A 72,089-nucleotide genomic window follows, 5' to 3' on the forward strand; every position below is an offset into this window, starting at 1 on the left:
TCCAGTGACCAATGAACTGGAACAAGCATTCATCTCATTAACTCTTATAATCGGCCAGTGTAAATAATCCTCAATTCAAAAGTCAAGTCTCTACTTAAAGCATTCAAGCATCTTTGCAGATCATCCACCATCCTATAAAGTAGATAACTGAGCCACAAAGTAAGAAGATGATGGCCATCTCCTAGGATCAAGCTGTGGATTTAGATCTTAAAGGAATGCAAAATTAAGAAAATCGCTGGCACCATGGTAGCATTCCTTTGCAGCCTCACTGGATTTTATTGCAGCCAATCAGCTTCATGATGACAGATGCTTTACCCAACACAAACAACGTCTCATGGAATTCATCGTCCCAGGACCTGTTGAAGCGTTGGCTGTACGCGAAACGGCCATCGTTCCAGAGGTGACCAGCTCCCCTGCATCCATGTTTTAAGTTTATCTAACAGGAAACAGTTTTTTACTGGACACTGACTGCCAACCATTCATCTACTTACCTGGATTCCATGAAACATTACAGGAATATCATGACTAATCAATTTTTATGGGAAACAAAATGTAATTTACGATGGTCTACAGGAGCTTGGAGTTGGAGTTTTTCGCATCTTAAGTTACCTTAATAAGTTGTATGCAGCTTAAATAATTCAGAAAGACCCTTGACCACAATTTTGAGGGCTCAAATATCTTACACCTATCTGTCTTCTGCCCTCCTGATAAGTGTTGCACCACTACTTGTCTTTCATTCATTCTCACCTGTCTTCTACATTATCCTGTTTTCGAGCCTCTGGTGCTGCTGGTCTTCATGATCTCCCACACGGACATGTTGATTGGAATTCAGGTCATTGATTTTAATCATGTGCACTGAGTTTCATTCAGTCACGTGGTGCTGAAGATTATTGATATCTATGAATTTGCCTATGTGATGGCATGGAACCCAGTGAAGAACAGCAATATTGAAGGCCCGGTAGTAGAAGATCAAATACAAAATTACTGGCAGCAGTGAGAAACATATGGGTAAGTCTGAGGAGAGGTGAGTATAAAAGTTTTCAATTTAAAGGGTCATTTTCAAGTCCGAAAGTTATCTCCTATCCACGTGAAAGTGAATCAATTTCTGATTGCTCATAGGTCCTGAGAACCTGGGCTCTTATGGAATGGAGGGGTGGTTGATCATGCGCACATGCACTACATTAACTCTTAATAGGAGTGCTGGAGATTGCGAAGGGCTGTGCTCGGCTGGTCTTCAGCACTTGGGGGTTCACTGCAGTCTCCCAACACTAGGAAAGAAAGTTTCTCCAATATTGTAGCTAGGGATAACATTCAAACATGAGATTACCCCTTTGAAAACTTTAGGTTCATTAGATGTGAAGCTTTCCAAATTAAGTGTTTCTGCCCGAATCTAATCTACCCGAGAATCATTCAACTCTAAGCAATGAAAATTGAGAAAAAAGTTACTTAATCTTTCAGGGCGATACTCTGCAACATTTCCAGAATTACCATGTCCACCATCACTACTGCTGGTTTTTAACTACTGGACTACTCGCCTAACTTTCCAGATCTTGCCCCAAGTGATTTTCATTTATTCCTGAATTTAATTTCACAGATTATCATCTGAATTTGGCTTTTGATGAAAGGTTGAAGGGCCTGGAAACAAATTTTTTTCACAGTCGATAATGGCACCGAAGCAGCTCTGGAAAAATTATTGGAAGGGCTGTTGTTGAAAAAAAAAGTAGGACCTACGCCTGTATAAGAAAACTTTTTGTTTAGTTCTCATAGAATTGTAAGGCTATGTGAACACGTTTAGGATTTTTAGCATTTTTTAGCGTTTTTTAGCCATTTTCCACCAAAAAAAGGTTACATAAGCACCTCATCATTTTTAATGCATTACGCATTTTTTGTGCACATGCTGCATTTTTTCACGCTGCAGAATCACATTCCGAAAAGAAACGCAGCATGTTCATTCTTTGTGTGGAATCGCTGGGATTACAAACACATAGTAATGCATTGATCCGCTTATATCCCGCATGGGGCTATGCCCACCATGCGGGAAGTAAGCGGATCATGTGTGGTTGGTACCCAGGGTGGAGAAGAGGAGACTCTCCTCTAGGCCCTGGGAACCATATACCTGTTAAAAAAAAGATTAAAAATAAAAAATCGTGATATTCTCACCTTCCGGCGGCCCCCGGAGTCCTCCTGCCTCTCAGCGGTGCTTCCGTTCCCAGGGATGGTTTGCGGCAATGACCTATGATAACGTAGCAGTCTCGCGAGATGCTACGTCATCTGGGGTCATTGCCGCGAGGCATTAATGGGAACGGGAGCTGCCAGGAGCATCGTGAGAAACTGTGGCTGCGGGGGACGCCAGAAGGTGAGAGTATCACGATTTTTTATTTTTTTAAATTATTTTTAACATTCTATCTTTTGACTATTGAAGCTGCATAGGCAGCATCAATAGAAAAAGTTGGTCACACTTGTCAAACACTATGTTTGACAAGTGTGACCAACCTGTCAATCAGTTTTCCAAGTCATGCTACAATTCTGCATGCGTATTTGCCATGGCAGGGAGTTGCAGAATTGCCACGGAAATTTCCACGGAAATTCTGCAACGTGTGCACATAGCCTAAAAGTTTTTCAATGTACATTTTGTAAATTGTTTTTTTAAGTTTGTTTTTTACTGTCGTAGTCAAAAAAAATATTGTTTTGGATCTGGGCCTTGTACATAAGTTTCTTTCTTTGCTCATTCGGTTTCACGGTGCTTTGAATTAACACTTTTAAAGATCATCATTATCCTGAGATGTCCATAGAGAACACAAAGGTCTCAATAAAGCTTTAATGAGGTCATTTGGCGATAAAGACATTGGTCAGCGCATTAATTATTCAACATTCTTCAAAGTTATTTACTGAAAACTCCTCAAGTTTTGGCGACTGGACAACATTATAGGAAATCGTATTATGAATTCATAGTTATAGGAGAAATGTATATACAATTACAAACTTAAATTTTACGTTTCATTTTTTTTTTAGTTAAATATTAATTAGATGAAGTGGAAGAAGTAAATTTCTATAGTTTCTAATTTTGACATGATAAACAAATTAAAAAAAAGGAATTGTGAATATATTGCAGGAATGTGTGTTTTGTTCAAATATTAAAGTAAAAAGCTACTACAAAAAGATATAAAGAAAAAAAATACAATGACGTAAAAATATGTGATATGGAATTACGATATGTAATATAAGTGCAGGTAGAGAACAGTATGGGGGAAGGGCATTACACTATATGGAGTACTGGTGAAGATCAGTATAGTCATGTAGTACATAAAGTATGTAGTACATAAGTAACGGTGGAGACCGGTATAGTAGTTTAGTGCTGGTAGAGTAGAATAGAATCTGTCGTAGAACTAAAAAGTAATATATCCAAACAATACAAAATAAATGCATTAAGTAATAATTACTATAAGTACCCTGAGCTTTTTGTTAACATTATGATTAAAATGTATAAGCTGACATCTATGTGACAGTGACCTCTATAAATGAGTTGATACTCAAGCACCCAAAGGGGAACGTCCCAGTTGCACAACAACAACCCTGCTACCAGGCACATTCCCCTTGGCTCTTGGCCATACTATAGGTCGTAAGTCTCACCTTCTTAAGAAGACCCGCTAAGCTCCAGGTCTTGGTGGGTACATGAAAATCGAGGATCGGTGCAGCTGGCAGGATGGCACATAAGGAACAAGGACATAGCACACACTGGATGAGGTGAAGTATGCAGGAATGTAAGCAGGTAAAGCACAATGTGCACAGGAGGAGGAGCAGTACACAAAAATGGAGTCTTCAATCTGAAGACAAAGGTAATGGTCCTTAAAAGGCCTGAGGATTAGTGTTGAGCATTCCGATACTGCAAGTATCGGGTATCGGCCGATACTTGCTGTATCGGAATTCTGATACCGAGTTCTGATATTTTTGTGATATCGGAAATCGGTATCAGAGTGTGCGGTGCGTATGGTTCCAAGGTTCTGGAGGAGAGGAGACTCTCCTTGAGGCCCTGGGATCCATATTAATGTAAAAAATAAAGAATGAAAATAAAAAATATGGCTATACTCACCCCTCCGAAGAACCCTGGCTGTCACCGCTGCAAGCGTCTGCCTCCGTTCCTGAGACTGTAGTGAGTGAAGGACCTTCGATGACGTCGCGATCAGGTAAGCGGTCACGTGAGCGGTCAGGTGACCGCGACGTCATCGAAGGTCCTTCACTCTCTGCAATTCTCAGGAACGGAGGCAGACGCTCGCAGCGGTGACAGCCAGGGTCCTTCGGAGGGGTGAGTATAGCCATATTTTTTATTTTTATTCTTTATTTTTTACATTAATATGGATCCCAGGGCCTGAGGAGAGTTTCCTCTCCTTCAGACCCTGGGAACCATCGAGGATACCTTCCGATATTTGTGTCCCATTGACTTGTATTGGTATCGGGTATCGGTATCGGCAAGATCCGATATTTTGCCGGTATCGGCCGATACCATTCGATAACGATGCTTTCAAATATCGGAAGGTATCGCTTAACACTACTGAGGATATGATGTCACACCTCCGACCTGCAGAGGGCAGCGGGCCAAGGTGAATCGAACATGCCCAGACCTGGGACGGTGGGTAATATAGACAAGGCACTACAGCAACAATGGCCAACAGACAGCGCTAACGCAACACAAAGTGAACTCATTTATAGAGACCACTATTAGAGGACAGTGAGCGTATTCACTTTGATCACCTATAGACATCATGCAGTGTTGCATTAATAGGTGCTTTCCCAAAATCAAAAGACATCCCCTATCCTTGAGCTTGGGGATGACCCGAAGATTGATGGGGAACTGATCTCTGGGAATCCCTCTGATCCTGATAATGGCGATGTAAGTGCGCATACTTGACCTTTACTCTATTCATTGTCTACTCGACTGTCGGAGAACACCAAACCCGGCGCACTCCGAAAGGAAATTTAACGTTTTTGTGTAACAAAACTAATATTAATTTTCAACGTGAATTTCATGTGTGTAAAGTGATACTGATACCCAGCATCTACTGTATCAATTATTTTGCTTCAATTGACAGAAAAAAAGGCCCTTGACATATTTCTTAAATCAATTATTTATTGTGTTGGGGTCTCTAAGGAATTGAGATCTCAGCCGGTGTTGGGAAAACTCGAGGACAGATGGCGCTTACGTTTCAATATAGAAATCTTTATCCAAATGGCTTTAAGCAAAGTTCTACTATGTATCTAAATTTTACAAGTGACTTTTGCAGATTTTATTTTAATTCTAAACGGAATTACAGGCTTAGTTATTCCGCCTAAAAGAAACGGCTCCAGGGAGAGGATAATTCTTGCCTAACTTCAGCCACTTGTTTAGATTTTGTTGCAATAAATGCTTTAAATATCTCCCTAAAGACCAAAAAAAAGAAAATGTTATGTTTAGCCGTGCCTTATGCATCATACAGAATCGGAAAAGCAACTTTAGTTTATAACAAAATGCCTTAGTAATTTGCCAGCACAATGTAAATTTTTTGTTGGTTCTTTCGTAGTTGGATGCTTTCCCATTCAAATCGTTTTAGAAAAATTATTAATGGTGTTTTACCATACGCAAACTTATCTTTCAATGTGCCATACATGTAAAATAAATATTAAGCCAAATTGCATTTATCCTCTACAGTACCACGTGTGTGCAGAAGTTTTTGCACTATTGTTACTGGTTACATACGCAATGCCCATGCTCACTGAGTTCTCTCTCTGTGTGCGCAGTTACGTTGTGTTTCCTGTGCATGAGCAGTTTCAACCATATCAATCGGTAAAAAACACATTTTTTTCTAATCATTTGGTTCTGGTATACCACCTTTAAGGAGTTTTAAGGAAGGAAGCGTCCGAGGGCGCGTCCGAGGGTGAGTATATTCCTAAGATGTATATACTCACCCTCGGACGCGCCCTGGTTCTAAACCGCAGCCTTCCTTCCTAAGAATCAGCGCCTGAAGGACCTTAGATGACGTCGCGGCTTGTGATTGGTCGCGTGACGCCCATGTGACCGCTCACGCGACCAATCACAAGCCGCGACGTCATCGAAGGTCCTTCAGGCGCTCATTCTTAGGAAGGAAGGCTGCCGGTGAGAACCAGGGCGCGTCCGAGGGTAAGTATATCAATATTTTTTATTTTGATTCTTTATTTTACACTTAAATATGGATCCCAGGGCCTGAAGGAGAGTTTCCTCTCCTTCAGACCCTGGGAACCATTAGAAACCCAATGCACTGCATTGGGTTTCGTGTTTCGGCCGACCCCGACCCCGACTTTTCTATAGGATCGGCCGATTTTGATTTCGTGAAACCCGACCCGATCCTATAAAAAGAAAAGTCGCTCAACCCTAGTGGTAAGGTAGTCGAGTAAAAACCAAGAGAACAAGAAAAGAACAAAGTCAGAATATGCAAGAATAGTCGGTAAAAAAAAGTCGAAGTCAAAACAGGAAACAATAATACTGAATTCAGAGAACTAAACCAGAGGAGCACAAAGCTATATCTGGCAGTAAGATGGAGGCTTAAATAGAGTGTGGTGATTTCCAACAAGCTGGAGCAGAGAGCTGATAACTCAATCAGGACAGCTCACACACCAATACTGTCAGCCTGGACGGGATTCCAGGTCAGAATATGCCAGAATAGTCAGTAAAAAAAAAGGCGAGGTCAAAACAGGAAACCATAATAATACACGGGAGCTGAAGTCAGAGAACTAAAGCAGAATAAGCTGCTGCTTGGTGTTGCAGGCTGGCAGGAGTGGTAAGGTAGTCAAGTGAAAACCAAGAGGACAGGAAAAGTGCAAAGTCAGAATATGCCAGAATAGTCAGTAAAAAAAGGTCGAGGTCAAAACAGGAAACATTAACAATACTGAATTCAGAGAACGAAAGCAGAGGAGCACAAAGCTATATCTGGCAGTAATATGGAAGCTTAAATAGGGTGTGGTGCGCTCCAACTAACTCAAGCAGGACAGCACACACCAATACTGTCAGCCGGGACAGGATTCCAGGTCACAGCCACAATAAATTTAGTGGCTAGGCAGATGCTGTGTCGTCCAGAGATTCTGGTGTCAACATCTCTTCTATCACCAGCATTGCCCGCAGAATAAATACGGTGGTGCCTTCTGACATAAGCAAAAATCAAAGGAGCAGTTCTTGGGTGGAGATGTGGCACTACCGTAATCAGTGGTTGTTACAGGTAAACTCGAGACAGATTTTGCAGGGGAGACTTCTATTCACAGCACATAGAAAGGTTTTGACTCAATCATCACCAAGCAATTTTTACAGCTTTTTCCTCTTTCATTATTTTCCTGTTTTTCTTCTTCATCAACTTTTGCCCTTTAAAGTGTTATCCTACACTACATCCAAGAGACAAAGTGCAGTGGAAAAACAGAGATGTGTGAACGACACTGCTGCCATGAAAATCCACCTTAGCTGCTGCAGAACCTCATAATACACACCAAAGCTGCTGCAGAACTTCATAATACACATCTCAGCAGCTGCAGAACCTAATAATACAGCTTAGCTTCTGCAGAACATCAAAGTACACACCTCATCTGCTGTAAAACCTCATAATACACGCGTCATCTGCTGCAGAACCTCATAATACACACCTCAGCTGCTGCAGAACCTAATAATACACCTCAGCTTCTGCAGAACATCATAATACGCTGCTCAGCCGCTGCAGAACATCATAATACACACTTTGGCTGCTGCAGAGCCTCATAGTACACCTCAGCTGCTATAGAGATTCATACTGCACAGCTCAGCTACTGCAGAACCTCATTATAAGCACTTCAGTTTTCTGCCCGGCTGTGCATAATACATGTTTATTGGAATACTGCTGCACAGCAGAAACATGTGACAATGTAGCAGAGAGGAGAATCGGATGACAGACAGATGTGATCTATTGTGTTACAGATGAAAGCGGATCTGTCAGTGCCAGTATAGAAGGCAGCGCCGGCACCGCTGCTCCGCGCCCTCGCGGAGGTGACACTGAGGATACTGGCGCTGCTTGCCGGCTCTGCCTCTGCTTTCACGACTCATCAATGAGATGAAGCCGCAGCTGCTCCATGCTCTCTCCCCTGCTCCCAGCGCACGCAGCGCCACGGCTCACGGCGGATCTGAAGCTGTCATTGATGTAAGACCAGTGCGAGCAGGAATGCAAACATAACAACGAACGACATCGCTCACTGTTGTTTAATGGTAGCCGTCGTCTTTGTCACGTGTCAAGGCTCATTAATTGGAAAATGTCTAGACGAGCGAAAATTCAAAATGAAATGTATATCTGACAGGTTCCATTTTATCCAATCAGCAGCGGTCATGGAACCTTTTTATTTTATCTACAAATATAGTAGAAAAAAACGGAGAGACAAGAACGAAATAAGATGATGGTTTCCAAACTAGTACTGCAGAGCTTTATGAAAGTCCCAGGTTTCCCAGGACAGTCACTTGAGTGGAGCTGCAAAAGGTGCGGGGTTTTTATATAAATGGAAAGAATTCTGTTCCTCATGGGCGGCACCGAAAAGTTAATCCTTCCCACTCACCCAATTCATTATAAGTCCCTGTATACTATCATCTCCCGCCTATCAATTCATTATAAGTATCTGTCCTGTGTCCTCTCTTCCCTCTTCATTATAAGTCCCTGTATAGCATTTTCTCTCACCCCAAATCCATTATGAATTTTTGCATAGTGTTAGCGCCTATCCTCAATTTGTTATAAGTTCCTGAATAGTGTTTTCTCCCATCCCAAATCATTCAAAATCCCCCTATAGTGTTCTCTCCCACCACCATTCATTATAATAGCCTATATGGTATCCTGCCTTCATTCAGCCCTAATCCGTACCTCCCACTCCCGACTCCAAGACTTCTCCCATGCTACGCCAATCCTCTGGAATGCTCTACCCCAAGATATTAGGACCATCCACAATTTGCATAGTTTTAGGCGCTCGCTAAAAACACATTTGTTCAGAGCGGCCTATCACATTCACTAATTAAAGTCATTTTATGTTTGTGTGTGTGTAGCCCATTCACCATCTCCATCTATCCCCCACCCCATGAAGATGGCTGGACCATCATTGTAAATACATCATTGTAAATACACACCTGTGCCTTGTATCTCCCCCACCTCATTGTAGAGCAGGGGCATCTTATTTTGCTTTAATTATTGTATTGTTAACGTTGTTACTTATGACTTTTGTGTTTGAAACTGTTAAACTGTAAAGCGCTGCGGAATATGTTGGCGCTATATAAATAAAGATTATTATTATTATTCATCACATGTCCATATATAGTGTCCTCCCATTTATTATACAGTAAGTACATCGCATATCATCCTCTCCTTTTCCCCAAATCATTATAAGTCCCTGTATAGCATCCTCTCCCAGCCCCGATTGATTCTAAGACCCTATATAATGTCTTCTCTCCCACCCCCATTTCATTATAAGTCCCTGTATAGCGTCTTCTCTTAACCTAAAGTCACTATAATTCCCTACATAATTATCCCAGTATAGTGTCCTCAACCCCACTTTATAAGCCCCTGTATAACATTCACTTCCACCCCCAATTCATTATAAGTCCATGCATATTGTCTTTTCTCCACCAACCCCCAATTCATTATAAGTCCCGGTATAGCATCTTTATCCACCCCCAATTCATTAGTCCCCTGAATATCATCGACCACATCTCCCCGATTCATTATAAGACACGCTAGAGCATTATCTCCCGCCATCCTATCTCCCTACCCTTTATCATGCTCTTCCCCAGTTTAGTTTTAAGAAATCACTCACCTCTCCAGATGATCCTCCACCATTTCTTTCCACTACTAGACAGGCACTTTCTTTATGATGCAGACATGATGCTGAAAATGGCTTTTTACAACTGCCGTTATCTGCTGTAAGCAGCGGGGTTGCAAGATGGTCCTTGTCTAACGCACCACCGATGATGAGGGCAATCTGGCCATGGATGCCCCCAAAGCCCCAAATATCCTTATCGCAAGCCACTCCTAATCAGCTGACATGGGTCGTCTTCACCTTTTGGCCCTTGTCAAGCTTCATCGGCTGCAGCGGTGTTATGTCCGCCTTTGGGCAAACCCATAAAATAAATATGGCGCAACTAAGAGGAAGGCTAAATCCACCAAAAACTAGAAAAAAAATGAATCTGGACCAATACTTACAATTTCAAGAAACTGAGCAAAAGTCAAGGACCGACCTCAATCATTGTATCCCGATTTTGTTGATGTCGTTATTATATGCTGATACTTTAGTGCGTGCATTATTCCACTCTCTCCCGATAACATTAGGCCAGAAATGTACCAGATTGACATGTGGTCATAGAGAACTTTGGAACTTCTCCGTCACTCATTTGTCCCAACCGGTCACTTGCAAACATCTGTCCTTCCGATTTCCAACTATTTCAGAACAAAAGCTTAAAAAAAAAAAATTAACTTTTTGACTCCTCGAAACCAAAGAGCATTTGTGACTTTGCCGTATAATTTGTACATTTTTCTATTTTTTTGTTTACTCAGTGTATTGGTCCCTGAACGCTGCTAAAGAAAAGTTCTCACGTCGTCCGTAATAGAATAAATAATTTACATGCACGGAATTTTTTTTCTTCTTTCTACTAATAACGGAAAGTCTACCTGGGGAAAGGCTCGGACCATCTGTGCAACTGTGCTATGAAATCATGCATATTGAACGCTCGACAATGGAGCTTTATGTTGTAAATTAATAATACAATAAAAGACTAAAGGGATTTATAAAAGAAACTAAAAATAAAAAGTAAAAAAAAAATATATATTGTGGCGTAAAAAGCTATTTAAATTATATTAAATTCCCTATCCGGTCATTTATGTATTATTAATAATGTTTATTCATTTTTTTTTTTAAATATGCAAAATCGAGTGGCGCAAGTAGATCTGTCGGCGGACAGTAGAAAACAACGCTAGTTAGTAACGCACGCCTAAACTGTAATGTACATTCCATCACCGGGTGCCATTAAAAAAATTAAAATAAATAAAAATAAATGATACATATTTGGCAAAGCGAACGGATTTCATCGTAAATCCTTCCACAATAATTGCGTGCACAGAAGCATTGAGATGCAAATACGGTGAAAACGAATTTGCAGCTTTTTTTTTCTCGCGGCATTCTTCAGTCTATTCAAGCAGGTTTTTGTACATCTGTAAATGCAGGAAACTATGTTGTCTTCTTTTGTGTTAAAAAAAAACCTTATTTTTTTTTTGTACATCTTAGAAAATGCTTCTGCTGTGAAAGCAGGCGGCGGCGTATCCGCGGCAAAGATTTGCATAGGATACGTAAAGATACAATGATAGAATATCATGACCTATTTTACAGAAATGATCAGGGCTGTGAGAATTCACTTTCGAAAAGATAATTACCCTTCCTGGCATTGACACGTTCTACAGAGCCTTTAAGAGATTGTATTCATTTAAATAGGTGACAGACCCAGTGACGCTCGTCATACAATTTCACTAAGCTAATTAACCTTAAGAATTTTTTTTTTCCACTGGAGGTGATTTATACAAATACAGAATGAAATAACATGCCTATATACAATGTAACGCTTCATGGAAACTAATCTCTTTTCTCACTTGCAATGCTAAACTTGACCATCGGGTGTGCTGTTGGGGTTAAGCATACTTTATTTTTTCTTACTTCCATTATAATATTTTTTTTTTACTTATTTTTAATCAATAATATATTTAAATATATCGTACCGTATATGTACTTTCTCTTTTCCAGCCTGGTTAGTGAATGGAAGACGGATGATAGAAAACCTGATGAGAGGACAGACAGCACTGAAAGAGGTAGAAGGAGGGTAAAATAGGACTGACAGCAGTGCAACAGATGAAATGAAGGTAAAGGAGGACTGACAGCAGTGCAACAGATGAAATGAAGGTAAAGGAGGACTGACAGCAGCGCAACAGATAAAAGGAAGGGTAAAGGAGGACTGACAGCAGTGCAACAGATAAAAGGAAGGGTAAAGGAGGACTGACAGCAGTGCAACAGATAAAAGGAAGTGTAAAGGAGGACTGACAGCAGTGGAACAGGTAAAAGGAGGGTAAAGGAGGACTGACAGCAGTGCAACAGGTAAAAGGAGGGTAAAGGAGGACTGACAGCAGTGCAACAGATGAAGGGAAGGGTAAAGGAGGACTGACAGCAGTGGAACAGGTAAAAGGAGGGTAAAGGAGGACTGACAGCAGTGCAACAGGTAAAGGGAGGGTAAAGGAGGACTGACAGCAGTGCAACAGATGAAAGGAAGGTAAAGGAGGACTGACAGCAGTGCAACAGATGAAAGGAAGGGTAAAGGAGGACTGACAGCAGTGGAACAGGTAAAAGGAGGGTAAAGGAGGACTGACAGCAGTGCAACAGATGAATGGAAGGTAAAGGAGGACTGACAGCAGTGGAACAGGTAAAAGGAGGGTAAAGGAGGACTGACAGCAGTGCAACAGATGAAAGGAAGGGTAAAGGAGGACTGACAGCAGTGGAACAGATGAAAGGAAGGGTAAAGGAGGACTGACAGCAGTGCAACAGATAAAAGGAAGGGTAAAGGAGGACTGACAGCAGTGCAACAGATGAAAGGAAGGGTAAAGGAGGACTGACAGCAGTGGAACAGGTAAAAGGAGGATAAAGGAGGACTGACAGCAGTGCAACAGGTAAATGGAGGGTAAAGGAGGACTGACAGCAGTGCAACAGATGAATGGAAGGTAAAGGAGGACTGACAGCAGTGCAACAGGTAAAAGGAGGGTAAAGGAGGACTGACAGCAGTGCAACAGATGAAAGGAAGGGTAAAGGAGGACTGACAGCAGTGGAACAGGTAAAAGGAGGGTAAAGGAGGACTGACAGCAGTGCAACAAATGAATGGAAGGTAATGGAGGACTGACAGCAGTGCAACAGGTAAAAGGAGGGTAAAGGAGGACTGACAGCAGTGGAACAGGTAAAAGGAGGGTAAAGGAGGACTGACAGCAGTGCAACAGATAAAAGGAAGGTAAAGAAGGACTGACAGCAGTGCAACAGGTAAAAGGAGGGTAAAGGAGGACTGACAGCACTGTAACAGGTAATAGGAGGGTAAAGGAGGACTGACAGCAGTGCAACAGATAAAAGGAAGGTAAAGAAGGACTGACAGCAGTGCAACAGGTAAAAGGAGGGTAAAAGAGGACTGACAGCAGTGGAACAGGTAAAAGGAGGGTAAAGGAGGACTGACAGCAGAGCAACAAGTAAAAGGAGGGTAAAGGAGGACTGACAGCAGTGGAACAGGTAAAAGGAGGGTAAAGGAGGACTGACAGCAGTGCAGCAGGTAAAAGGAGGGTAAAGGAGGGCTGACAGCAGTGGAACAGGTAAAAGGAGGGTAAAGGAGGACTGAGAGCAGTGCAACAGACAAAAGGAGGGCAAAAGAGGACTGACAGCGGTGGAACAGGTAAAAGGAGGGTAAAGGAGGACTGACAGCAGTGCAACAGGTAAAACGAGGATATAGGAGGACTGACAGCAGTGCAACAGGTAAAGGGAGGCTAAAGGAGGACTGACAGCAGTGGAAGAGTTAAAAGAGGACTGACAGCAATGGAACAGGTAAAAGGAGGGTAAAGGAGGACTGACAGCAGTGGAAGAGTTAAAAGGAGGGTAAAGGAGGACTGGCAGCAGTGAAACAGGTAAAACGAAGGTATAGGAGGACTGAGAGCAGTGCAACAGGTGAAAGGAGGCTAAAGGAGAACTGACAGCAGTGGAAGAGTTAAAGGAGCACTGACAGCAATGGAACAGGTAAAAGGAGGGTAAAGGAGGACTGGCAGAAGTGGGACAGGTAAAAGGAGGGCAAAAGAGGACTGACAGCGGTGGAACAGGTAAAAGGAGGGTAAATGATTACTGACAGCAGTGGAGCAGGACAAAGGAGGGTCAATGATTACTGACAGCAGTGAAACAGGTAAAAGGAGAGCAAAAGAGGATGACAACAGTGGAACAAGTAAGAAGAGGGCAAAAGAAGACTGACAGCAGTTCAACAGGTAAAAAATGATAACAGAGGGCTGGCAGGATTGGAATAGGTAAAAGGAGGGTAAAAAAGAAATGACAGCAGTGAAACAAGTAAAAGGAGGGTAAAGAAGGACTGACAGCAGTGGAACCGGTTAAAGGAGGGAAAGGAAAGGTGAATGTAAGATTTATTTGGTAGATTTGCTCAACTGTAGTGTTTTTTTAAGGTGATTGGTAGTTTGAGGGTCCATGGTCTCCAGGGAGCATTTAGCTTCAGGAGGATGCCAAAATAGACAATAATATAATTTAATACTACTCAGAAGGTTTCAGAACGTTTTATATATACATTAGATCTTGTAGGTTGGGAGAGGGGAAATACATAAAGCTGAAAAATGAAGAAGATGTCACTTTTCACCAATAAGAAATATGACAGGGTTTAATTTATACAAATGTACAAAGCAAATTCGGAAAGCAGAATAAAAAGAAGGAAGGAAAGAAAGATGGATGGGATGGATGGGATATTCACAAATACATAGATGTGAGAAACAAAGCTTAGATAGATAGACAGATAGATAGATAGATAGATAGATAGATAGATAGATAGATAATAGATAATAGATAGATAGATAGAATATAAAGGAATTCTTGACCAGCGCCTCCTTAGTGTGAATAGGTGCAAGCTGCAATGACTACATTATATATAAAAAGAAAGCACAGCAGCATCTATAGGAGCCAAGATATATGTAAACACTGAAAACATTAGATCTAAACTGTGTTATTACTCAGTAAGATGTACTTACAAAAATGAAGGTTCTTAGCGCATAAATTGGCCAATTCATGTATACCCATCAATCAGGGCAAGGTGACATCCCTCTGATGGGTCCTATCTAGTGATGAGCCAGTGTACTCGTTGTTCAAGTTTTCCCGAGCACGCTCGGGTGATCTCCGAGTATTTGTTAGTGTTTGGAGATTAAGTTTTCATCGACGCAGTTGAATGATTTACATCTATTTGCCAGGCTGAGTACATGTGGGGGTTGCCTGGTTGCTAAGGAATCCCCACATGCAATCAAGCTGGCTAGTAGCTGTAAATCATTCAGCTGCAGCGATGAAAACTTAATTTCCAAACACTAACAAATACTCGGAGACCACCCGAGCGTGCCTGGGAAAACCCGAACAACGAGTACACTCGCTCATGACTAGTCCTATCCAACTGTACATGCCACTCTTGGACTATGAGCCTACAATTTAAATGGACAAGTAGAACTGATTGAAATTAGCCAGATGGAGACATGTTTGTCCATTTAACTGTAAGCTCATAGCCCTAGAGTGGCATGTACAGTAGGATAGGACCTATCAGAGAGAAGTCACCTTGCCGTGGTTGACGGGTATGCATGAATTGGCCAATTTATGAGCCAAGAACCTTCATTTTATGTCAGTACATCTTATTGTGTAGTAACTTATTTTACTTGTAATATTTTCAGTGTTTACATGTATCTTAGCTCATACAGAGTGCTGCTGTGTTTCCCTTTTATAGATATATACTGTAGATAGATCATATACATACAAGATACATTTTGAAGTTTTATTTCTGATAAAATGAACACTCAATAGCCCCCGTCCCTTCTCCTATAGAAATATTTATGCCCCCCTCACATTTTTTTTCCATCAGTGATTCTCCGCATGGCGAATGAGGTCAATGGTTTGGCGTTGTGCAACATCTTGATTCAATACCGCTTGCCTGCAGCAATATGGCATAGAAGTAAATGGAATGCATCTGTTTGCAAGCAAAAGCAATATTTACAGTGACAGCAATTTATCCAACTCGGTGAAAAACAAACAATCTGACGAGAAATTTACTAAAACGTTTCCTTAAAAGCAAATAAAATTATTGGAAGATTCAACAGATTCCCCTGAAAATGGATGCGTTACCAATATCCATTAACCTTGCTTTCTGCAAATACAGAATCAAATATGAGAGAAGTAAGAATGATTTAGTCTTTTTTTCTTTCTCGTCATCAGATCACATTTCAATCACCGGAATAGTGGAGCATGATCATTCCTCCTAAGGCAGAAATTAATGCTCACAAGGTGCACCAGTTAGTTCTTGCGGATGACTGGATTTATTACATAATAGTCATATAATATTACAGCCTCTTTATTAACTCTTCTCCGGATTGAGGGGCTCTATGCAGTGCAGCTAAAACCCACTTCTTGCAGACAGTTTGGTCGATAATTATTGCATTTTTACCTTTTAATAACCAAAGATGGTTCATAGTGTCTGTAATTGTTGCATTTCGAGCTTGCAAAATAGCGACTAAGTGGTAAAAACACCATTGAATCCACCATCTCCTGTGCTGCAATTGCTTATGTTAGGATCACTGGGTTAGGTGGAGTCTTGAAGACCAAGGTCTGCGCAGTCACACAGACCATGGGCTTTGGTGCAGCAAGTAGGTGAGGCACATAGCATATAAATAGCAGATGTACCGGAAGTGACAGGTAAGGCCCCTTTCACACATCAGTTTTTTGCCATCAGTCTCACAATCCGTTGGCTTGACGGATCGACGGATCCATCGCAGATTGCAAAAAACTGATGCGACGGATCTGTTTTTTTGCCGGATCGGACTAGTCAGATCCGGCTAATTGGATCCTAAATAAATTTGAGCATGCTCAGTTAAAAAAAAATGGAATCTGTCGCCGGATTCCGTCATTTGACGGATCCAGCGGCCGTAGGCTCCCATTCGAGCAAATGAAGGACAGCGACGGATCCGTTGCTGTCCATTTTCTCAACGTGCACAAAACATTCCTTTGTCAGTTGTTTCCAGCCGCCGAACAAACAATTTTTTGGACAGATCCGACATACGACAAATGAAACATGAGGCCGCTAATAAAAGTCTATGAGAAAAAAACAGATCCGGCGGCATCAGTCGGCAGATCACTTTTTTTCAAAATTTGACGGATTGCGTCGCTAATACAAGTCTATGAGAAAAAAACAGATCCAGCGGCATCAGTCGCCGGATCCGTTTTTTTCAAAATTCGACGGATTGCGAGTGATAGCAAAAAAACTGATGTGTAAAAGGGGCCTAAACAGGAGACATCCTGGAGACCTCAGACAAGCAGCAGAGGTAATCGCAAATGGGAAGTAGATGCACTGGAAGCCACAGGCAGACTAGAGACGTCCAGGAGATTGCAGACCAGTAACAGAAGTTCTGGAAGCAACAGGCACACAGGAGACATCCTGGAAGCCACAGGCGGCCATGTAGCAGAGGTCATGGAAGGCCATGAACAGGTATAAAAGCTACTGAAAGCTGCAGGCAGATGGTTAACGCCCTGACGACTGGAGACAATGTCCTGTAGACCACAGATAGGCAGCAAGGGTAATGAAAGACGCAGACTGAAAGGAAGCTGAGGTACTGTACTGGAAGCAGCAGACAGCCAAGAGATGTCCCGGACACCGCAGATAAGGAGTTGTCCACAGACTAACTAAACGTCTTAATACCCAGACAGAGTGGTGTGTCTTAGTGAGCATATACAGTATATGTCTAGTAAATGATCACATGGGAGCATGCTGAGCTTCTAGCAAAGACAGACATTGAACACAATAAAATGTAGTGGACTGTTGTGAAGGGAGTAGAGCCCAGTCCCTGGACAGGTGTGTAACAACATACTGCCAATGGGCTGTTATATGCAAACACGCAATTCCAGCAAAATGGGATCTGACTGCCTAACATTTCTTTTATTCAAAAAGGGTCAGGAAGAATTTAAAAAGCAACTCTCCTCAGCCATCAGCGTGCTCAATTTGCTCCCCCACTAAATGGACTTTATGAGCACAGACCAGACTGGAATGACCAAGCAGGGAGCTGTGTGGACAGGTTGAGGGCCGGGGAGAGTTGAGTATTAATTTAAGGCACATTCAATTCACATTAAATACAATTCAATATGAGGAAAAAAGAGGTTTTGTGCTATAAACAAATGCCAGTGCCAGACTGGCTACAAAATCATGAAGCCACGCTTAAAAATGCCCCCAATGGAACCATTCAATGTGACACACCAGCGTTGTAGTGAAGAAATTGATAGAACTAGTATTACCAATCTGGTGCATCAAAGTAACAATAATTGAGCCCTTACTGGTGTTGGCCTACTAGATTCCAATTGGTGAGAAACCAATGAATGCAAGTGAACAGGTACTGCACAATGAAACAGCTTGCAATCAGCTATGGTGAGCAGCCAGGCACTTACCTAGCTCCAGACTCCTTTGACAAAGAGGGGCGAAGTCCCTCAAAACGCGTTGGTTGTATTTTGGCCCTAGCGAGGCTCCGTAAGCCTAGTGATGTCACACACTGCACTGTCGGCCATTTTTTCTGCTCATCCAGGGACACCATCGGCCGGGGAGCCTCTGGCTCTGCACACTCCAAAGTGTCCTGAACAGCGATATCTACCTTCCACCTATCAGATTGGGAGGGCACCGCACGACCACTGACTGGGGGAGTCTGGAGCTTGGTAAGCGCTTGGCTACTCACCATGGGTGATTGCAAGCTGTTTCATTGCGCAGTATCTGTTCAATTGGATTTATTGGTTTCTCACCCCCTGGAATCTAATAGGTCAACACCAGTAAGGGCTCAATTATTGTTACTTTGATGCACCAGATTGGTATCACTACAACGTTGGTGTGCCACATTGAATGGTTCTATTGGGGGCATTTTTAAGTGTGGCTTCATGATTTTGTAGCCAGTCTGGCACTGGCATTTGCTTATGGCGAGATACCTCTTTTTTCCTCTATTTTTCCAAGATATTGACAGAGTTGGCACAGTATCTGTCTTGATATCAGTAGCTTTGGTGTTTTATAGCATCGCGCCAGTGTGTCTTTTCTCTTGTCAAAATTCAATGTGAATTAAATGTTATGACTACATTCAAGAGTGAACTTCCAAATTTTAATTTTGTTGGATTTGCTCATCACTTGTTGTCATAGCAGGTGATAATGGAGGTCATACAATACATTTAAAGGGTATTTTAATCTTCCTTCTAAATTCCAAATTAAAATTGTATGCATATTCGCCATGAATACTCCAAAATATGCACATTAAGCTCCACCCTAGCTATTACATCCAAAAGAGATCAGGAATTCCCATATTTAGCTGCAATTTACCTATTTTCTAACCCCTATATAGGGATCTGCGATTAACAGGTACCCATAAGCTGGAGCCATGCTGCTCAGTGGTACAACTTGGCAAGTAGAATAATTGGAGCAGAACAAGGAGATCACTACAGTGACAAAATAGCAAGGCAGGGAGAGTAATCAAAAAACAAGCTAGGTTCAGAAATCAGGAATGTCTAGAAGAAGTCAAAGTAGGATACTTAGATGTTCTCTTGGAACAAGTTAAATTCTCCTACAGTGGAGAGTAGACCTTCGCAAGCTTAAGTAGCATGCCATGCCTGATGAATCTCTACATAGACAACAAGTACCTTCTTAAATCGGTATAAATGACATATCGTTCAATCTAGTGGATCCTTGGTTTAAGTCAAACAAGAGAACCCAATCGGTAGACAGCACTGGTTTGAAGTTTCTCTTCATTGATGACCTAGAAGAGTAATCTTTGGTGGTGTTAGGTTTCATGTAAAAGATTCCTATATGTAGTTGGCATTATGGCTTTAGAAAGTCAGTTTTCTTCCTTGAACCTTGAGTGCTGTGCTCCACATTCCTACTGGCTGTATCTCCACAAGAAGAATCATTATAGTCCATTGATGCAATAGTACCACTGAAAATGCAAGACATTAGATTCGGTCAATTTGAAAGTGTGAAGTTCCCACAAAGTGCGGAGCTGGTAGAACCTGGAAGTCCCTGTGGGGTGGCAATTCACTAGATGTTATGCAAAGGTTTAGACATGGACTTATAAAGGCTAGCCAAGCATCTACTAATAGGTGACCCATTACCTCCTAATTAATAACTTTACTTTAGGTCTAAGTACCCATGGCACCAAGTGCTCCCATATTGGTGACTTTTTCTGTAACCAAAAATAACTTGATCAAAGGTAAACCCACTTCTTTAGAAGGAAATACCTCCACTCTTTTCAGCAAACACTTTTCTTTTAGCCAAGCATTCTAGCTAAGTTGAATAATGGATATTTTTTTTTATACATATGGCGATTCAATCCCCAGCTCAACCACCAATCAGCTGAAAACTGCTTCACAGGAGCACCACCGATCTGATATTGATGACACATCTTAAAGATGACACATCTTAAAGATACATCATCAGTGTTTTTTGACCGGACAACATCTTTAATCTTTTGAAAGAAAGCCTACTAATCTTGATGGACCTTCTGGTTGGGAATGTTGGGGGCTTTTTTTCTTTTACAGATGTGCCGTAATGGACTACATCATGGTTTAGTACTATTCAAAAGCTTAACAGATCTATATGTTATCTTGGCTTTCTAAGTTTAGTATTTTTTACTTACCTCATCATTTATTAGACTGATCTCAGAGTTCTTTTTTATCTCATTCATGTGTTCGCTTTGCTTTTTCGTCTCTCACGATTTTTCATTGTGCTCTGCTCAAATGGATGCACCTCCTAAAAGACCGGTGGTGAGGTGGTTGTGCGTGACCACCTGGTCCCTCAAGCCCTTGCCCTACTGCAACCTCTTATTCTTTGGACTGCTAGTGTGGCAACTTAGGTGGATACTAGTTGCAATACAGGTTCGACCTAAGCTTCGTTGATGGAAGTCCATCAACCTCAATCTCTCGTAGGACCTTCTATTCCTGATGGTTGAAGTTTATGGAGGTTTCTTTTTGAGGAGGGCATTTCAGTGAACAGTTTTTGCATGGCGGTTGGTTATAGAAAGCATGATTTCAGAAATAAAACCATCTTCAATGCCAAAATGGGATATGGGATATTGAGTGACAAATGAGTTTTGCGTTCACAGGCAGTAACTCCATAAAATAGGTTTTTTTTCTGACAAAAGTTCCCAGTCCTCAGTTTTTAGGTATAAATTCCCTTTAAATGAATAATGTATTGGTGCCCATTATATATGTAGGTTAGAATTATAATGTATATATATATTATGGTATATTATTAACAATCCCGTCACTTATCACCATACAGTGAAACCCATACACCAGTAATCTCTCCTGCTTATAATTATAGAACACAATCTCGTAATTAATAACAAAACCTATTACAGGTCTCACTTTGATCCAGTAATTATTTACCCAGAGTTTCAGGAAAATGCTTGACTTCATTAAAAAATAAAAAAAAACACGCTATTTTTTCCACGACCGTCGCGCTATCGCGCAGGAAGATAAATTGCCATTTGAACTTGAATACATTTGCTGTATAAAGAGACCAGCAGAGAGAATTCTATTAATTAAGAGACTTTTCAGAATTAATTAAAAAAATATTCTTGTGGTTTTGACGCGTTTTACGAAGCATGAAAAATAATGGTTACTTGAGATTTATTGAGCAGCACGGCAGGGCTCATGTTGTATTGGAATTCGTATAAATATTACCGTTGTTTCTCTCGTACAGATACAGGAAACAGTACAGAAGGACTTGGCTTTTTTATGGTGCAGTGCATTTCATATTTCCTCTGTCTGTTGCACACTTATTAGCTCCTAGCTGAATGCAGAGATGAATATCAAAAAGGCTTGTCTGGTTTCTTGTAAATCTAAGGGTTGTCCAGGATTAGAAAAAATGGATCTGTTTTTTTTTTTTTTAAATAAAAAGCGTAATACCGGTCGATTGACTATGTCTGTTATTGCAGCCTACCTACACCTAGAGGCAGCGACGGATTGTTATTTTCTCTGATGATGGAAAACCGCTTTGAAAGATATGAATCATGTTAGGTTCCAGATCTGGAGCCTTTCAATATCTTGGGATGGTTTTTGGGAAGCAGAATGGAACAGGTTAGGGAAGCTTGAACCCGAGCTGATGGGTGTGTTTAGATGAAGCTCCAAAATAAATCCTGTATTTCCAACTTACAGCTGGTCAGAAAAGGAAATGGAAATAGATTGATTAAGCACCTAACCTTAAAGATGGCACATTTTCTTTGTATTTTAGGAATAATATCTATCTATCTATCTATCTATCTATATATAGATAGCCTCGACCAATCAGAGACCGGCACAGCATCGACGTAGAAATCCCGCATCTCTGATTGGTCGAGGCCGCCAGGCCTCGACCAATCAGCGACGGGCACAGCGACGATGATGTCATAAAGGACGTAGACATCCCGCGTCTCTGATTGATCGAGGCCGCCAGGCCTCGACCAATCAGCGACGGGCACAGCGACGATGATGTCATAATGGTTGCCATGGCGACGATGATGTCATAAAGGTTGCCTCGACCAATCAGCGACGGGCACAGTCTGCCGCGAATTCTGGAATCATCATTGTCCATATATTACAGGGACATGCATATTCTAGAATACCCGATGCGTTAGAATCGGGCCACAATCTAGTATATATATATATATATATGTGTATATATATATATATATATATATATATATATATTTATATTCATCTTTTACATTTTAAGTATTTCAAAAAGGAAGATGGACCACTTCAAAAGTTTAGGCACCCTTGTGAATTTGTTATGGCTAGTGCACTGTCATCATTAGGAAGGGCAAGGTGATGGAAATTCCCAAGCTTTATAAAGTGGAGGAAGAGGAGAAATAGACAGAGGAGGAGGAAGAGGTGGGGAGGAGGAAAATGAGGAATAGAAGGACGAGTTGGAGGAATAGATGAGGTAGAGAAGGAGTTGATGGAGGAAAAGAACGAGAAGCAGGAATAGGAGTAGCTTCCAATAACCATGTGCCAAAAAAGAGCAGCCATGGGTTCTTCTAAGCAGCTTCCTAGCACTCTAAAAATGAAAATGGCAGAGGCCCACAAAGCAGGAGAAAGCTATATAAAGATATCAAAGCGTTTTCAAGTCTCAGTTCAAAATGTAATTAAGAAATGGCAGTTAACAGAAACAGTGGAGGTCAAGATAAGGTCTGGAAGACCTAGAAAAATGTCAGGGAGAGCTGCTCATAGGATTGCTAGAGAGATAAATTAGAACCCTGTTACGATCTGGTAATTCAGTACCACAATGGACATAGAAGTCAGAGCACATACAGTGACCTGACAATAACCCAAAAATATAGAACGAGCTCTGAGACGTGGAAACTCTGCTGACCGCAATCCCTAATCCTCTCCAACCACACACTAGAGGCAGCCGTGGATTGCGCCTAACGCTCCCTATGCAACTCGGCACAGCCTGAGAAACTAGCTAGCCTGAAGATAGAAAATAAGCCTACCTTGTCTCAGAGAAATACCCCAAAGGAAAAGGCAGCCCCCACATATAATGACTGTGAGTTAAGATGAAAAGACAAACGTAGAGATGAAATAGATTTAGCAAAGTGAGGCCCGACTTTCTGAACAGAGCGAGGATAGGAAAGGTAACTTTGCGGTCAACACAAAACCCTACAAACAACCACGCAAAGGGGGCAAAAAGACCCTCCGTACCGAACTAACGGCACGGAGGTACACCCTCTGCGTCCCAGAGCTTCCAGCAAGCAAGAAAAAACAAATAAGCAATGCTGGACAGAAAAAACAGCAAACAAAATAGCAAAAGCAGAACTTAGCTATGCAGAGCAGCAGGCCACAGGAACGATCCAGGAGGAGACAGGTCCAATACTAGAACATTGACTGGAAGCCAGGATCAAAGCACTAGGTGGAGTTAAATAGAGCAGCACCTAACGACTTCACCACATCACCTGAGGAAGGAAACTCAGAAGCCGCAGTACCACTCTCCTCCACCAACGGAAGCTCACAGAGAGAATCAGCCGAAGTACCACTTGTGACCACAGGAGGGAGCTCTGCCACAGAATTCACAACAGTACCCCCCATTGAGGAGGGGTCACCGAACCCTCACCAGAGCCCCCAGGACGACCAGGATGAGCCATATGAAAGGCACGAACAAGATCGGGAGCATGGACATCAGAGGCAAAGACCCAGGAATTATCTTCCTGAGCATAACCCTTCCACTTAACCAGATACTGGAGTTTCCGTCTTGAAACACGAGAATCCAAAATCTTCTCCACAATATACTCCAACTCCCCCCCCACCAAAACCGGGGCAGGAGGATCAACAGATGGAACCACAGGTGCCACGTATCTCCGCAACAATGACCTATGGAATACGTTATGAATGGAAAAAGAATCTGGAAGGGTCAGACGAAAAGACACAGGATTAAGAACCTCAGAAATCCTATACGGACCAATGAAACGAGGTTTAAACTTAGGAGAGGAAACCTTCATAGGAATATGACGAGAAGATAACCAAACCAAATCCCCAACACGAAGTCGGGGACCCACACAGCGTCTGCGATTAGCAAAACGTTGAGCCTTCTCCTGGGACAAGGTCAAATTGTCCACTACATGAGTCCAAATCTGCTGCAACCTGTCCACCACAGTCTCCACACCAGGACAGTCCGAAGACTCAACCTGCCCTGAAGAGAAACGAGGATGGAACCCAGAGTTGCAGAAAAACGGCAAAACCAAGGTAGCCGAGCTGGCCCGATTATTAAGGGCGAACTCAGCCAAAGGCAAAAAGGACACCCAGTCATCCTGATCAGCAGAAACAAAGCATCTCAGATATGTTTCCAAGGTCTGATTGGTTCGTTCGGTCTGGCCATTAGTCTGAGGATGGAAAGCCGAGGAAAAAGACAAGTCAATGCCCATCCTAGCACAAAAGGCTCGCCAAAACCTCGAAACAAACTGGGAACCTCTGTCAGAAACGATATTCTCTGGAATGCCATGTAAACGAACCACATGCTGGAAGAACAATGGCACCAAATCAGAGGAGGAAGGTAATTTAGACAAGGGTACCAAATGGACCATCTTAGAGAAGCGATCACAAACCACCCAAATGACTGACATTTTTTGAGAGACGGGAAGATCTGAAATAAAATCCATAGAGATATGTGTCCAAGGCCTCTTCGGGACCGGCAAGGGCAAAAGCAACCCACTGGCACGAGAACAGCAGGGCTTAGCCCGAGCACAAATCCCACAGGACTGCACAAAAGAACGCACATCCTGCGACAGAGATGGCCACCAAAAGGATCTAGCCACTAACTCTCTGGTACCAAAGATTCCAGGATGACCAGCCAACACCGAACAATGAACCTCAGAGATAACTTTATTCATCCACCTATCAGGGACAAACAGTTTCTCCGCTGGGCAACGATCAGGTTGATTAGCCTGAAATTTTTGCAGCACCCGCCGCAAATCAGGGGAGATGGCAGACACAATTACTCCCTCTTTGAGAATACCCGCCGGCTCAGATAAACCCGGAGAGTCGGGCACAAAACTCCTAGACAGAGCATCCACCTTAACATTTTTAGAGCTCGGAAGGTACGAAATCACAAAGTCAAAATGGGCAAAAAACAGCGACCAACGAGCCTGTCTAGGATTCAACCGCTTGGCAGACTCGAGATAAGTCAAGATCTTATGATCAGTCAAGACCACCACGCGATGCTTAGCTCCTTCAAGCCAATGACGCCACTCCTCGAATGCCCACTTCATGGCCAGCAACTCTCGATTGCCAACATCATAATTTCGCTCAGCAGGCGAAAACTTCCTGGAAAAGAAGGTGCATGGTTTCATCACCGAGCAATCAGAACTTCTCTGCGACAAAACAGCCCCTGCTCCAATCTCAGAAGAATCAACCTCGACCTGGAAAGGAAGCGAAACATCTGGTTGACACAACACAGGAGCAGAAGAAAAACGACGCTTCAACTCTTGAAAAGCTTCCACAGCAGCAGAAGACCAATTGACCACATCAGCACCCTTCTTGGTCAAATCGGTCAATGGTTTAGCAATACTAGAAAAATTGCAGATGAAGCGACGATAAAAATTAGCAAAGCCCAGGAACTTTTGCAGACTTTTCAGAGATGTCGGCTGAGTCCAATCATGGATGGCTTGGACCTTAACAGGGTCCATCTCGATAGTAGAAGGGGAAAAGATGAACCCCAAAAAGGAAACCTTCTGAACACCAAAGAGACACTTTGATCCCTTCACAAACAAAGAATTAGCACGCAGGACCTGAAACACCGTTCTGACCTGCTTCACATGAGACTCCCAATCATCCGAGAAGATCAAAATGTCATCCAAGTACACAATCAGGAATTTATCCAGGTACTCTCGGAAGATGTCATGCATAAAGGACTGAAACACCGATGGAGCATTGGCAAGTCCGAATGGCATTACTAGATACTCAAAATGGCCCTCGGGCGTATTAAATGCAGTTTTCCATTCATCGCCTTGCTTAATACGCACAAGATTATACGCACCACGAAGATCTATCTTGGTGAACCAACTAGCCCCCTTAATCCGAGCAAACAAATCAGATAACAACGGCAAGGGGTACTGAAATTTAACCGTGATCTTATTAAGAAGGCGGTAATCTATACAAGGTCTCAGCGAACCATCCTTCTTGGCCACAAAAAAGAACCCTGCTCCTAATGGCGACGATGACGGGCCAATATGCCCTTTCTCCAAGGACTCCTTCACGTAACTCCGCATAGCGGCGTGCTCTGGCACAGACAAATTAAACAGTCGACCCTTTGGGAATTTACTACCAGGAATCAAATCGATAGCACAATCACAATCCCTATGCGGAGGTAGGGTATCAGACTTGGGCTCATCAAATACATCCCGGTAATCAGACAAGAACTCTGGAACCTCAGAAGGGGTGGATGACGAAATAGACAGAAATGGGACATCACCATGTACCCCTGACAACCCCAGCTGGACACAGACATGGATTTCCAATCTAATACTGGATTATGGAATTGTAGCCATGGCAACCCCAACACGACCACATCATGCAGATTATGCAACACCAGAAAGCGAATAACCTCCTGATGTGCAGGAGCCATGCACATGGTCAGCTGGGTCCAGTACTGAGGCTTATTCTTGGCCAAAGGCGTAGCATCAATTCCTCTCAATGGAATAGGACACTGCAAGGGCTCCAAGAAAAACCCACAACGCCTAGCATACTCCAAGTCCATCAAATTCAGGGCAGCGCCTGAATCCACAAATGCCATGACAGAATAAGATGACAAAGAGCAGATCAAGGTAACGGACAAAAGAAATTTTGACTGTACCGTACCAATGGTGGCAGACCTAGCGAACCGCTTAGTGCGCTTAGGACAATCAGAGATAGCATGAGTGGAATCACCACAGTAGAAACACAGCCCATTCAGACGTCTGTGTTTTTGCCGTTCAACTCTGGTCAAAGTCCTATCGCACTGCATAGGCTCAGGTTTATGCTCAGGTAATACCGCCAAATGGTGCACAGATTTACGCTCACGCAAGCGTCGACCGATCTGAATGGCCAGAGACATAGACTCATTCAGACCAGCAGGCATAGGAAATCCCACCATGACATCTTTAAGGGCTTCAGAGAGACCTTTTCTGAAAATAGCTGCGAGCGCACCTTCATTCCATTGAGTGAGTACGGACCACTTTCTAAATTTCTGACAATATACCTCTATCTCATCCTGACCCTGACACAGAGCCAGCAAATTTTTCTCTGCCTGATCCACAGAATTAGGTTCATCGTACAGCAATCCGAGCGCCAGGAAAAACGCATCGACATTACCCAATGCAGGATCTCCCAACGCAAGAGAAAATGCCCAGTCCTGAGGATCGCCACGTAAAAAAGAAATAATGATCCTACCTTGTTGAACTGGGTCACCAGAGGAGCGAGGTTTCAAAGCCAGAAATAGTTTACAATTATTTTTGAACCTCAGAAATTTAGTTCTATCTCCAAAAAACAAATCAGGAATAGGAATTCTTGGTTCTAACATAGAATTCTGAACCACAAAGTCTTGAATATTTTGTACTCTTGCCGTGAGCTGATCCACACATGAAGACAGACCTTTAATGTCCATCGCTACACCTGTGTCCTGAACCATCCAAATTTCTAGGGGAAAAAAAAGGCAAAACACAGTGCAGAGAAAAAAAAATGGTCTCAGAACTTCTTTTTTCCCTCTATTGAGAATCATTAGTATTTTGGCTTCCAGTACTGTTACGATCTGGTAATTCAGTACCACAATGGACATAGAAGTCAGAGCACATACAGTGACCTGACAATAACCCAAAAATATAGAACGAGCTCTGAGACGTGGAAACTCTGCTGACCGCAATCCCTAATCCTCTCCAACCACACACTAGAGGCAGCCGTGGATTGCGCCTAACGCTCCCTATGCAACTCGGCACAGCCTGAGAAACTAGCTAGCCTGAAGATAGAAAATAAGCCTACCTTGCCTCAGAGAAATACCCCAAAGGAAAAGGCAGCCCCCACATATAATGACTGTGAGTTAAGATGAAAAGACAAACGTAGAGATGAAATAGATTTAGCAAAGTGAGGCCCGACTTTCTGAACAGAGCGAGGATAGGAAAGGTAACTTTGCGGTCAACACAAAACCCTACAAACAACCACGCAAAGGGGGCAAAAAGACCCTCCGTACCGAACTAACGGCACGGAGGTACACCCTCTGCGTCCCAGAGCTTCCAGCAAGCAAGAAAAAACAAATAAGCAATGCTGGACAGAAAAAACAGCAAACAAAATAGCAAAAGCAGAACTTAGCTATGCAGAGCAGCAGGCCACAGGAACGATCCAGGAGGAGACAGGTCCAATACTAGAACATTGACTGGAAGCCAGGATCAAAGCACTAGGTGGAGTTAAATAGAGCAGCACCTAACGACTTCACCACATCACCTGAGGAAGGAAACTCAGAAGCCACAGTACCACTCTCCTCCACCAACGGAAGCTCACAGAGAGAATCAGCCGAAGTACCACTTGTGACCACAGGAGGGAGCTCTGCCACAGAATTCACAACAGAACCCCCTCTTGACTGCAAAACACCTTCAGAAAGATTTAGAAGACTCTGGAGTCGTACCTTGTTCAACTGTTCAGAGACAAATGCACAAATATGGCCCCCATGGGAGAGTCATTAGAAGAAAACCTCTCCCTCATCCTCACTATAACATTGTGTCAGAAGTATGCAAAAGACCATCTAAACAAGCCTCATGCAGTTTGGAAATAAGTCCTGTGGAACGATGAGTTTAAAATAGAACTCTTGAAAGACTTTTGGCTGGCTACAAAATGCGCTTACATGTGGTGATACTTAGCAAAAGGGGGTGCTACTAGGTAAAAACCATGCAGGATGCCCAAACTTAATTTTCCTTTTTGTAATTTTTGAAAAATACCACATCCTAGATATCACTGAATGAAATATTTCAGTTGCAAATCTTTATTCATTACATAGTGGAATGTATTGAGAACAATAAAACATAAAAATGTAAATCAAAATTAATATCCCATGGATGTCTGGATTTGGAATGATACTCAGAATCAAAGTGGAAAATCAAACTACAGGCTGATCCATATTCAGTGGAAATGCCTCAAGACAAGGAAATGATGTTCAGTTGTGTGCGTGTTGCCTCCATGTGCCTGTATGACCTCCCTATAATGCCTGGGCATGCTCCTGATGAGGCGGCGGATGGTCTCCTGAGGGATCTCCTCCCAGACCTTGACTAAAGCATCTGCCAACTCCTGGACAGTCTGTGGTGCAATGTGACGTTGGTGGATGGTGCGAGACATGATGTCGCAGATGTTTTCAATCGGATTCAGGTCTGGGGAATGGGCGGGCCAGTCCATAGCTTCAATACCTTTATCTTGCAGGAACTGCTGACACACTCCAGCCACATGAGGTCTGGCATTGTCCTGCATTAGGAGAAACCCAGGGCCAACCGCACCAGCATATGGTCTCATAAAGAGTCTGAGGATCTCATCTTGGTACCTAATGGCAGTCAGGCTACCTCTGGCGAGCACATGGTGGACTGTGCGGCCCTCCAAAGAAAGGCCACCCCACACCATTACTGACCCACTACCAAATCGGTCATGCTGAAGGATGTTGCAGGCAGCAGATCGCTCCCCACGGCATCTCCAGATTCTGTCACATGTGCTCAGTGTGAACCTGCTTTCATCTGTGAAGAGCACAGGGTGCCAGTGGCGAATTTGCCAATCCTGGAGTTCCGTTGCAAAAGCCAATCATCCTGCATGGTGATGTGCTGTGAGCATCATCCCCATCTGTGGACGTCGGGCACTCAGGCCATCCTCATGGAGTCAGTTTCTAACTGTTTGTGCAGACACATGCACATTTGTGGCCCGCTGGAGATCATTTTGCAGGGGTATGGCAGAGCTCCTCCTGTTCCTCCTTGCACAAAGGCTGAGGCAGCGATCTTGATGGTGGGTTGTTGCTCTCCTATGGCCCCCTCCATGTCTCCTGGTATACTGGCCTGTCTCTTGGTAGCGCCCCCAGCCTCTGGACACAACGCTGACAGACACAGCAAACCTTCTTGCCACAGCTCGCATTGATGTGCCATCCTGGAAGAGCTACACTACCTGAGCCACTTGTGTGGGTTGTAGAGTCTGTCTCATGCTACCACGAGTGTGAAAGCAAAACCAACATTCAAACATGACCAAAATATCAGCCAGAAAGCATTGGTACTGAGATGTGGCTTGTGGTCCCCACCTGCAGAACCACTCCTTTATTGAGTATGTCTTGATAATTGCCAATAATTTTCATCTGTTGTCTATTCCATTCGCACAACAGCATGTGAAATTGATTGTCAAACAGTGTTGCTTCCTAAGTGCATAGTTTGATTTCACAGTTTTTTGATTTTCACAAAAGCTTGATTTACTTGTTTAAGTGTCTCCTTTATTTTTTTGAGCAGTGTATATATATATTGTTATACTGTTAGGACAGGAAAAGACTCCAAAGGGTGAACCCACAGGACCACGTCAGCGAACCTCCCCAGGGAGTGTAGACCTGGTAGACCACCCCAATACAGGGAGCGTTAGGAGCAGGCCTAGGGGAGACTACTGCTACAGCAGCTGGTTCCCAAGAGAATGGTAAAGTGGAGAGACAAACCGGAATGCTAAGCGAGGACGCTGGAACATGGATGACGGTAAGACAGCAGACTGGAACGGCAGGAACTCAGATACACTGGAGGGACGGAGGTAATGGGTGACCAGGACGGAATGCTAGGCGAAGCTACAGGAACACGGACGAGGGTAAAATAGCAGACTGGAACAGAAGGAACTCAGGTAAACTGGGGGGATGGAGGTAATGGATGACCAGGACTAAAAGAAAAACCAGAAGAGGGACATGAGTCAGGCACAAGACAATCCACAAGGTAGAACAGGGAAGACAGGAGAGTACGCTAGGAGACGAGAGGGCCAGAGACACTTGCAATATACAAATGATAATCAGGCATTGCCAAGCGGAAGAGGCGGCCTGATAAGCAGAGCGGCAGCATACCTTCCGGGTCAGAGTCCTCCAGGGGAATAGAGTAGGGCGGAAGGAGGGGCATAAATCAAAGAGATGTGGGCGCGCGTGCGTTGTGAAATCCAGTGCATGCGCGCACTCGACCAGAAGCAGGGGTCTGCTGCGCGAGCAGAAGAGAAGACGCCGAAAAAGGAGCGGGACCACCCTGGGAAGCCGTGGAGTGGTAAGTATGAAAGGGTACCTGGGAAGGTGGCAGTGATGGCGTAAAATATATATGTAGTGCCTTGCGAAAGTATTCGGCCCCCTGGAACTTTTCATCCTTTTCCCAAGTATCATGCTTCAAACATAAAGATACCAAATATAAATTTTTGGTGAAGAATCAACAACAAGTGGAAGAAAGTTGTGAAGTTGAATGAAATTTATTGGTTATTTTAAATTTTTGTGGAAATTAAAAAACTGAAAAGTGGGGCGTGCAATATTATTCGGCCCCTTTACTTTCAGTGCAGCAAACTCACTCCAGAAGTTCATTGTGGATCTCTGAATGATCCAATGTTGTTCTAAATGCCTAATGATGATAAATATAATCCACCTGTGTGTAATCAAGTCTCCGTATAAATGCACCTGCTCTGTGATAGTCTCAGGGTTCTGTTTGAAGCACAGAAAGCATCATGAAGACCAAGGAACACAACAGGCAGGTCCGTGATACTGTTGTGGAGAAGGTTAAAGCCGGATTTGGTACAAAATGATTTCCAAAACTTTAAACATCCCAAGGAGCACTGTGCAAGTGATCATATTGAAATGGAAGGCGTATCATATCAGTGCAAATCTGTAAAGACTCGGCCGTCCTCTAAGCTTTCATCTCAAACAAGGAGAAGACTGATCAGAGATGCAGCCAAGAGGCCCATGATCACTCTGGATGAACTGCAGAGATCTACAGCTGAGGTGGGACAGTCTGTCCATAGGACAACAACCAGTCATACACTGCACAAATCTGGCCTTTATGGAAGAGTGACAAGAAGAAAGACATTTCTCAAAGATATCCATAAAAAGTGTCGTGTAAAGTTTGCAGCAAGCCATCTGGGAGACACCAAACATGTGGAAGAAGGTGCTGTGGTCAGATGAAACCAAAATCGAACTTTTTGGCAACAAAGCCAAACAATTTGTTTGGCGTAAAAGCAACACAGCTCATCAACCTGAACACACCATCCCCACTGTCAAACATGGTGGTGGATTCATCATGGTTTGGGCCTGCTTTTCTTCAGCAGGGACAGGGAAGATGGCTAAAATTGATGGAAGATGGATGGAGCCAAATACAGGACCATTCTTGAAGAAAACATGTTGGAGTCTGCAAAAGACCTGAGACTGGGACGGAGATTTGTCTTCCAACAAGACAATGATCCCAAACATAAAGCAAAATCTACAATGGAATGGTTCACAAATAAACGTATCCAGGTGTTAGAATGGTCAAGTCACAGTCCAGACCTCAATCCAATCGAGAATCTGTGGAAAGAGCTGAAAACTGCTGTTCACAAACGATCTCCATCAAACCTCACTGAGCTCGAGCTGTTTGCCAAGGAAGAATGGGCAAGAATTTCAGTCTCTCGATGTACAAAACTGATAGAGACATACCCCAAGGGACTTGCAACTGTAATTGCAGCAAAAGGTGGCGCAACAAAGTATTAAGTTAAAGGGGACGAATAATATTGCACGCCCCACTTTTCAGTTTTTGAATTTCCACAAAAATTTAAAATAACCAATAAATTTCGTTCAACTTCACAATTGTGTTCCACTTGTTGTTGATCCTTCACCAAAAATTTACATTTGGTATCTTTATGTTTGAAGCATGACGTGGGAAAAGGTTGAAAAGTTCCAGGGGGCCAAATACTTTCGCAAGATAGATAGATAGATATATATAGATACAGTTTTTGCTCAAAAGTTTGTATACCCTGGCAGAATTTTTGCTTTTTTGGCCTTTTTTCAAAGAATATGACTGATAACATCATACATATTTCTCCACTCATGGTTAGTGGTTGGGTGAAGCCATTTATTGTCAAACTACTGTGTTTTCTCCTTTTAAATCATAATGGAAAACCAAAACATCCAAATGACCCTGATCAAAAGTTTACATACCCTGGTGATTTTGGCCTGATAACATGCACAGAAGTTGACACAAATAGGTTTGAATGGCTACTAAAGGTAACATCCTCATCTGTGACCTAATTGCTTGTAATCAGTGTGTGCATAAAGGCTGAGGGAATTTCTTGGATCCAGACAGACTCTTGCATCTTTCATCCAGCCACTGACATTTCTGGATTGTGAGTCATGGGGAAAGCAAAAGAATTGTCAACAGATCTATAGGGAAAGGTAGTTGAACTGTATAAAACAGGAAAGGAAGGCAAAAAGATATCCAAGGAATTCATAATGCCAGTCAGCAGCATTAAAACTGTGATTAACAAATGGAAAATTAGAGGTTCTGTAAAAACAAAACCACGGGCAGGTAGACAAAAATGTCGTTCACAACTGCCAGGAAAATTTTTCGGGATGCAAAGAAAAACCCACAAATAACATCAGCTGAAATATGGGACTGTCTGAAAACTAGCAGTGTGGCTGTTTCAAGATGCACACTATGGAGACATTTGAAGAAAAATGGGGTGCATGAGCGAGTCACCAGAAGGAAGCTATTACTACGCAAATGCCACAAAGTATGAATTACAATGTGTAAAACAGCACAGAGACAAGCTTTAAAACTTCTGGAACAAGGTAATTTGGCGTGATGAGACCAAAATTGAACTTTTTGTCTACAATCATAAACTTTACTTTTGGAGAGAGGTCAACAATGCCTATGATGAAAGGAACACCATTCCTACTGTACAGCACGAAGGTGGATCGCTGATGTTTTGGGGATGTGTAAGCTACCAAGGCACAGGAAAGATGAATGTAGCACATTATCAGCAAATACTAGAGGGAAATTTGCACTCATCAGCCCGGAAGCTGCGCACGGGACGCAATTGAAGGTTCCAACATGACAACGATTCAAAAGACAAGGCCAAGTCAGCCTGTCATTGGCTACAGTAGAACAAAGTGAAGGTTCTTTACTGACCAGCTCAGTCTCCTGACCTCAATATCATTGAGCCACTCTGGGGAGATCTAAAGCGCGCAGTTCAGGCTAGACAGCCCAGGATTTTAGAGGAACTGGAAGCTTTTTGCCAAGAACAGTGGGCAGCTTTGTCATCTGAGAAAATAAAGAACTTAATTCACAACTACCACAAAAGACTTCAAGCTGTCATTGATGTTAGAGGGGGCAATACACAGTATTAAGAAATGGGATATGTGAACTTTTGATCAGAGTCATTTGGATGTTTCGGGTTGTCATTATGATTTAAAAAGGGAAAACACAGTAGTTTCACAATAAATGGATTCAAAACCACTAACCATGAGTGGAGAAAACGTTTTGGTGTTATCTAATATATAAAGCTGAATGTGTGTGTATGTATGTATGTGTGTATGCCTGGGATTGCCATCTGCACCGTCGCAGCTACAGCCACAAAATTTTGCACAGTCACACGTCTGGACCCTGAGAGTGTCATAGGCTATATTGTGAGGCAAAATTTCAACCCTGCGCGTTCCAATTCACGAAACAATTTTGCCCCTATCTACATAATGGGGAAAAAGTGAAAGGAAAAGCGTTGAAGGCAAATTGACAGCTGCCAGATGTGAACAAGGGGGACTTAAAGAATGAGAGCGATGGTGCCAAAGAGTAAATACCATACAGTTGCTAAGGTGCGGCCCCGACATGGGATACTCACCACACACACATGGGGATATGAACACACACAAAATGCGCCACACACTACCACGTGCTTGAACACATATTACCCTCAGCACACATTTCACCACACATACACCAACCTCGCCACATAAAAGTCGAAACACAAAAGTCGCCGCACAAAACCATGTGCAAAATTTGCCACAGGCAAAACTAGGCTCACGCAACACTCGCCACATGTGCAAAACTCACCTCATGGCTAACTCGCCATACGCAAAACTTGCACACATGGAAAAATTGCCACATGCACAAAAGTAGCAACACATGCAAAAGTTGCCTCACACAAAACTTGCACATACTCAAAATGCACCACACATAAAACTCGCCATGCGCAAAACTTGCTGCACACAACTTGCTACACTAACCTGTCAAATGCAACTTGACACACAAAAAGTTGCTACATGCATGTCGCCACGCAAAACTCATCTCACAAAGGTCGCTACATGCATGTCACCGCACGCAACTCAACACACACAACTTGACACATGAAACTCACCCTAGTATAGATTTAGGGGGCACCACAGACCAATATAGAATGGATCCACCCGGGCCTTAACAACAAATGCCATGCAGAAAAAGCATGCAAGGAATAAGCTATAATGGAGGGTTCTGTGCAAGTGTGAGAAGGTCACAACATCAAGATGTCATAATGTGAGTCATACCGGGACTTCAGCACAGCTGTGATCAGAAAATGAGGTGAAGACTGGATGGGTGGTGATGAGGAGCAAATTGGCCAGAAAGGTGAATGATGAGGAGAATATAAGTATCTTGTTTTTATTTTTTTACCTTTTTATGGTCTTCACGATTGAGAAAAATTGCAACTAGAGTTCACCACTTTCCTGAATCAGCATGAAATTAAATTACGAAAAAAAATCATTGAAAACTTGACTAGAATTAAATTCCCCTTGAATATATTTAATCATATATAGTGGTGGACCCAGAGCATACACACAACCTCAATAAATAATGATATACAAGTCTATGAGGTAAAGAGTAGAGTGGGAGGCCGGAGGCTCAATTGTGCCAGCTACTCATTTGTGTATCTTAAAGAGGTATTTCTATTTGGAAGTCAGCATGTAAGCAGACTATGCTATAAAGGTTTTATAGATGCAAGTTGCACCTCAGGAGCCCATATCATTCATCCATCTCTGGAGCAGAGTCTCTTCTCTTGTCACTAGGAATAGAGAGGTGGCAATTCCTTAATTTACAGATTGGCGCACTAAAGAACTTGTATATTCTCCAGTTGGACCCTGTGCTGTTTATCTTAAAAAATGGGGGGTCATGAACACCTGCATGCAAATGCAACAACCTTTCCACTGAAATATATGGAGTCCACCCAAAATTTGCATTGAGGATCAGGTAATTTGTGCTTGAAGCTGGAGATTGGGTTACCATAGTCATGACTCATGAACCCTTGTACAAAGCTGTTGAGTACGACAGGACTTCTGAAAATTCCCCTGAAGTTTGCTTTTGTCGGGTATAGCATAGTTGCCCAAGGGCTTTGACATACCTCAATTTGGTCTTGCACCCATCAAATACAGTCTTTAAAAATGTTGTGAGCTTCTGCAGGACATGGACACTGGTCTTACAACCATGGAGAAGAAACATCTCTCATACTTTAGTCTCATTCACATTCACATACAAAGTCAACAATTCGCACAAAACATTAAAAATGAAGAACAAATATTTTAAATTGGCCATGAATTGCCATGAACTTTAAGACACTTTTAGAGAGAGTAACCACATTTTTGACCATTGATGATCACTAGAGTTGAGCGACCTTGACCTTTTTAGAGTCGAGCCGGGTTTCGCGAAACCCGACTATCTCAAAAGTCGGGTCGAGTGAAATCGGCCGATTATGACGTAAAGTCGGGATCGACCGAAACACGAAACCCAATGCAAGTCAATGGGGCAGCATAGTCGGCAGTGAGTGGGGGCCAGGAAAACACCTAGAGTGCCCATTTTAATGTCAAAACCATCCATTCTTCTTAATGAAGCTTGTCAAGCGTAATTTACCTTATAATAATTGGAAGGCATTTGAAATTGGGGGTCATTTGGCTAAAGTTGTGTGGGGTAGGGCTGGTTCAAGTAATTAGTGGGCCCAGGAAATCTGGACCACGTCACGGCAGTGGAGCAGGGAGAGGTAAGTATTTCAACTTTGCAAGTGCTGTGATCCTGAGCAAGCAGGGGGGGCCCACTTGTTGGCATTGGCACTGGCACAGGGCCCCTCAAAGTACAGCGGTGTGTTTGCACGGCGGGGGCGCCTCCCACCGGCAGCAACACTTTTGCGTACTATGAGAGGCCCTGTGCCAGTGACGTCGCCAACTAGTATTCCTCCCCCCACCTGATGAAGGAACCTGCACTTTCATCTGCACCTTCCTCTTTGTCCCCGTGTAAGGTGGTATGGTATGCGGGAAGAGCAACCTGACTTTCAGCAGGGTCACAATGTTGTTGTGTAGCATGCACGGGGAATGTTGCGTTATGGGTCAATGTACCAGCAGACTCATCTATCACTGGCTGGGCAATGGGCACGATGAAGTGGAAACACAGATATAGGCCCAAAGAATAAAGTGGGCTAAATGCAGTTCAAAATTGGTAACACAGGAATAACCAGGGGGCATTGCAGTGGAGGACAACTGGAATGAGAGGCTGACACAGAGAGTAGGGCCAAATCAGTAAGTAGTCGAAATGCAGTTCAAAATTGGCAACCGTAGTAAACAGGCGACACAGCTTTGTTCAGTGGAGGAGAACAGCAAGGAGTGGCAGACACCGATAGTAGGCCCCAACCCAACTAGTAGGCCAAATGCAGTCTAACATTAACAACTACTTAACGAGAGCCTGAAAATGGAATTTCAGGACAGGAAACCAGGAGAACAGCAAGGAGTGGCAGACACCGATAGTAGGCCCCAAACCAACTAGTACGCCAAATGCAGTTGTTCCATTTAACCACAATTTAATGAGAGCCTGAAGATAGAAGCTCAGGAAAGGCAACCTGGGGAACACCTTGGAGTGTAACACACCATCTCTCTCCACCCCATACCCATTTTGTAGGCCTAATGCAGTGTACTTTTCTACAACTACTAAACGAGAGTCGGAAGACCGAAGCAATGGCAAGGAAACCTGGGGAACACCTTGGAGTGTAACACACCATCTCTCTACACCCCATACCCAATTTGAAGGCCTAATGCAGCGTAGTTTCCAACAACTACTAATCGAGAGCCGGAAGATCGAAGCTCAGGAAAGGCAACCTGGGGAACACCTTGGAGTGTAACACACCCTCTCTCTACACCCCATACCCAATTTGAAGGCCTAATGCAGTGTAGTTTCCAAGAACTACTAAACGAGAGCCGGAAGATCGAAGCTCAGGAAAGGCAACCTGGGGAACACCTTGGAGTGTAACACAACGTCTCTCTACACCACGGAAGGGCTGATTCTTAGGAAGGAAGGCTGTTGGAAATAAGCATTGCGCGTCCGAGGGTGATTATATTCTTATTAGGTATATACTCACCCTCGGACGCGCCCTGCTTCTTTATTTGGAATGAATGTTTATTTGCAATGTGGTGTTGACTTTCTCTATTATTTTGGTAATTAATGATTTTATTATTTTCATTGTTTTGCATCTTCTCGGCAATAATATAAAGAAGACGCGACAGGACAACACTCGGTGGATGCCATATGTGTGTTTTCAATTGAAAAAACCTTTCAGTTAACTACTTGCAGGAGAAAGTAATTGTAGCTGGTGGCCATTTTTAGTACTGTACCAGATTTTAGTTGTGTGTTTGTTTTTAATGTTAAAATGTCTGCATTTGATATCTCACCAGTATTTTCTTTTTTATAAGCAAAATACTTTTTTTTTTATTTTATGATGTTGGTTCAAGGGGTACACGGGCAGCAGTAGACAGGTCAGTGGAGGCCTAGTGGAAGGAGGGACCGCAGACAGGCTTCGAAGTCCTAACATAATAAATTGGGCTGCCTGTAGGCAATTTAAAATTGGTTCCAGGGGAACACGGGCAGCAGTAGACAGGTCAGTGGAGGCCTAGAGGAAGGAGGGACTGCAGATGCGCCAATGTTTCCCCCATACCAAATTTGTAGGCCTAATGCAGTGTAGTTTCCAACAACTACTAAACGAGAGCCGGAAGATCGAAGCTCAGGAAAGGCAACCTGGGGAACACCTTGGAGTGTAACACACCCTCTCTCTACACCCCATACCCAATTTGAAGGCCTAATGCAGTGTAGTTTCCAAGAACTACTAAACGAGAGCCGGAAGATCGAAGCTCAGGAAAGGCAACCTGGGGAACACCTTGGAGTGGAACACACCATCTCTCTACACCCCATACCCAATTTGAAGGCCTAATGCAGCGTAGTTTCCAACAACTACTAAACGAGAGCTGGAAGATCGAAGCTCAGGAAAGGCAACCTGGGGAACACCTTGGAGTGGAACACACCATCTCTCTACACCCCATACCCAATTTGAAGGCCTAATGCAGCGTAGTTTCCAACAACTACTAAACGAGAGCCGGAAGATCGAAGCTCAGGAAAGGCAACCTGGGGAACACCTTGGAGTGTAACACAACGTCTCTCTACACCACGGAAGGGCTGATTCTTAGGAAGGAAGGCTGTTGGAAATAAGCATTGCGCGTCCGAGGGTGATTATATTCATATTAGGTATATACTCACCCTCGGACGCGCCCTGCTTCTTTATTTGGAATGAATGTTTATTTGCAATGTGGTGTTGACTTTCTCTATTATTTTGGTAATTAATGATTTTATTATTTTCATTGTTTTGCATCTTCTCGGCAATAATATAAAGAAGACGCGACAGGACAACACTCGGTGGATGCCATATGTGTGCTTTCAATTGAAAAAACCTTTCAGTTAACTACTTGCAGGAGAAAGTAATTGTAGCTGGTGGCCATTTTTAGTACTGTACCAGATTTTAGTTGTGTGTTTGTTTTTAATGTTAAAATGTCTGCATTTGATATCTCTCCAGTATTTTCTTTTTTGTAAGCAAAATACTTATTTTTATATTTTCTGATGTTGGTTCCAGGGGTACACGGGCAGCAGTGCCCTGGTCAGTGTAGTAGCAGTTGAAAGAATGGACCGCAGACAGGCATCGAAGGCCTAAAATTAAAAAATTGGGCTGGCTGTAGGCATTTTTTAATTGGTTCCAGGGGTACACGGGCAGCAGTGGTGTGGTCAGTGGAGGCCTAGTGGAAGGAGTGACCGCAGACAGGCATCGAAGGCCTAAAATAATAACACATGGCTGTAGGCAATTTTAAATTGGTTCCAGGGGTACACGGGCAGCAGTGACCTGGTCAGTGTAGTAGTAGTTGAAAGAATGGACCGCAGACAGGCATCGAAGGCCTAAAATAAATAAATTGGGCTGGCTGTAGGCAATTTTAAATTGGTTCCAGGGGTACACGGGCAGCAGTGGTGTGGTGAGTGGAGGCGTAGTGGAAGGAGTCACCGCAGACAGGCATCGAAGGCCTAAAATAATAACACATGGCTGTAGGCAATTTTAAATTGGTTACAGGGGTACACGGGCAGCAGTGGTGTGGTCAGTGGAGGCCTAGTGGAAGGAGTGACCACAGACAGGCATCGAAGGCCTAACATAACAAAAATGTCAATACAATGGTATTGTCAGTGGCAGGCATTGAAGGATGTCAGCGCATAGACTAAACATTGGTGGAGTTGTGAGATAATTTTGCAAGTGGTAGAGCACTGTTTGAGCTGGGGTGGGGGGAAACTGTCTTGTGGCCGGCGGTACAGGCCCAGGGCCCCTCATATTACAACGGTGTGTCTGACGTTGGGTGCGCACCACCACCGCCAGAGACACTTTATTGTACTATGAGGGACCCAGTGGCAGTGCCGTCGACCAAAAGCGGGCTCACCCACCTCTTCAGACAAACTGCACTCTCACGGGTGCTGTCGCCAAGTGTCGATACCACGGCCCCGTGTGGGGAGTTTGGCCATTTAGTGAGGTGTAAACATGTCGTATGCTGGACAATCAGGTGCTGAAAATTACGAGATTGGAAAAGGCATTCAGAATAGTCCACAGGCAAGACCTTTTCATAGGAAAGCTAGGTGTCTGCCGGGCAAGGTGGGGCAAAAGATTTCAAAATCCAGTTGTGGTTCATTTTAATGAAGGTTAGATCATCTACATTTTGGATAGCCAGACGAGTCCTTTTTTCTGTTAGTATTGAACCTGCAGCACTGAATACTCTTTCTGATAGGACACTAGCTGCCGGGCAAGCAAGCTCCTGCAATGCATATTCTGCCAATTCTGGCCAGGTGTCTAATTTTGATGCCCAGTAATCAAATGGGAATGACGGTTGAGGGAGAACATCGATAAGGGATGAAAAATAGTTTGTAACCATACTGGACAAATGTTGTCTCCTGTCACTTTGAATTGATGCTGCAGTACCTGTCCTGTCTGCGGTCATAGCAAAATCACTCCACAACCTGGTCAGAAAACCCCTCTGGCCAACGCCACTTCTGATTTCTGCCCCTCTAACTCCTCTGGTCTGCTGGCCCCTGCAGCTCGTGTGAGAACGATCACGGGCGCTGTGTGCAGGGAATGCCAGAAGCAAACGGTCAACAAGAGTTGATTGTTTGGTTGCTAATATTAGTTCCAAGTTCTCATGTGGCATTATATTTTGCAATTTGCCTTTATAGCGAGGATCAAGGAGGCAGGCCAACCAGTAATCGTCATCATTCATCATTTTAGTTATGCGTGTGTCCCTTTTGAGGATACGTAAGGCATAATCCGCCATGTGGGCCAAAGTTCCAGTTCTCAAATCTGCGGTTGTGCTTGGTTGAGGGGCAGTTTCAGGCAAAACCACGTCACTTGTGTCCCTCAAAAAACCAGAACCCGGCCTTGCCGCGCCACCAATTTCCAGTGGCCCCGGAAAAGCTTCCTCATTAAAAATGTAATCATCCCCATCATCCTCCTCGTCCTCCTCCTCCTCTTCGCCCGCTACCTCGTCCTGTACACTGCCCTGGCCAGACAATGGCTGACTGTCATCAAGGCTTTCCTCTTCCTCAGCTGCAGACGCCTGATCCTTTATGTGCGTCAAACTTTGCATCAGCAGACGCATTAGGGGGATGCTCATGCTTATTATGGCGTTGTCTGCACTAACCAGCCGTGTGCATTCCTCAAAACACTGAAGGACTTGACACATGTCTTGAATCTTCGACCACTGCACACCTGACAACTCCATGTCTGCCATCCTACTGCCTGCCCGTGTATGTGTATCCTCCCACAAAAACATAACAGCCCGCCTCTGTTCACACAGTCTCTGAAGCATGTGCAGTGTTGAGTTCCACCTTGTTGCAACGTCTATGATTAGGCGATGCTGGGGAAGGTTCAAAGAACGCTGATAGGTCTGCATACGGCTGGAGTGTACGGGCGAACGGCGGATATGTGAGCAAAGTCCACGCACTTTGAGGAGCAGGTCGGATAACCCCGGATAACTTTTCAGGAAGCACTGCACCACCAGGTTTAAGGTGTGAGCCAGGCAAGGAATGTGTTTCAGTTGGGAAAGGGAGATGGCAGCCATGAAATTCCTTCCGTTATCACTCACTACCTTGCCTGCCTCAAGATCTACAGTGCCCAGCCACGACTGCGTTTCTTTCTGCAAGAACTCGGACAGAACTTCCGCGGTGTGTCTGTTGTCGCCCAAACACTTCATAGCCAATACAGCCTGCTGACGTTTGCCAGTAGCTGCCCCATAATGGGAGACCTGGTGTGCAACAGTGGCAGCTGCGGATGGAGTGGTTGTGCGACTGCGGTCTGTGGACGAGCTCTCGCTTCTGCAGGAGGACGAAGAGGAGGAGGAGGGGGTGCGAACGGCTACAGCCAATTGTTTCCTAGACCGTGGGCTAGGCAGAACTGTCCCAAACTTGCTGTCCCCTGTGGACCCTGCATCCACCACATTTAACCAGTGTGCCGTGATGGACACGTAACGTACCTGGCCATGCCTACTGGTCCATGCATCTGTTGTCAGGTGCACCTTTGTGCTCACAGATTGCCTGAGTGCATGGGCGATGCGCTCTTTAACATGCTGGTGGAGGGCTGGGATGGCTTTTCTGGAAAAAAAGTGTCGACTGGGTAGCTCGTAGCGTGGTACAGCGTAGTCCATCAGGGCTTTGAAAGCTTCGCTTTCAACTAACCGGTAGGGCATCATCTCTAACGAGATTAGTCTAGCTATGTGTGCGTTCAAACCCTGTGTACGCGGATGCGAGGCTAAGTACTTCCTTTTTCTAACCATAGTCTCATGTAGGGTGAGCTGGACTGGAGAGCTGGAGATCGTGGAACTAGCGGGGGTGCCGGTGGACATGGCAGACTGAGAGACGGTGGGAGATGGTATTGTTGCCACCGGTGCCCTAGATGCAGTGTTTCCTACTACGAAACTGGTGATTCCCTGACCCTGACGGCTTTGGCCTGGCAAAGAAACCTGCACAGATACTGCAGGTGGTGCGGAAAATGGTGGCCCTACACTGCCGGAAGGGATGTTGCGTTGCTGACTAGCTTCATTGGCCGAGGGTGCTACAACCTTAAGGGACGTTTGGTAGTTAGTCCAGGCTTGCAAATGCATGGTGGTTAAATGTCTATGCATGCAACTTGTATTGAGACTTTTCAGATTCTGTCCTCTGCTTAAGGTAGTTGAACATTTTTGACAGATGACTTTGCGCTGATCAATTGGATGTTGTTTAAAAAAATGCCAGACTGCACTCTTTCTAGCATCGGATACCTTTTCAGGCATTGCAGACTGAGCTTTAACCGGATGGCCACGCTGTCCTCCAACAGGTTTTAGCTTTGCCACGCGTTTTGGGCAAGATACGGGCCCGGCAGATGGAACCTGTTGCGATGTTGATGCCTGCTGCGGCCCCTCCTCCTCCGCTTCAGAACTGCTGCCGCCTGCACCCTGTTCCCCCAATGGCTGCCAATCGGGGTCAAGAACTGGGTCATCTATTACCTCTTCTTGTAGCTCGTGTGCAACTTCGTCTGTGTCACCGTGGCGGTCGGTGGTATAGCGTTCGTGATGGGGCAACATAGTCTCATCAGGGTCTGATTCTTGATCAGCACCCTGCGATGGCAATGTTGTGGTCTGAGTCAAAGGACCAGGATAGTAGTCTGGCTGTGGCTGTGCATCAGTGCACTCCATGTCAGATTCAACTTGTAATGGGCATGGACTGTTAACTGCTTCACTTTCTAAGCCAGGGACGGTATGTGTAAAGAGCTCCATGGAGTAACCCGTTGTGTCGCCTGCTGCATTCTTCTCTGTTGTTGTTTTTGCTGAAGAGGACAAGGAAGCGACTTGTCCCTGACCGTGAACATCCACTAACGACGCGCTGCTTTGACATTTACCAGTTTCACGAGAGGAGGCAAAAGAGCTAGAGGCTGAGTCAGCAAGATAAGCCAAAACTTGCTCTTGCTGCTCCGGCTTTAAAAGCGGTTTTCCTACTCCCAGAAAAGGGAGCGTTCGAGGCCTTGTGTAGCCAGACGACGAACCTGGCTCCACAGCTCCAGACTTAGGTGCAATATTTTTTTTCCCACGACCAGCTGATGCTCCACCACTACCACTACCCTCATTACCAGCTGACAATGAACGCCCCCGGCCACGACCTCTTCTACCAGACTTCCTCATTGTTTTAAAAACGTTAACAAACGAACGGTATTTGTTGCTGTCACACAACTTACACGGTGAGCTATAACTTCAGTATGATTTAGCTACCCCTTTACAGGTGGGTGAGACCACAACGAAAATCAGCCACAATGTTACACACTCTGTTGTTGTTGGCAACAAATAAGATGGCACACACGCAGGACTGTCACTGAAGCGCAAATGTAAATATTTATCTCCCACTGATTTGTGTTTGTTTTTTTTAAAAGGGAGACTTCAGAAAAAAAAAAATTAAAAAAAAATTATTTTTTACAGAAGAATTTATAAAACAAATAAAATGAAATGATTGTTTCAGGGAGAATTTAGGAAAAAAAAAAAAAAAAAAAAGGCTTTGTAGGGCCCACTGAGTGAGAGAGGACGCACACAGGAGTCAGGAGTGGCACACAAGCCCAGAGGCCAATATTAATCTCCCACCGATTGATTTAGTTATTTTTTTGGTAGATTTTGGAACCCAAATCAAGCAAAAAAATTAATAGGCTTTCTATGGCCCACAATTGGGGAGAGAGAGAGAGATGGCACACCCAGGAGTCAAGACTGGCACACAAGCAGAAGGGGCAATATGAATCTCCCACAGATTTTTTTTTTTTTTTTCAGGGAGACTTGAGAGAAAAAAAAATACCAAAAAAATGATTTTTTTCAGGAATAATTTAGAAACCAAAGAAAATAAAATGATTGTTTCAGGGAGAATTTAGAAAACAAATAAAACAAAAAATAGGCTTTCTAGGGCCCACTGAGTGACAGATGACGCACACAGGAGTCAGGAGTGGCACACAAGCCCAGAGGCCAATATTAATCTCCCACTGATTGATTTAGTGATTTTTTTCAGGTAGATTTTGGAACCCAAATCATGAAAAAAAATTAATAGGCTTTCTATGGCCCACAATTGGGGAGAGAGAGAGAGATGGCACACCCAGGAGTCAAGACTGGCACACAAGCAGAAGGGGCAATATGAATCTCCCACAGATTTTTTTTTTTTTTTTTCAGGGAGACTTGAGAGAAAAAAAAATACAAAAAAAATGATTTTTTTCAGGAATAATTTAGAAACCAAAGAAAATAAAATGATTGTTTCAGGGAGAATTTAGAAAACAAATAAAACAAAAAATAGGCTTTCTAGGGCCCACTGAGTGACAGATGACGCACACAGGAGTCAGGAGTGGCACACAAGCCCAGAGGCCAATATTAATCTCCCACTGATTGATTTAGTGATTTTTTTCGGTAGATTTTGGAACACAAATCAAGCAAAAAAATTAATAGGCTTTCTATGGCCCACAATTGGGGAGAGAGAGAGAGATGGCACACCCAGGAGTCAAGACTGGCACACAAGCAGAAGGGGCAATATGAATCTCCCACAGATTTTTTTTTTTTTTTTTTTTCAGGGAGACTTGAGAGAAAAAAAAATACCAAAAAAATGATTTTTTTCAGGAATAATTTAGAAACCAAAGAAAATAAAATGATTGTTTCAGGGAGAATTTAGAAAACAAATAAAACAAAAAATAGGCTTTCTAGGGCCCACTGAGTGACAGATGACGCACACAGGAGTCAGGAGTGGCACACAAGCCCAGAGGCCAATATTAATCTCCCACTGATTGATTTAATGATTTTTTTCAGGTAGATTTTGGAACCCAAATCAAGCAAAAAAATTAATAGGCTTTCTATGGCCCACAATTGGGGAGAGAGAGAGAGATGGCACACCCAGGAGTCAAGACTGGCACACAAGCAGAAGGGGCAATATGAATCTCCCACAGATTTTTTTTTTTTTTTTTTTTTTTCAGGGAGACTTGAGAGAAAAAAAAATACAAAAAAAATGATTTTTTTCAGGAATAATTTAGAAACCAAAGAAAATAAAATGATTGTTTCAGGGAGAATTTAGAAAACAAATAAAACAAAAAATAGGCTTTCTAGGGCCCACTGAGTGACAGATGACGCACACAGGAGTCAGGAGTGGCACACAAGCCCAGAGGCCAATATTAATCTCCCACTGATTGATTTAGTGATTTTTTTCGGTAGATTTTGGAACACAAATCAAGCAAAAAAATTAATAGGCTTTCTATGGCCCACAATTGGGGAGAGAGAGAGAGATGGCACACCCAGGAGTCAAGACTGGCACACAAGCAGAAGGGGCAATATGAATCTCCCACAGATTTTTTTTTTTTTTTTCAGGGAGACTTGAGAGAAAAAAAAATACAAAAAAAATGATTTTTTTTCAGGAATAATTTAGAAACCAAAGAAAATAAAATGATTGTTTCAGGGAGAATTTAGAAAACAAATAAAACAAAAAATAGGCTTTCTAGGGCCCACTGAGTAACAGATGACGCACACAGGAGTCAGGAGTGGCACACAAGCCCAGAGGCCAATATTAATCTCCCACTGATTGATTTAGTGATTTTTTTCAGGTAGATTTTGGAACCCAAATCAAGCAAAAAAATTAATAGGCTTTCTATGGCCCACAATTGGGGAGAGAGAGAGAGATGGCACACCCAGGAGTCAAGACTGGCACACAAGCAGAAGGGGCAATATGAATCTCCCACAGATTTTTTTTTTTTTTTTTTTTTTCAGGGAGACTTGAGAGAAAAAAAAATACAAAAAAAATGATTTTTTTCAGGAATAATTTAGAAACCAAAGAAAATAAAATGATTGTTTCAGGGAGAATTTAGAAAACAAATAAAACAAAAAATAGGCTTTCTAGGGCCCACTGAGTGACAGATGACGCACACAGGAGTCAGGAGTGGCACACAAGCCCAGAGGCCAATATTAATCTCCCACTGATTGATTTAGTGATTTTTTTCAGGTAGATTTTGGAACCCAAATCAAGCAAAAAAATTAATAGGCTTTCTATGGCCCACTATTTGTGAGAGAGATGGCACGCTCAGGACTGGCACACAAGCCCAGAGGCCAATATTAATCTCCCATTTTTTTTTTTTCCAGGGAAAATTTATAAACCCAATAAAAAAAATAATAATAAATAGGCTTTCTATGGCCCACTATCTGAGAGAGAGAGATGGCACGCTTAGGACTGGCACACAAGCCCAAAGCCCAATATTAATCTCCCACTGATTGATTTAATGATTTTTTCAGGTAGAATTTAGAACCCAAATCAAGCAAAAAAATTAATAGGCTTTCTATGGCCCACTGAGTGAGAGATGGCACACACAGGAGTAAGGAGTGGCACACAAGCCCTGAGGCCAATATTTTTCTCCCACTGATTGATTGATTGATTTTTTCAGGTAGAATTAGGAACCCAAATCAACCCAAAAAATAAATAGGCTTTCTATGGCCCACTATTTGTGAGAGAGATGGCACGCTCAGGACTGGCACACAAGCCCAGAGGCCAATATTAATCTCCCACTTTTTTTTTTTTTCCAGGGAAAATTTATAAACCCAATAAAAAAAATAATAATAAATAGGCTTTCTATGGCCCACTATCTGAGAGAGAGAGATGGCACGCTTAGGACTGGCACACAAGCCCAAAGGCCAATACTAATCTCCCACTGATTGATTGATTGATTTTTTCAGGTAGAATTATGAACCCAAATCAACCAAAAAAATAAATAGGCTTTCTATGGCCCACTATTTGTGAGAGAGATGGCACGCTCAGGACTGGCACACAAGCCCAGAAGCCAATATTAATCTCCCACTTTTTTTTTTTTTCCAGGGAAAATTTATAAACCCAATAAAATAATAAAAAAATAGGCTTTCTATGGCCCACTATCTGAGAGAGAGAGAGATGGCACGCTTAGGACTGGCACACAAGCCCAAAGGCCAATATTAATCTCCCACTGATTGATTTATTGATTTTTTCAGGTAGAATTTAGAACCCAAATCAAGCAAAAAAATTAATAGGCTTTCTATGGCCCACTGAGTGAGAGATGGCACACACAGGAGTAAGGAGTGGCACACAAGCCCTGAGGCCAATATTTTTCTCCCACTGATTGATGTTGTGATTTTTTCTGGTAGATTTTGGAACCCAAATCAAGCAAAAAAATAAATAGGCTTTCTATGGCCCACTGAGTGAGAGATGACACAGACAGAGATGGCACTCTAGCAGAAATGTCAATCTTAATCTCCCACCAAAAAAAAAAAAAAAAAAAAAACGAACTGTCCTTCAATTACTATCTCCCTGCAGTAATCTCAGCCAGGTATGGCAGGCAGCAATAAGGAGTGGACTGATGCACAAATTAAATAAAAAGTGTGGACAAACAAACAAGATAGCTGTGCAGAAAGGAAGAAACAAGAGGATTTGTGCTTTGAAAAAAGCAGTTGGTTTGCACAGCGGCGTACACACAGCAATGCAGCTATCAGGGAGCCTTCTAGGGCAGCCCAATGAGCTACAGCGCTGAGGGGAAAAAAAAAAAAAGGAGCTTCCACTGTCCCTGCACACCGAGGGTGGTGTTGGGCAGTGGAAATCGCTACAGCACAAGCGGTTTTGTGGTTAATGGACCTTGCCTAACGCTATCCCTGCTTCTGACGAAGCGGCAGCAACCTCTCCCTAAGCTCAGATCAGCAGCAGTAACATGGCGGTCGGCGGGAACTCCCCTTTATAGCCCCTGTGACGCCGCAGACAGCAAGCCAATCACTGCAATGCCCTTCTCTAAGATGGTGGGGACCAGGACCTATGTCATCACGCTGCCCACACTCTGCGTTTACCTTCATTGGCTGAGAAATGGCGCTTTTCGCGTCATTGAAACGCGACTTTGGCGCGAAAGTCGCGTACCGCATGGCCGACCACGCACAGGGGTCGGATCGGGTTTCATGAAACTCGACTTCGCCAAAAGTCGGCGACTTTTGAAAATGTTCGACCCGTTTCGCTCAACCCTAATGATCACCAATCTTGACCTAAGTGAAACATTTGCTGAGATATCACATGAAGTTGTTTAGCGCTTTTCCACAGGAGAGTAACTCAATGAGAAAGCTAACTCTGCTAGTTTTATATATTTGAATGACTTGTATTAAAGAGCAACGAGGACCCTAAATTCTTTCCGATGAGTCCGTCAGGAACGAACAAAGAGTTCCTTATGACAGACTCAGAAGACAAAAGCTGCAACAGTGACAGTCATTATACAGCTTCTCCTTTGTAGTATAAAGCATTTACTTTAAAATACCAGGAACCTGGAAAAGAAAATCCGTAGCTCCTCGCTGCCGCCTTGGAAGGTAAATGTGACTCTATTAATCAGGAAGGATTGTGACGTTGGCATTGTGACACCTATTTTCCTGCATTGTGCCTTTCGTTTTTCATGGAAATCTCAGTAACATTCTGATGTAAATTACAGTTTAAGTCTAAATAGCAAAAGATTTGTAACATCCAAATCTTTGATGTAAAATGTTGCAACGCAGACTTTTTATCAGAATGTGTTGTGTCAGCAGCGTGGGTAAGCTCAAGATTGTTATTTGTGTTTCGCAAATTTACTAAGAGGTCAGAATGCCAATGAGATTTAGTATCCTGCTTTTAAATGCGTTATTTGCAATTGGCAAGAAAATTCAATGTAGATGATTTGGGCAGATACTACCCAAAACTAATGAAGGTCAAGATAGTAAGACTTCAAGGAGAATTGTGTAACACTTGACTATAAGTGTCCTTTGGGAGTCCGTCCTAGTAGAGCAGTGTGGACCTCCGGTTGGATAAGACTGAGGAGGACACTTAACTGATGCACCCTTATAAGATCACTGTAGATTTAACCAGGGCCACCTAAGTTTTTGTTTAGATCAGCCCTATTGGTAGGTGCACCATGTGAAGGAGAAGAGCATTGAAAGTAATAAACCTACCAGCCTGGGGCAACATGTTCTTTGAGGTTCATCTCACCCATGCTGAATTCCATATATTTTGCCCTCCCACCACTCCACTGTTGTATATTTATCGCTATGATTGTTGGCCTGTCTGGTATCTGATGCTTGATACTACAAAATAGTGATGGGCGAACCCGAAAAAGTTTGGTTCGGGTACTAGAACGGTGCCAGAACCCAAACCCGGTCCCAATTCAGATGATTAAGGGCCCAAACATCCATTCTTTGCAGATTACAGTGCGGCAAACCCAGGCTCTTTTCTCTGGTAAGATCATTAGAGCCGGTCAGAGAGCTGTGGTTCCCACACTGTCAGATGACAGCATGAGCCAGCAGCTGTGACCGATGGTAAAAAAGTTACCGCTGGTCACAGGCATTGGTGGATGAGGAAGTACTACTCCCATCAGCCTATGCCTGCTGTCACTGATAACAGTGACAACAGATGCCGCTGATGGGACTACTCATGAGCCAGTGAATATGTTACAAGAAAATAGAAAACAATATTACATGGGGTCTCTACTATTTTTGATAACCATGAACAGTACACAGCCAAGACATTATATAAAATGGCATAAAGCTCCAACAAGGAGGGTAAACACAATAAAATGTCTACAGATGACACTAAATAGATCTCAATATGCAAGATTAGAAAGACAAAATAACATGATCCAAAATGGCAATGTAAATATTGCAGTAGATAAATGTGAACAAAGTAGGAGTCAGTTCGTAATAAAAATACTGTAACATGATGTAGAATAACGTCAGGATACATATATAAAGTAAAAGATTATTATTACCGATAATAGAGGTGACTGCCAGGTCCCTGACGCGCATTCTAATGTGTTCTTTTGGGGGAGTGGCTTCACACATGACCCAGCTACCTTAAATGTAAGTGTGTGACAAATCACTGCGAACGTGTAAAACTACATAACTTGATGATTATTTCTTTTATATTCATTGTTGTGGGGCAGTATGGATTATCTTCTCATCGGACAGGTGGGAGATGTGGTTGTTTATTTTTTTTTGTTTCTTTTTCCAGGGAACATGGACATTGATGAATTAGGCATAAGATGAGTATGTGAGTATTATTTTTGTTTATTATTTTCTGTTTTTTACAGATGACATGGGCTTAAATGGGTTAGGCTTAAGGTGAGTATAACTGTGTTTTTTAATTTTATTTCAAATAAAGGAGCATGTGTCAATTAAAGAATTTTATTTTGGATGTGCCTTTTTTACAATCTAACTATGGGGTTAGTAAGAAGGGTGTCTTAGAGATGGCTCTCCATTACTAACCTGTGGGCTTGATGTCAGCTCAGAAGCCTTAAAACAGCTGACTTAAACCCCACAATTATTACCCCACTTGCCACCGCACCAGGGAAGGGAAGAAGAGACTGGCAAAGTGTCAGAATTGGCACATCTAATAGATTCACCTTTTCTGGGGTGTCTACTTTTAGGCTGGGTGGGCCCTTTACCAGTGTGAAAATACCATCCTCCATCTGTTTGCTTTAGCTTGGTTGATTATCAAAAATGGGGGGACCCCATGCCTTTTTTTAAATTATTTATTTAAATAATAAAATATTCTTGATAACCAGCCATGATAAAACTGACAGACCACAGCTGTCAGTTTTGCTTGGGCTGGTTATCAAAAATAGAAGAGAACTCATGTAATTTATTTATATCACAGGTCCCGTCTAATGGATACTTTGCACATTTCAGACTAGTGCTGCTTAGGAGCATAGTAAAGAATGAGGCTCAGGCATCTCCACCTTAAGGAGTAATCCCAGGTACAGGGATATCTAGGGACCGTTAGCCTTCGGGTCTGACGAGGAACACACTTGCTATCCCGCAGTCCCACCATGACATTATTGCTGACCTTACTTTTCTTTACACTCCAGTATGGATCTTGTTATGGCCCTTGTGAGCCAAATACAGGCTTTGTCTCTACAGGTGGCAGAAGTAAAGGAGTGGTTCAGCAACAAGCTCAGTTCGCCACACTGGATCAATCTGCTCAGGAACCCAAACTACCTCTTCTGGAGAGATTTTCAGGGGACCTCAGTTGGTTTGTTGCTTTAAGAGAGGCGTGTAATTTGTATTTTCGTTTATGACCCCCCTCCTCTGGACAAGAGGAACAGCTGGTGGGAATTATTATTTCTCTATTGAGTGGGGACCTGCAGGTATTGGCCTTTTCCTTACCCTCTGATTCACCTGTTTTTTTTGGCCGTGGAAGGATTTTGTTCACCTCTCATGGTAATCTATGATGATTCTGATAGAACATCATTGGATGAGTTTTGAAATCTGGGACTTTTTTAAAGAGAGCTCTGAGACAAAAAAAGATTGTCATTTGCAACCTGTGCCATGCCAATATCAACAGGGGCCTGAACATTAAGAGCCTAACCACCACCAGCTTGATCAGGAATAAGTCATCTAAGCTCCCGACTCGGTTGGCCAAATGCCTGGGTTTACAATTGGTGCCAGCAGAAAATGTTGACTGGCTCACTCTGATAAAAATGAACAAAGCCTGAATTAGCCCTGACATTTATAAACCACCAGATTATAGGAGTATATAAAGTGTTTTTAATCTTTAATATTTGACTGACTCCCCCCATTTTGTTTCCTTCATGGGTATATGGATGACCCTGCTTGTAATTTTGGCAGGCTTTGCATTGTGTGCAGAGCTTTATGAGTGCAGGAGTACCACAACTACATTGTGTTCACAATATTTGGATGAGGCACTATAGTTGGTGCCTTCAAGGGTATAATAATGGACCACTATATGACAATTTGAACAGAATGTGTATGAGGCCCTCTTGTATGCCTAATACAGTGTGAATTTGAATCCCTCTTCCATCCAATTTTTGGCAGTTCTTGCTTTCTTCATAACTGACACTGACATTTCCAATTTTTTATTACAAATTTCAATTTTGATTTACTTAAATTATAATTTTTTTAAAATACTTTTTCAATTTTGCCCTATATACAAGTCATTATACAGGAAACATTGCTTCTTAACATTTTTTTCCTGTTACCTCCATTTTCTCGTCATGTTGGAATGTTTTATTGTCAATCCTTAAAGTGGAGTGAAAGTGTGTCACCATTCTTCTCAGCAGAGATCTGGGAGTCAGATATTAATCCAGGGGTCGTCTCCATGCTGTTCTCCTTCCTTTCACTACTTTTTCCATCTATTTCAACATTTTTACTGAACTCCAGACTTTCTCCTAGGATCTGCAAGAAAAATATTCTGATTTCCACTTGACTCCCATTATTTTTCTTATTCGAAACAAGCATCCGAGCATTAGGAATTGTTTGGTTCGAGTAACGAGTATCCAAGCATTTTAGTGCACGCTCATCATCACTAGTGATAGTCTGAATGAGGACAATCAAGGGAACAATGAACACGACATTGAGAAACGTAAAGACCCAAGAAGAAGACTTCAGCCAAGACGAGTCTTTGGTGGATCGTCATGCCCAACAGTTACAGTTTTAATAAAGTTAGTTTCTTGCAGTTCATGCTAATATTAAATTTCTTTCTAAGTAAAATTTTGTAAGTCATTTAATAATAAATTCCAGGATATTATATATTTTTTGGATATTGTTTATGGGAAATGTTACTAATGTAGCGGAATTAATCGCTTTTTTCTTATTAACGCTGACTCCTCATATGTAACATATTCTACTGATATATAATATCCTGTAATGGTGGTTTTATGCGTGAATTAGTAAATGAGGTGTATATAGGATATTATGTTCTTAAAAATCACTATTTATGCACATTAACTGTTCATGGTCTGGAGAACACAGTGTAGCAGAAAATCAAGGCTGGTGACTTTTAGAAACAGGACACAGATAGAGAATATTTTCTCTATATACAAGTTAAGAATTTTACTTGTATAGAACAGTCCGGATATAGACATAGAAATTTTCCCATTTGTCTCCATGTCTCATGATTTTAGTGTTACATCCTTGTCTGAATCTGTTCCTACATCTTCCGCCACCAGGCAGCATCTATCATAAATTGTGTATGGCACTGTGTGACGCAGGTGTGTTCCAGTCAAACGTATTGGCATGGATGGGACTTTGGGGCAGCTCAGCCATGAAGTCTGTGTGCGTTCAAGTAGAGCATCTAATCTGCAGATCTAATAATTTCCCAACTGTAAGATTTTTTCAGCGCCACACCCTATTTAACCTCTCAGCTGTTTGCTGAGAATTTCCAGTTGTAATTATTTTCCGGTTCCGGAGATATCCTGCTACCTGACTTACCTTATTTTATACCCATTGTTGACCATGATCTAACTCAACCTTACATTTACCTATCTATTATGTCCTTTTGGCTTAGAACGGGCGTGTTGACTTTACTTTGCCAGCTTGCTCCACAGGCCAGCAGCCACACTGTAGATGTAACCTAAAGGACCCTGTTGAAAGTCCATACCCCTATGCAGAAGTATTATGGTGAATAAGACCTGCTAAGCAAAGTGTCTTGAATAAAGTTTGTTTGTTTGTTTGTTTGTTTGTTTGTTAGGAGCTGCCAGGCTTTCGTATAAAGTTACCTCTACAGTCTAGATATGACTTCTGCTGCTTAGATGTAGGTAAGACCTTCTGAATTCTTCTGAGCTGAGATCATTAAAGTTCTGCTGGGTCTACTGAAAACTTATAAGCAGACTTCTTATGATTTGCTTACAAAAACCTCGACAGGCAACAGTTCCCAACCCACCAGTGGGACATATTCAGAATAACCAATGACTGTTTTTTTTTTAAAGTTGGTCATCTTGTATTGCTCATTTTGAGACATAACAGTCCAAGAGGAAAGGTAAAGAAGATGAGATCTGTATGGGATGTTATGTGAAAAATCAACCAGATACATTGTATGGAGAAAATCATTGGTCCCCATGTCTTAATCCATGAATTGAGATGATAAATTTAGCCCCATTGACCTCAGTGTATAACATCTGATCTCTCACTCCCGGTGTTTAACCTCCTGCCCCATTGCACCTTGTTTTATAACCTCCAGCCCCCACCTTACCTTCTGCCCTTACTAATGTGTCAGAGCGGCTTGTGGTAAAGAGCTCAATGATACCAGTGCGGTCCTGTAGTTGGAACCACCAGTGTAGGAAGTCCGGTCATGACATTTCTGTGTCTCTTAAATATTCCCCCATCATCTGTGAGTGATATTATTGAGAACTGTAAGGAATCGCAGCAACTTAGCAATGAAGTGAAGTCCCCGTAACATTACAGAGCAAGGGGGGGCAACTGCTGAGGAGCAGAGGGCAGAAAAGTCACCACCGCACTGCTGACCCCATAACTGCCAAGTCCAGACCTCCTCTGGTATTAACAATAGCACAAACATGGCGCCCCTCGCCGGTAGCTTCATGGCTGAGCAGCTATATGCAGCCTTTCTTCACCAAGCACAATGCCGGATGTCTGGAGGAGACGTGTTCTGTGCAGTGACGGATCACACTTCTCTATCTGGGTCTGATGGAGGAGTCTGGGATTAGTGATCGGTACCCCCTAACTGCATTGTGCCCCTTGTACACATGGTGGAGGAAGATAATGCTATGGACCGTTACCAGGGGGCGGTCTTTTCTCTTAGTTCCATTGAAGACAAACCTTAATGCATCAGCACAAGACATTGTGGATAATTGTAGCTTCCAGCTTTGGGGGAACAGTTTGGAGACGGCCTTTTCTGATCCCTATGATGGTGCCCAGTTCACAAAGTCCATATAGACATGGGGGGAGATTGGTGTAGAACAGTATAACTGTCGCAGAGAACTCGTACATCAGTCCTATTCAACAGCTTTGGGATGAACTAGAGTGGAGGTTGTGAGCCCGATCTCTCTTCAACATAAGTGTCTGACCTTACCAATGTTGTACTGAACGAACATGCAAAAATTCCTCCAAAATATTGTAAAAATCCTTCTCAAGAGCGGGAGCCATTATAGATGCAGAGGGGCCGACTCCATATTATTGTCTATGAATATAGAATTGGAGACCATGAAAGCTCCTGTAGAAGGGAAGTGTAGATGTCCCAATATTTTATTCCATTTAGTGTAAAAATCAAGGAGGCCGGATCATGTCAAGTCAAATTGAAAAGGTCCCTCTACTTTAAGACAACTTGAGCTCATTGGACAGATATTGTGATAAATGTGCAAATCGATTTTGTTTAAGAATTATCTTCCCTTACCCTTAGAAAATACCTCCAAAGTGTCAGCCGCTAGGTGTCTCTGTGTAACTTGCCTTTCACTACCTGTTGTTTTGTCTGATCCATCTCTAGTCTGGTCTCTTTTCAGGAACTCGAGATGGGTCTTTGCTTTTCTACACCTGCTCTTCTGTCTGTTACACTATATACATGCATAACATGGAAGAGGGCTTTCATATCAGAGCAGGCAAGTCATTGTACAATGGCAGGAGCAATGTATGCTAGGAAGTATGGCTAAAGGAGTTCAAGCACCTAAAGTGCGGGAAAAATACTGACGACGCAGAACCACCAACTCAAATAGAGAGAACATCAAGTTACAGTACAGGATAATTAGGTAAGATCCTGTACATACTAGACTGTTATTTTCCACTAAATGCTATTTTATGTTATTGTGGGGAATGAGAGCAGCAAGACAGGTTCCATGTGAAAGGTTTGGTGCCCTTTACATAGTAACATAGTAACATAGTTAGTAAGGCCGAAAAAAGACATTTGTCCATCCAGTTCAGCCTATATTCCATCATAATAAATCCCCAGATCTACGTCCTTCTACAGAACCTAATAATTGTATGATACAATATTGTTCTGCTCCAGGAAGACATCCAGGCCTCTCTTGAACCCCTCGACTGAGTTCGCCATCACCACCTCCTCAGGCAAGCAATTCCAGATTCTCACTGCCCTAACAGTAAAGAATCCTCTTCTATGTTGGTGGAAAAACCTTCTCTCCTCCAGACGCAAAGAATGCCCCCTTGTGCCCGTCACCTTCCTTGGTATAAACAGATCCTCAGCGAGATATTTGTATTGTCCCCTTATATACTTATACATGGTTGTTAGATCGCCCCTCAGTCGTCTTTTTTCTAGACTAAATAATCCTAATTTCGCTAATCTATCTGGGTATTGTAGATCTCCCATCCCCTTTATTAATTTTGTTGCCCTCCTTTGTACTCTCTCTAGTTCCATTATATCCTTCCTGAGCACCGGTGCCCAAAACTGGACACAGTACTCCATGTGCGGTCAAACTAGGGATTTCGGCTTAGAAAGTCTGCTCTTATATTTTCTTTCCCTTTTATATGCAGTGCAGTCAAAGATAGAAAATGACTTTCTGCTGTCTGGAGCAGGCGGTTCGCTACTTCCATCAGGGACTCGGAGCGTGTTCCACCCTGGTGATTCACGTAGGCCACTGCCACCTGGTTGTCGGAGAGGACCTTGACATGGTGACCCTGTAGATACACGAGGAGTTTCTTAACCGAAAGTTCAATTGCCATTAACTCTCTCTGATTAGAAGAGGCTGATGTTTGAGGGTCCCATAGACCCTGAACTATAACGTCACCCATGTGTGCCCCCCACCCCGTGGGGCTGGCGTCTGTTGTTATTACACGAGTCACGTGTGTCACCCAGGGAACTCCTGCTGACAGCTTGTCTTCATCTAGCCACCATCTAAGAGATGTAAGAACCGCCGGACTTAATGTCACTTGACCCTGCAAGGAACTTTGTAAGACTATATAATTATCCAGTATCTCATATTGTAAAGGCCTGGTATGGAACTGGGCCCAACGGACGGCAGGAATACACGAAGTTAGGGAACCTAATAGTGACATAGCCTGTCTAAGGGTCATGGATGGTTTATTAATTGCTTTTAACACTTGCTGTTGAATATGGAGTAATTTATCAGGTGGAAGACAGCATTGTTGGGTCTCGGAATTTAACAACAGCCCTAGGAATCTCTGGATCTTTAAGGGCTGTAATCGGGATTTTTCATAATTTATGATCCAGCCCAGATGTTCTAGTTTAGTCATAGCTGTTTTTACTTGATCAAGGCAATGGTCTGCTGAGTTTCCAACTATCAGGAAATCATCCAGATAAGGGATAATGAGGATATTGAATTCTCGTAAGTGCTACTGCAAGTGCACCGAGAGTGGGCAGTGATTCTTCTTATTAGTCCTTGCCTTGGACCACCCCATGAGCTTGATTGATTGTTCTGTGTCTCTTCATCATCATTTACATCTGCAGTACATTATCATCAGCACTAAACAAGACATCTTGGCAGGACATAATGTAGAAAATCGCAGCATTTTCCGGGAATTGTCCCTTTCTTGGTGCTCTTGAATAGAGATGGGCGAATTTGCTCAGGGCCCTGCTTATTTGGTAAGCTATAGCGCTTACCAAATAAGCTGCAGAGGGATCCCAGATACCTGGAGCACTCCCGGTAATCTGGTGTCCGGCGTCGCAGCTGCATGTGTCACTGTCACAGCACATGCATGGAGAACCTGTGTGTTGGCCTCTCCATACATGTAATGTGACTGTCATATGGCCGAGACACATGCAGCTGCGGAGCCGAAGAGCTGATCAACCGGAGCGATCCAGGAAGCCGGGTTCCCTCTGCAACTTCTTCGGTAAGCGCTATAGCTTGCCGAATAAGCAGGGACCCAATCAAATTCACTCATCTCTACTCTTGATGCCTCATTTACATAATGCTAATTTTTCTCAATGATAACATTTCCATTTGTACCCAGGAAAGTGTGTATGAACTTATCTTTTCATGCCTTACCTAGCAATTTAGTTAGTTTAGTAATCCAAAAGAATCTGACAGATTCCCTTTAAGGCACAGTCACCTAAAATTCACTAATAAGCCCTACTAAAATAATATTCAAGTACTCTAAAAACTATAAGAACAAAAAAAAGTACCCCCTAGAAACCTAAAGTAGACCTTTGGGGAAAACAAACTATAGACTGAAAACCTAGAAGTTAGATAACCTTCAACTAAATGATGTGTCAGCATTAGTGATGAGCGAGTGTGCTCATTATTCGAGTTTTCCAAGCATGCTCGAGTGTCCTTCGAGTATTTTGGGCGTGCTTGTATATTATGTTTGTGTCCCTGCAGCTGCATGATTTGCTGCTGCTAGACAACCTGAACACATGCAGGGATTGCCTGTTTGTTAGGGAATCCCCACATGTATTCAGGGTGTCTAGCAGCCGCAAATCATGCAGATGGGGGGACACAAACATAAAACTTGAGCACGCCCAGGATACTCGGAGAGCACCCGAGCATGCTCGGAAATCTCAAATAACGAGCACACTCGCTCATCATCACTAGTTAACGTATATGGAGAAAGGTTCAGACTGGCCCACAGGTGAACTGATAAATACTCAGGTGGACCACAGCAAGAGTGGAACCACAAACCACTAAATGAGTAATTTTTGGCAGAGTACACTTCATGTAACATCATGACAGCATCTCATCAATTATATAACAATCTACTTGGTTTTGTCATACTGCCGCAGTGCTTTATAGCACAATCTCCACCAAGGGGAGCCGAGTCAAAAAACAGTCAGAAGCATAAGTACCAGAGGTTGCAGGAGTACACGTGGTCAGGAACAAGCCAGGGGGTTCAGCAGCGGTCGAAAGCAGATAATACAAAGACAGAAGGCAGAAGCGAGTCCGAATACAAGCCAAGTCAAAACCAGGGAATCAAACAAACTAACAGGGAAACACTGGGAAAGGACAGACAAAGGGAGTCAACAGACACGGGGCAAGTCAGGGATCACAGCAGGACAAATCAAGGTCTACCAGAGTCAGGTACACATGCCGAAGACAGAACTATAGCTGACACCACCAGCAGGATGCATCAGAGCTAAATAGCAAACCTGAACCCAGAATAAGACAAAGCAAAGTTAACCCTTGACATGATCTGCCCTGAAAAAGGGCAGACAGGACAAAACCTCGGAACGGATCATGACAGGTTTATTATTGTATAGAAACCTAGGTACATTTTGAACAAGGATCAGGTAATACTGCACAGTGGACTCCCAAAAATAATATCACTGGGGGCCCTTGACACCACAGCCCAACATTGTATAGAAGTGTAGCAGAATTTGAATTTGTTATGATACCATCAGATTTTGGTGGATTCTTGATGATTTACCATCTCTGAGAAGAGTCCGTCTTTGGAGAATCCTTCAATTTTGATACTCCACATCTTATAACTGTATTGTAGACCAGAGCTTTCAGATAGACATGATAAATGTAAGGAGTGGTTGCAGAATTTCTCCAGTGAAGCAGTTTTTCTCGATGTGACTGCAGCAATAATCTCTACATCAGACAGTACGGCGATATGTGGATTGCCTGGGTCACGTAGAAATCACACTCTCTTCACTGCAGCGGCTCTAACCATGAGAGGCAACGGAAACGAGCAAGGCCGACGGAATATTAACCATTGATTTAGTTCTGCTTTGTGTCTAGAATATTTAAGTGGACAAAGAAAATGGGACAAGAGCGAAAACGTTCCTGAGAATGTAATTATGATGCAATTATGCACGTGTCCAACTTTACATACCCAGAAATTTAATTACCATGTAAATTCAAGACATCATCGCCACATGGTAGTAAAACCATCAATGGGCTACATTTCACATCACAACCGCTTTGTAGACATCCAGGACCCAATTCATGGTTTGTGATGTTTTTCCTTATTTTCACTTTTCTTGTTTGGCCTTGAAGTATCTGTTGATTTTTAATTACATCAAATTCTTCCAAATGGTGCGCATGCGCATGATGCATGAATTTTGCGCAAAACAAAAAAAAATGCTTTTCTTGTTGTCTTTAGTTTCCAAGGTTCTGAGACTTAAAGGGGTTTTTCCCACGAACAAAGTTAATTTTAAAGTTGGTTTTAATCAATAGATCTTGGAATGATAATCATTTCTACAATTGGATGTGTTTAAAAAAAAAAAATCCTATGTTGAGATAATCTTGTAAATATGCCCTGCTGTGTACTGTGTAATGGTCGTGTCTGACCATACAGGGACTTGTTCTGATCATTCCAAAGCCCCTGGGCAGGGAAGAAAGCAAAACAGAGTATACAAACATTACAGCATGGGATCACAAATGATGATTTTTGTAAGGTAAAACATTTCACTGTCTGTTTTGAAAAATAAATGTTCTACTTCAAAGAAAGAATAATTTGCAATCCCATGCTGTGTTACGCACGTGGTTATGGAACCACTATGCCACAGTCTGGGGAGAGCCTGGAGGGGTGTAACTACGAGAGCGCCTGACTTTTCGCTAGAGCCTCTGATGGTGGGGTCAGACTTGACTCCAAGTGAATGCCAGGTTGATACTCCAGGACGGATCCATGGAGCCGTGGCAGCTGACCCCAAGAGGGTCAGGGAAGCAGGGCTGGCCAGGAACTGGTTAGCATGATGGCACAAGCTGGAATAATATAAGAACATGGGACGGCGACAGGTACAGGATCATAGATGCAGGAGCAGGAGAGTATAGCCACATAGGTGCAGTATAGGTGGACCAGGATCAGGACTTGACACAGGCAGCACTGATTCAAGTTAGAGTTCAGCAGGACAGACTGGAACTGGAGTAGATAGGATGGACGGAACGAACAGTGTCAGAAAGCACGGGTATGGGGACCTAACAACTAGATAGCAGCTTACACTAAAGTTGAAAAGGCACCTCCCAATAGGGGAGCATGCCTTATATACCAGGTGTCTCCCAGCTATTGTCTGAGGATGTTTTAGCAACACAAGCGCTGGCACTTTAAGAGGCCGGGAAACAGTGCGCGCTGTTATGAACTGGTGGTTTAGGAGCAACATGGGACGAGCTCGGAAGGAGGTGGTACCTGTACTGACCGCAGTCCCTAAGCTCAACACAACACTAGAAGTAGCCGTGGTATGCTCCTGTCACTCCCTAGGCACCTCGTCACAGCCTGATAACTAACTACCCCTAAAGATAGAAACAGGAAAACTATCTTGCCTCAGAGAAAATCCCCAAAGGATAGATAGCCCCCCACAAGTAATGACTGTGAGTGGAGAGGGAAAAGACATACGTAGAATGAAACCAGGATGTAGCACAGGATGCCAGTCTAGCTAGGTAGATAGGACAAGACGGAATACTGCGCGGTCAGTATTAAAAACTACAAAAATCCACACAGAGTTTACAAAAATCTCCACACCTGACTAAAGGTGTGGAGGGTAAATCTGCTTCCCTGAGCTTCCAGCTAAACTAAATTAATCCATACTGACAAGCTGGACAAAACATAGAATGCACAGAATGGATAAATCCACAACATGTGGACAGAAAAGAGCAAAGAAACGACTTATCTTTGCTGAACTGGTCAGGATATCAGGGAAATCCAAGAGAGATGTGAATCCAACCAGGAACCATTGACAAGTGGAACTGGCTGAAGGGAAGAGCCAGGCATAAATAGCCGAGCAGAAAGACAATCAGTGGAAGCAGCTGCTGACTGCTAAATCCAAGGAGCAGCCATACCACTTAAAACCACCAGAGTGAGCCCAAGAGCAGAACTCACAAAAGTGCCACTTACAACCACCGGAGGGAGCCCAAGAGCGGAATTCACAACAGTATCACCCCCTTGAGGAGGGGTCACCAAACCCTCACCAGAGCCCCCAGGCCGATCAGGACGAGCCAATTGAAAAGTACGAACCAAATCGGCGGCATGGACATCGGAGGCAACAACCCAAGAATTATCCTCCTGGCCATAACCCTTCCACTTGACAAGATACTGAAGCCTCCGCCTCGAAAAACGAGAATCCAAAATTTTCTCAACCTCATATTCCAACTCTCCCTCAACCAACACTGGGGCTGGAGGTTCAACCGAGGGAAAAACGGGCACCACATATCTCCGCAACAAAGATCTATGGAAAACATTATGAATGGCAAAAGAGGCTGGAAGAGCCAAACGAAAAGACACCGGATTGATAATTTCAGAAATCTTATAAGGACCAATAAACCGAGGCTTAAACTTAGGGGAAGAAACCTTCATAGGAACATGATGAGAAGACAACCAAACCAAATCCCCCACACGAAGCCAGGGACCAACACACCGATGGCGGTTAGCAAAACGTTGAGCCTTTTCCTGAGACAACGTCAAATTGTCCACCACATGAGTCCAAATCTGCTGCAGCCTGTCCACCACAGAATCCACACCAGGACAATCAGAAGGCTCAACCTGCCCCGAAGAAAAACGAGGATGAAAACCAAAATTACAAAAGAAAGGTGAAACCAAAGTAGCCGAACTAGCCCTTATTATTAAGGGCAAACTCGGCCAACGGCAATCATCCTGATCAGCAGACACAAAGCATCTCAAATAGGTTTCCAAGGTCTGATTAGTTCGCTCAGTTTGGCCATTAGTCTGAGGATGAAACGCCGAAGAAAAAGACAAATCAATGCCCATCCTAGCACAAAAGGCCCGCCAAAACCTAGAGACAAACTGAGAACCTCTGTCAGACACAATATTCTCCGGAATGCCATGCAAACGAACCACATGCTGAAAAAACAATGGAACCAAATCTGAGGAGGAAGGCAAGAGAACCGGTCACAAACAACCCAGATAACAGACATCTTCTGGGAAACAGCAAGATCCAAAATAAATTCCATGGAAATATGCGTCCAGGGCCTCTCAGGGACCGGCAAAGGCAAAAGCAACCCACTAGCGGGAACAGCAAGGCTTGGCCCGGGCCAAGTCCCACAGGACTGCACAAAAGCACGCACATCCCGCGACAAAGAAGGCCACCAAAAGTACCTAGCAACCAAATCTCTGGTACCAAAAATCCCAGGATGACCAGCCAACACTGAACAATGAACCTCAGAAATTACCTTACTTGTCCATCTATCAGGAACAAACAGCTTCCCCACTGGACAGCGGTCAGGCCTATCAGCCTGAAATTCCCGAAGCACCCGCCGTAAATCAGGGGAGATGGCAGACAGAATCACCCCTTCCCTAAGAATGCCAACCGGCTCAAGGACTCCAGGAGAATCAGGCAAAAAACTCCTAGAGAGGGCATCAGCCTTAACATTCTTAGATCCCGGAAGATACGAGACCACAAAATCAAAATGGGACAAAAACAGGGACCATCGAGCCTGTCTAGGATTCAGCCGCTTGGCCGACTCGAGGTAAATCAGATTCTTATGATCAGTCAAGACCACAACGCGGTGCTTAGCTCCCTCAAGCCAATGTCGCCACTCCTCAAATGCCCACTTCATAGCCAACAACTCCCGATTGCCGACATCATAATTGCGTTCCGCAGGCGAAAACTTTCTGGAAAAAAAAGCACACGGTTTCATCAAAGAACCATCAGAATCCCTCTGAGACAAAACGGCCCCTGCCCCAATCTCAGAAGCGTCAACCTCAACCTGAAAAGGAAGAGAAACATCCGGCTGACGCAACACAGGGGCAGAAGTAAATCTGCTTCCCAGAGCTTCCAGCTAAACTGAATTAATCCATACTGACAAGCTGGACAAAACATAGAATGCACAGAACGAATAAGTCCACAACATGTGGACAGAAAAGAGCAAAGAAAGGACTTATCTTTGCTGAACTCGTCAGGATATCAGGGAAATCCAAGAGAGATGTGAATCCAACCAGGAACCATTGACAAGTGGCACTGGCTGAAGGGAAGAGCCAGGCATAAATAGCCGAGCAGAAAGACAATCAGTGGAAGCAGCTGCAGACTGCTAAATCCAAGGAGCAGCCATACCACTTAAAACCACCGGAGGGAGCCCAAGAGCAGAACTCACAAAAGTGCCACTTACAACCACCGGAGGGAGCCCAAGAGCGGAATTCACAACAGCGCGCCCTAAGCACACTCCCAGGAAGCCTGTGTGCCGTGGAGAGAGCAGATGCCCAGGGAGTGTGGATGGTGAGTTCACACTCCAGCATCCCTGCAAGGGGGAGGAAGGGGACATATGCAAGGTCACAGGCGCTGCTGTAACATGCCATGATGTCAGGACACATTTCTACTTCGTCCTGCATGGTGAGACACAGCCATTACACAGTACCCAGCAGAGGCATATTTATAAGATTATCTAAGCACAGGAACATTTTTTAAAACATCCAATTGTGGAAATTATTATTTCACGTTCTATTGAATAAAATGAATTTTGTTCATGTGAAAACCCCGTTAATGAAGATCCTTACATTTATCACTGAAGCAGACTTAGACTCGAAACGTGATGGGATGTGTTAATTTTATTGTCCTGATCAATTTATCTTATTCAACAATGTTCTAGAGAGGTGTCATTTGAAGCTCTTGGTCTTAATGCAAAATCTGTAACAGGTCGGCTACCTACTTTGTGCTTTAAAAATTAAATGCTGGTGACTTCTTTTCTGAAAGGAACACATTTTGGCCCTCTAGGGTTTCAGCACAACTACTGTTGTGAATTCAGCTTTTGGGCTCCCTCCGGTGGTTGTAGAGGGTAATGCAGTTGTGCCTCGACTGCAGGATTGGACAGGTGTATCTACTAATTGCAAAACTGACTGGGGTATATAGCTTTGCAGGACTCTTTAGTCCCTGCCAGTTGTCCATTGTTTTTGGAGGATTCACTTCCCTGCTGGTCTCTCCAGTTTGCTGTGCTTTTCTTCAAAGATAAGTCCTGGCTTTGTTTTTGCTGTCCACCTGCTGTGGACCTATAGTTCTGTGCATATTCATGTTTTAGTCTTGTCCAGCTTTGTCTGTGAAGGATTTTTTGCAGCCAAGCTGTGTCTCTGGAGATGCAGATATACCCCCCATGTCTTTAGTCAAATGTGGTGTTTCGTATTTTCTGTGGTGGATATTTTCTAGTGTTTTTATACTGACCGCATAGTACTCTGTTCTATTCTTTCTTTTTAGCTAGTATGGCCTCCTATGCTAAAATCTGATTTCATGTCTGCGTGTGTTATTTCCCTCTCCTCTCAAAGTCAATATTTGTGGGGGGCTGTCTATCCTTTGGGGATTTTCTCTGAGGCAAGATAGGTTTCCTGTTTCTGTCTTTAGGGGAAGTTATATCTTAGGCTGTGCCGAGGGGTCTAGGGAGTGTTAGGTACCCCCCACGGCTACTTCTAGTTGCGCTGCTAGGTTCAGGGTTTGCGGTCAGTAAAGGGACCACCTTCTCCAGAGTCCGTCTCATGCTGCTCCTAGGCCACCAGATCATAACAAACTACAAAGTCTGCACCCTCTACAGTATAACTACATCACTTCAGAGGAGGTGGTCAGTCACATATTGAAAGGTGGTAAAAAGGTCTGCATATCATGAATAAACCAGTCCATGAATTGAAAAGCAAGTAACTTAAAGCAAAATCTGTGCTGTGGACTGACCTGAGTTGGAGTAGTGATATAGTAAGCACTGGGTGCAGTATCAGCAGGTAGCATAATCAGGGATAGCCAAGGGTTGGTACACAGGAGCAGCAATGTAGTTTAAAGGAGCAGCACGTAGCATAGTCAGGGATAGCCATGAAGTCGGTACACAGCAGCAATGTAGTTTTAAGGAGCAGCATGTAGTGTAGTTAGGGATAGCCATGAAGTCGGTACACAGCAGCATCAATGTAGTTTTAAGGAGCAGCACGTAGCATAGTCAGGGATAGCCATGAAGTCGGTACACAGCAGCAATGTAGTTTTAAGGAGCAGCATATAGTGTAGTCAGGGATAGCCATGAAGTCTATACACAGCAGCAGCAATTCAATTTTAAGCAGCAGCACGTAGTGTAGTCAGGGATATCCAGGGGTCGGTACACAGAGTAGCAGTAGAATCTTGAGGACAAGCAGCAGGTGAGAGGAAGCTTGACTAGAGGCTAGTAGCTCAATAATCTAGCAAGGAAGGGAGTGCAATGCCAGGTTTAAATAGGGTGTTTATTCAGGGTGAAGACAATCAGGAACTCAGGGTGGAGGCAATCGTAAACAACACAGGTACAAGTATTTGGGTTAGCACTGAACTGTCCAACGAGCTGTATAGCTCAGAGGGAAAAGCTGTCACCTGATGCACAAGAGATGCTGGGTTTGAGTCCTGACAATCTGCAACAGGTTGTCCTCCAGCTCTGGCATTTTATTTTTTGATAGATGCACATTTTGGCCCCATTAGGTACATATACTTTCCTGTCCAGCTCTTTTCTCTCTATAATGAACCACCATATAGAAACAAAATATTAAGCTCCCGGGTCCTCCTGCACAGTTTTCCTTACCTAATAATGTTAAAAAGATGTCCAAGAACTTTGGTGTCTTCTTTTGTGACAGAAGCGCATTTTGGCCCCCATTAGCATTAGGGTTTTTCGCTGTAACTACAACCTCTGTACCTCCTATACATACTGCTAAAGATATACAGTATAGAGGTGTATCTTGAGTCTCTTGAGGTCCTAATGCAAAATCTTTAAAAGTCTATACACCAATTGTGATATCGTCTTTGTAACAGAAACGCGTTTTGGCCCCTGTTAAGCACTAGGGTGTCACTTACTGTTAGGTGGTATACATTTTCTACATCATGAAAGAAGCAGGCATTGGACATGAAATTAGTGATGAGTGAACGTGCTCGGAAAAGGCGCTATCCATGCATGCTCGGGTACTTCGGCGTGCTCGAAAAATATGTTCGACTCCCCACGGCTGCTTGACTTGCAGCTGTTCGACAGCCTCAACAGATGCATAGGTTGCCTTGTAAATAGTCAATCCCTGTATGTGTTGCGTCTGTCGAGCAACCACGAGACATGAAGCCACGGCAGCTCGAACATAGTATTCGGACATGCCAAAGACACTCAGTTAGCACCCGAGCATGCTCATATAACGACTTTACGAGCATGCTCGCTCATCACTACTTGAAATGCGTTAATTAATTACTACTCTTGTCCACCTTCTATTACTCTATAACATTCTATCTTTAAAATTTCAAAGTCATCTGCCTTCGGTTTCAGAGTCCTGGCCGTGATCTGTAAGAAATGTCTTTCCCTAAAGTTCTATTGTTGTAACAATAAAAAGACGCAATTCAAGCAGAAAAATAATGATGGTGAAAATGCGAGGATAACAAATGGCACAACAAAGAGCCAATCAAGCGATAATTCTCCGCAATGACAGCATAGATCCATTGCTTCCACCATAGCGGCGATTTTCCAAACAACCCTGATCTTAAGGGCACCCCACGGCTCATTTAAATGATTATTCTGAAGGAAACATTGCAAAGTGGCGCTATTAAGGATGGCCTTTTACCCAGCCCGAGATTGATGATAGCCACTCGCAGGTACTTGTAGGCAGGAACCATGTTGAGACGGAAAATGAAACAGAGGCACAGAAGCGTGCAGCAAATGTCAGCGAAAGCAGGGACCGTGTCAAGGTTAAGTTGAAGTGACTTTGTAAAATGGTGATTATTGACCTGAACGAGCACAGATAAAATGCTTGTTGATATTCAGACAAGGGAGGATCAGGATTCCTGATCGTTAGTGGAGGACGGCGTCCTTGGCTTCTAAAGGAGAAATGATGAGCGCGGGAGAATAAATCGGGATTTGCTGATTTATGTAATTCATCCAGGAAAAACCTAAGAATTCGATGTTTCCTATTCCCATTTCATGTTCTATTTCCTTTTTATTTTGTTTATTAATTTTATATTTTTTGCCCAAATTAACAACTGTAATTGGCAAATGTAGCTGAAATACTACATTTTTTTGCGTTTTTTTAATCAAATATTAGTAATATTCTAATTAATTCATTAATTTAGTAATTACTAGAGATGTTTGAAAAATTCAGAATTTTTTAAATTTTGAATCGCGGCAAAATGGTAGTTAGCCGCCTTTTATCTGGATTCTTTGGAGGAACACAGTTTTTCTCACCTATCCTAAAACTGTACCTCACTTTCCTCCTGCCCCTGTTCACCTGGCCTTCTGATTGCTTCAGATCGGTCTTTAGTCTAGGTCTCCTTGTGTTGACCACGGGCAATTAATGACTACATGACACCTACTAAGCGTTGGGGGATCCAGACCAGAGACCAATCCCAAGTGAGTGGAGGACCGAAATGGGAGCTATGGCGCCAGGATAGGTAAGTATAATTATTTTTAACTTTTAACCCCTTTCTGACCCTCCTTGTTTTCTTCTTTGAGGAATGGAGAAATCTCAAAAAATAAAAAAACTTATTTTCGGAGTCAGAAAAAATTCAGACTGAATTGAATCTGTCGGCTGATTTGCGCGAATTCAAGAAAAACTAATTTCGGTAAGCTCCGTCATCCCTATTATATCTATTTAAAGGAATAAAAAGGTGATTGTTTTACCTTCTGGGCCAATAGCTATCAACATCCAGTAAATTTCTTACTCTGTACACTGTTACTGAGTTATGTGCCTATTTTCCAATCTTAAGCTATAATATTTCACACTCACTCTGGCTATGTGGATCACAAAATTTACTAATCCGCTAAACTATGTGTGTCAGAATCTGGCTTAATTTAAACCAAAAAATTGCATTACATGACATGTGTACAAGGGGGTGTGGCATATCAGCAAAAGGGTGCGGTTTGTTAAATAAAAAAAGAGGAGTGCTCTACATTACGATTCTGTACGCTAATATAGCGCAAAATTTGGGCAAAAAAATTATTGGATCAAAGTAGGTCAACTAGGCATTCTAAGAAGCAATTTTTGATTACTTTTGGCATTTATATACCGGCCCCATGCTTCTCTAAAATGTGGGTGAGGCTTAGCGAGAAGGGAGGGACCAAAAGCTGCTGTCCTGATTCACATAAAGGGGTTATACAGTGAAGATAAGTTATCACCTTTGTATAGGTGATACCTTATAGATTAATAAAGTATGATCATTGCGACCTGTACAAATTGAATTAAATTGACCCCGGTGGACCTATCTAGACTTGCACAATATTGATTATCCAACAGAGCGTTTATCCTTCAAGTCACCGTTGCTCGAGATCGAGACGAAGGCCGATAAAAAAAGAACAAAATGGAGCAACAGAGCATGCTCACTGTTATTCCATCCTATGGGGGGATAAAGGGTCCATGTTTTGCCTTTCAGTTCAGGTCCCTGCGATAGGATCCCCACGATCTGTAAGGAATCATATGTCATGCAGATAGAGAATATTTTTTTCTTAATTGGACAACCTCTTTAATTACACCGGAAAGAGCTGCACATATGGTGTAAAGATGTGACAAAATAATTGGGAGTCAAGGAATTTGCCAAAACTAACAGTGAATTTCCTGCTATATGTTTAATTAATTGATTAAATAATCTAACCACATTTCTAACGTACTTCAATCAATGATTCTTATTGGTTCACTCTTTGCTCTAACTTCCTATCTGCATTTTTTCTCTTACTTCCTATGGCGGTTCATGTGAGTCTTTCAGTATGCATTGTCAAATCTCAAATGGATCTTCATCAGGTTGATTGGGCTGCTGTCACTTCTGCTCCCATGTCCACCCTGAAGTGAAGCATCATCAGAGGATGGCTCTTCGATAACATACCACTAGTGATGAGCGAGTGTACTCATTGCTCGGGTTTTCCCAAGCACGATTGGGTGACCTCCGAGTATTTGTTCACTCCGAGTAATCAAGCTGGCTAATAGCTGTAAATCATTCAGCTGCCGTGATGAAAACTTAATCTCCGAACACTAACAAATACTGGGAGGTCACCCGAGCGTGCTCGGGAAAACCCGAGCAACGAGTACACTCGCTCATCGCTACATACCACATCTTCTTTCACCGATGTTTACTGTTTCAGTGTCGGTGATGGAGTGGTGACAGCAGATTCTATCTTCTGTCCCAGTCCCCCTCATCTTGAGTAAACACTGCCTCTATTCATGCCTTTGTTATGTCTGTCAGAGGCCACAGGATCAAAAAGGCCCCCTTGGACAGACTTGGTGAAAGCCATCCCATCTGTCATGTTCCAGATAAGCCCAAACCACCATTCACCACCTGTACATGGATCAGGTCTTACAACATGGTCCACTAGATTGCTTCCATGGAAAGGCTGCCGGCCGTAAGAGCGAACCATCTGTCAGAAGGGTCGCCAAGCAGGATCAGAGCCAAAAGGTCACGTCAAGCAAAATATCAGGAGACAAGCAGATGGTCAAAATACAAACCAAAGTCAGAACAACAGGAAATACAAAACAGAACACAGGAGTCAAGTCAGGAGAGTTTAGGTCACTAGCTGATCGCTAATAACTTTAAGTTAGAGACTATCTGCTGAGATTTATATTGAAGGGAGTTGCTCATGGATCCCATCAGAGATCTAATTACCTACCAGCTCACTGCAGCAAAACACAAGAGTATAGCAAAAAGGAAACTAGTCTGACACCTAAAAACCCACACAATGTCGGTGTCCAGCAATAACAGTAATGTTAATGAGGAACTACCTAGCAACCCCAACAGGTGTTACAGCAGTATGTTAAGACATAAATGTGAAAGCCCCTTCATTTACTGTTAGGGAGCGGTGATAGAAGCAGGGTGAGTGACAGCAGCACCATTCTTTGATCATGATTCTTTGCAAGGTGGAAAAGAAAGCAGTGGGAGTGACAGCAG

The sequence above is a fragment of the Ranitomeya imitator genome, chromosome 6 (assembly GCF_032444005.1).
Source record: "Ranitomeya imitator isolate aRanImi1 chromosome 6, aRanImi1.pri, whole genome shotgun sequence".
Lineage (NCBI taxonomy): Eukaryota > Metazoa > Chordata > Amphibia > Anura > Dendrobatidae > Ranitomeya > Ranitomeya imitator.